The 60,948-nt window shown below is 34.5% G+C and overlaps 1 protein-coding gene across 3 annotated transcripts; it reads right to left on the bottom strand.

Annotated features, from left to right (window-relative positions):
• Positions 1 to 39,485: 39,485 nt before the first annotated feature.
• Positions 39,486 to 59,850, bottom strand: LOC110262352 (uncharacterized). 3 transcript variants are annotated; one of them, XM_021121092.2, is made up of 9 exons: positions 59,704 to 59,850; positions 48,064 to 48,271; positions 47,727 to 47,960; positions 44,022 to 44,440; positions 43,294 to 43,400; positions 42,401 to 42,895; positions 41,222 to 41,377; positions 40,355 to 40,770; positions 39,486 to 40,146 (listed from the first exon to the last, which is right to left on the bottom strand). In XM_021121092.2, exons 4-9 carry the CDS (start codon positions 44,369 to 44,371, stop codon positions 39,520 to 39,522), a joined length of 2,151 nt encoding a protein of 716 aa, XP_020976751.1. In that variant the 5' UTR covers positions 44,372 to 44,440; positions 47,727 to 47,960; positions 48,064 to 48,271; positions 59,704 to 59,850; the 3' UTR covers positions 39,486 to 39,519. The 3 variants fall into 3 exon arrangements, with proteins under 3 accessions (XP_020976751.1, XP_020976752.1, XP_088341932.1); XM_021121093.2 differs by lacking the exon at positions 47,727 to 47,960 and having other exon boundaries at positions 59,704 to 59,825; XM_088485806.1 differs by lacking the exon at positions 59,704 to 59,850 and having other exon boundaries at positions 47,886 to 47,960; positions 48,064 to 48,204.
• Positions 59,851 to 60,948: the final 1,098 nt, after the last annotated feature.

Consider the following 60,948-nt stretch of genomic DNA (forward strand, 5'->3'; position numbering starts at 1 on the left):
TCATGATATTTTTAGATCTAAACTTTGTACTCATTGACGGCATGAGTCTCTAAACTCCATTGTTGGGAGTGAGGAGCTCTGCAGCGTCTTGATGAATTAATGCAATTATCTCTGTTTTCCATTCAAACACGCTTGTTCCTATCTAAGATGTTCATTCGCGCTTCACTGTGAAGAATGTGATGATTCGTGACACTCATCACCTTCCTCAATCCATGAACGTGTGCTTGACAACCACCTCTGTTCTACATCAGATTCAATGCTTAGATTTCTTAATCAGAATCTTCGTGGTATAAGCTAGAATTGATGGCGGCATTCATGAGAATCCGGAAAGTCTAAAACTTGTATGTGGTATTCCGAGTAGGATTCAAAGATTGAATGGCTGTGACGTGCTTCAAACTCGCGATTGTTGGGCATAGTGACAGACCCAAAAGAATCAAGGGATTCTATTCTGACGTGATCGAGAACCAACAGATGATTAGCCGTGCTGTGACAGAGCATTTGGACCATTTTCACTGAGAGGACGGGAAGTATCCATTGACAACGGTGACACCTTACATACAGCTTGCCATGGAAGGAGCCTTGCGTGTGTGAAGAAGAAGATAGGGAGAAAGCAGAGATTCAGAAGACAAAGCATCTTCAAAACTCCAACATATTCTCCATTACTGCATACCAAGTATTTATTTTATGTTCCCTTGTTCATATTGCAAGTCAACTGATAATTATAATTGGCCTCCTAACTGAGATTTACAAGATAACCAGAGATTGCTTCAAACCAACAATCTCCGTGGGATTCGACCCTTACTCACGTAAGGTATTACTTGGACGACCTAGTGCACTTGCTGGTTAGTGGTACGAATTGTAAAAAGTGTGATTCACAATTCGTGCACCAAGTTTTTGGCGCCGTTGCCGGGGATTGTTCGTGTTTGAACAACTGACGGTTTATTTTGTTGCTTAGATTGGGAAAAATTTTTCTTTTTGGTTTAGAGTCTCTTATTATTATTTTTGGTTAAAAATTTTAGAATCCTTATTTTCTCTTTCAAAAAAAAAATATTTCTTTCATTCTTAGTTATTTAAAAAAAAATACTTCTTCAAAACAAGTGTTACATTTACTGCCCAATTGGCTAGAGCGTTGGTCTAAGTTCGTGGCAATTTGGTATACTCTTTCCAAAATCTTTTTTTTTAAATAATAATTTCTCTATTAAATTTTGTGCCAAACTTTAAGTTTGGTATTTTCTTGTTGATTTCCCTTTGGTTTTCGAAAATTTTAGTTTGGTTTTCTAAAAATTTTAAGTTTGGTGTTCTTTCTTCATGTTCTTGTGTTCTTGTGAGTCTTCAAAGTGTTCTTGAGTTTTCCTTGTGTCTTGATCTTAAAATTTTTAAGTTTGGTGTTCCTTGGTGTTTTTCCTCCAAAATTTTCAAAAACAAGGAGCATTAGATCTAAAAATTTTAAATCTTGTGCTATCTTATTGTTTTTCTCTCTCCTCTTTAAATTCAAAAATATCTTTTCCCTCTATTTTAAAGCAAATTTTCGAAATTTACCTTTAAAATTCAGATTTTTATTTCAAAATTTAAAATCTTTTTTAAAAAATCATCATATCCTTTTCAAAACTTCCTAAACCACTTTCTCTTTCCTCATTTTTTCAAAAATTTTCAACCATTTTTATTTATTTTATCTTAATTTATTTCATTTTTGAAATAAATAAATAAATAAATAAAAATAATTTTTTTTCATCATCTCCCTTTCTCCATCATGGATCTAAGTGGAAATGAACAGTCCAGAAGGACTCTAGGGTCATATGCTAACCCCTCTACTGCTTCATATGGGAGTAGTATCTGCATACTCTCCATTGGAGTCAGTAGCTTTGAGTTGAATCCTCAGCTCATTATCATGATGCAGTAAAGTTGCCAGTATTTCGGTCTTCCACAGGAAGAACCTACAGAGTTTCTGGCACAGTTTTTACAGATTGCTGACACAGTACATGATAATGAAATAGATCAAGATGTCTACAGATTATTACTGTTCCCATTTGCTGTAAAAGACCAAGCTAAGAGGTGGTTAAATAACCAACCTAAGGCCAGCATAAGGACATGGAAACAGCTGACAAAAAAAATTCCTGAATCAATACTTTCCCCCAAAACGGATGACACAGCTAAGGCTAGACATCCAAGGCTTTAAACAAGGAGATAATGAATCTCTTTATGATGCCTGGGAGAGATACAAAGAGATGCTACGAAAATGCCCCTCTGAAATGTTTTCAGAGTGGGTTCAGTTAGACATCTTCTATTATGGGCTTGCAGAAAGAGCTCAGATGTCTCTAGATTACTCAGCTGGTGGATCTATCCACATGAGAAAGACAATTGAAGAAGCTCAAGAGCTCATTGATACAGTTGCCAGAAATCAGCATCTGTACCTAAGCAGTGACCCTTCCATGAAAGAAGAGGTTAAAACAGTAACTGCTGAACTCAGTCCTGTAAAACAAGCTGCTGAATTCAATCAGCAATTGGACTTTCTAACAAAGCAGTTAGCCGAATTCAAGGATAGACTACAAGAGACAAGGATGGCTAATATAAATATGGAAGAACAATTGAAGCAAACAAAGCAGCAACGGTCAAAACAAATAACAGAAGAATGCCAAGCAGTTCAATTAAGAAGTGGGAAGATGTTAAATACCCCACCTCAAGGCAGCAAGAAGCCAAGAAATGAGCAAACCACCCAAAATCCACCTGAGGACAGTAAGAGCCCAGGGAAAAATAATTCTGGCGCTAAAACGCCAGAATTTGGGTGGAAGGCTGGCGCTGAACGCCCAGACCATGCTCAAAACTGGCGTTCAACGCCAGAAACAAGCAAGGATCTGGCGTTGAACGCCCAAAAGAAGCACAGTTCTGGCGTTCAGACGCCAGGAACAGATGAGGAGCTGGCGTCTAACGTCACTCCAGCTTCTAACTCTGGCACTCAATTGCCAGTAAGGGATCAGACACACACAAGTGCTGATAATAAATCCCTCAAGAAGGCTTTTCAACCTACCTCTACAGGAAATAAACCTGCAGCAACTAAGATTGAGGAATACAAAGCCAAGATGCCTTATCCTCAAAAACTCCGCAAAGAGGAGCAGGATAAGCAATTTGCCCGTTTTGCAGACTATCTCAGGACTCTTGAAATAAAGATTCCGTTTACAGAGGCACTTGAGCAAATACCCTCTTATTCCAAGTTCATGAAAGATATCTTGAGTCATAAGAAGGATTGGAGAGAAACTGAAAGAGTTCTCCTCACTGAAGAATGCAGTGTAGTCATTCTGAAAAGCTTCCCAGAAAAGCTTAAAGATCCCGGGAGCTTTATGATACCATGCATATTAGAGGGTAACTGCACCAAGACAGCTCTATGTGATCTTGGGGCAAGCATCAACCTAATCCCTGCATCCACTATCAGAAAGCTTGGCTTGACTGAAGAGGTCAAACCAACCCGGATCTGTCTTCAACTTGCTGATGGCTCCATTAAATACCCATCAGGCATAATTGAGGACATGATTGTCAAGGTTGGGCCATTTGCCTTCCCTACTGACTTTGTAGTGCTGGAAATGGAGGAGCACAAGAGTGCAACTCTCATTCTAGGAAGACCATTCCTAGCAACTGGACGAACCCTCATTGACGTCCAAAAAGGGGAGATAACCCTGAGAGTCAGTGAGGATGAGTTTAAGTTGAATGTTGTCAAAGCTATGCAACATCCAGACACATCAGACGACTGCCTGGGCATTGATATTATTGACTCCCTGGTGGAAGAGGTCCATATGACTGAGAGTCTTGACTCAGAGCTAGAGGACATTTTTAAAGATGTTCAGCCTGATCTGGAGGAACCAGAGGAAATAAAAGAACCTCTAAAAACTCCTCAGGAAGAGGAGAAACCTCCTAAACCCGAGCTCAAACCACTACCACCATCCCTGAAATATGCATTTCTGGGAGAAGGTGACACTTTTTCTGTAATCATAAGCTCTGCTTTAGGGCCACAGGAAGAGAAAGCACTAATTTAGGTGCTAATGACACACAAGACAGCTCTTGGGTGGTCCATAAGTGATCTTAAGGGCATTAGCCCAGCCAGATGCATGCACAAGATCCTATTGGAGGATGATGCTAAGCCAGTGGTTCAACGACAGAGGCGGCTAAATCCCGCCATGAAGGAGGTGGTGCAGAAAGAGGTCACTAAGTTACTAGAGGCTGGGATTATCTATCCTATTTCTGATAGCCCCTAGGTGAGCCCTGTCCATGTTGTCCCTAAGAAGGGAAGAATGACAGTGGTTCATAATGAAAAGAATGAACTGGTTCCTACAAGAACAATTACAGGGTGGCGTATGTGTATTGACTACAGAAGGCTCAATACAGCCACCAGGAAGGATCATTTTCCTTTACCATTCATAGATCAGATGCTAGAGAGACTAGCAGGTCATGAATATTACTGCTTTTTGGATGGCTATTCAGGTTACAACCAAATTGCAGTAGATCCTCAGGACCAAGAGAAAACAGCATTCACATGTCCTTCTGGAGTGTTTGCCTACAGAAGGATGCCTTTTGGTCTGTGTAATGCACCTGCAACCTTTCAGAGGTGCATGCTCTCTATCTTCTCTGATATGGTAGAGAAGTTTCTGGAAGTCTTCATGGATGACGTTTCAGTATTTGGAGACTCATTCAGTTCCTGCCTTAACCATTTAGCACTTGTTCTGAAAAGATGCCAAGAGACCAACCTAGTTTTAAACTGGGAAAAATGTCACTTTATGGTAACTGAAGGGATTGTCCTTGGGCATAAAATTTCAAACAAGGGAATAGAGGTGGATCAAGCTAAAGTTGAAGTAATTGAAAAATTACCACCACCTGCCAATGTTAAGGCAATCAGAAGCTTTCTGGGGCATGCAGGATTCTATAGGAGGTTTATAAAGAATTTTTCAAAAATTACAAAACCTCTGAGCAATCTGCTAGCTGCTGACATTCCATTTGTGTTTGACACAAAGTGTCTGCAGGCGTTTGAGACCCTGAAAGCTAAGCTGGTCACAGCACCAGTTATTTCTGCACCAGACTGGACATTACCATTCGAACTAATGTGTGATGCCAGTGACCATACCATTGGTGCAGTATTGGGACAGAGGCATAACAAGCTTCTGCATGTCATTTATTATGCTAGCAGTGTTTTAAATGATGCCCAGAAAAATTACACAACCACAGAAAAAGAATTATTTGCAGTGGTTTATGCCATTGACAAGTTTAGATCCTACTTAGTAGGATCAAAAGTGATTGTGTACACTGACCATGCTGCTCTTAAATATCTACTCACAAAGCAGGATTCAAAGCCCAGACTCATAAGATGGGTGTTACTTCTGCAAGAGTTTGATATAGAAATAAGAGACAGAAAAGGGACAGAGAATCAAGTAGCTGATCACCTGTCCCGGATAGAACCAGTAGCAGGAGCATCCCTCCCTCCTACTGAGATCTCTGAAACCTTTTCAGATGAGCAATTGTTTGCTATTCAGGAAGCTCTGTGGTTTGCAGACATTGCAAACTATAAGACACAAGGTTCTCCTTCTGTAATCATGGAGAGGAAGCATGAAAAGCTTCTCTCACTGTAGAGTCAACCAAAGCCCCCACAGTCAAACTCTAAGTTTGGTGCTGGGAGGCCACAATCAAACTCTAAGTTTGGTGTTGAACCCCCACATTCAACTTCTAAGTTTGGTGTTGTGAGGTCCCAACCTTGCTCTGATTATCTGTGAGGCTCCATGAGAGCTCACTGTCAAGCTATTGACATTAAAGAAGCGCTTGTTGGGAGGCAACCCAATGTTATTTAATTATATCTATTTATTTTCCATGGCTATTTTATGTTTTCTTTAGGTTGATGATCATGTGAAGTCACAAAAACAAATGGAAAATCAAAAACAGAATGAAAAACAACATGAAAAACAGCACACCCTGGAGGAAGATCATTCTGGCGTTTAAACGCCAGAAACAAGCATCTGTCTGGCGTTTAACGCCAGAAACAAGCACCAAGCTGGCGTTTAACGCTAGAAACAAGCATCAGTCTGGCGTTAAACGCCAGAAACAGGCTACATTTGGGCGTTTAACGCCAGAAACAGGCAGCAGTCTGGCGTTAAACGCCAGGATTGCATAGTAAGGGCATTTTGTACGCCTAATTGGAGCAGGGATGCTAAATCCTTGACCCCACTGGATCTGTGGACCCCACAGGATCCCCACTTCCATCTCCTCCATCTTCTCCACTTCTTTCTTCTTTTGCTCGAGGACGAGCAAACCTTTTAAGTTTGGTGTGGTAAAAGCATTGCTTTTGTTTTTCCATAATTCAGTGGTAGAGCAATTGACTGCAGATCAAAGAGCTATGAGGAAAGAGCAACAAAGGCAAGGAAGAGACATAAAGGAGCTCAAGAGCACCATTAGAACTTCAAGAAGAGGAAGACGCCACCCTCATTAAGGTGGACCCATTCCTTAATCTCCTTGTTCTTATTTTCCTGTTTTTCGTTTACTATGCTTCATGTTTAATTATGTTTGTGCCTTTACTATATGATCACTAGTATCTAAGTGTCTATGTCTTAAAGATATGAATGTCCTATGAATCCATCACCTTTCTTAAATGAAAATTGTTTTCTGAAAAAAAAAGAAGTACATGAATTTCAAATTTTAAAATAGTTTAATTATTTTGATGTGGTGGCAATACTTTTTGTTTTCTGAATGAATGCTTGAACAGTGCATATGTCTTTTGAATTTGTTGTTTATGAATGTTAAAGTTGTTGGCTCTTGAAAGAATGATGAAAAAGGAGAAATGTTATTTGATAATCTGAAAAATCATAAAAATGATTCTTGAAGCAAGAAAAAGCAGTGAAGAACAAAGCTTGCAGAAAAAAATAGCAAAAAAAAAAAAAAAGGAGAAAAAGCAAGCAGAAAAAGCCAAAAGCTCTTAAAACCAAAAGGCAAGAGCAAAAAGCCAGTAGCCCTTAAAACCAAAAGGCAAGGGTAAATAAAAAGGATCCCAAGGCTTTGAGCATCAGTGGATCGGAGGGCCTAAAGGAATAAAATCCTGGCCTAAGCGTCTAAACCAAGCTGTCCCTAACCATGTGCTTGTGGCGTGAAGGTGTCAAGTGAAAACTTGAGACTGAGCGGTTAAAGTCAAGGTCCAAAGCAAAAGAAGAGTGTGCCTAAGAACCCTGGACACCTCTAATTGGGGACTCTAGCAAAGCTGAGTCACAATCTGAAAAGGTTCACCCAGTTATGTGTCTGTGGCATGTATGTATCCGGTGGTAATACTGGAAAACAGAGTGCTTAGGGCCACGGCCAAGACTCATAAAGTAGCTGTGTTCAAGAATCAACATACTGAACTAGGAGAATCAATAACACTATCTAAATTCTGAGTTCCTATAGATGCCAATCATTCTGAACTTCAAAGGATAAAGTGAGATGCCAAAACTGTTCAGAAGCAAAAAGCTAATAGCCCCGCTCATCTAATTAACACTGATCTTCATAGATGTCTTTGGAATTCATTTTATATTCTCTTCTTTTTATCCTATTTTGTTTTTAGTTGCTTGGGGACAAGCAACAATTTAAGTTTGGTGTTGTGATGAGTGGATAATTTATACGCTTTTTGGCATTGTTTTTACTTAGTTTCTAGTATGAATTAGTTGGTTTTTAGTATATTTTTATTAGTTTTTAACTAAAAATCACATTTCTGGACTTTACTATGAGTTTGTGTGTTTTTCTGTGATTTCAGGTATTTTCTGGCTGAAATTGAGGGAGCTGAGCAAAAATCTGATTCAGGCTGAAAAAGGACTGCTGATGCTGTTGGATTTTGACCTCCCTGCACTCAAAGTGGATTTTCTGGAGCTACAGAACTCCAAATGGTACGCTCTTCAATTGCGTTGGAAAGTAGACATCCAGGGCTTTCCAGCAATATATAATAGTCCATACTTTGCTCAAGGATAGACGACGTAAACTGGCGTTCAACGCCAGTTCCATGTTGCAGTCTAGCGTCCAGCGCCAGAAACAAGTTACAAGTTGGAGTTCAACGCCAGAAACAGGTTACAACCTGGCGTTGAACGCCCAAAACAGCCCAAGCACGTGAGAAGCTTTAGTCTCAGCCCCAGCACACACCAAGTGGGCCCCAGAAGTGGATTTCTGCACTATCCATCATAGTTTACTCATTTTCTGTAAACCTAGGTTACTAGTTTAGTATTTAAACAATTTTTAGAGATTTATTTTGTATCTCATGACAATTTTAGATCTGAACTTTGTACTCTTTGACGGCATGAGTCTCTAAACTCCATTGTTGGGGGTGAGGAGCTCTGCAGCGTCTTGATGAATTAATGCAATTATCTCTGTTTTCCATTCAAACACACTTGTTCCTATCTAAGATGTTCATTCGCGCTTCACTATGAAGAAGGTGATGATCCATGACACTCATCACCTTCCTCAATCCATGAACGTGTGCCTGACAACCACCTCCATTCTACATCAGATTGAATGAGTATCTCTTAGGTTTCTTAATCAGAATCTTCGTGGTATAAGCTAGAATTGATGGTGGCATTCATGAGAATCCGGAAAGTCTAAACCTTGTCTGTGGTATTTCGAGTAGGATTCAAGGATTGAATGGCTGTGACGAGCTTCAAACTCGCAATTGTTGGGCGTAGTGACAGACCCAAAAAAATCAAGGGATTCTATTCCGACATGATTGAGAACCAACAGATGATTAGCCGTGCTGTGACAGAGCATTTGGACCATTTTCACTGAGAGGACGGGAAGTAGCCATTGACAACGGTGACACCTTACATACAGCTTGCCATGGAAGAAGCCTTGCGTGTGTGAAGAAGAAGACAGGGAGAAAGCAGAGATTCGGAAGACAAAGCATCTCCAAAACTCCAACATATTCTCCATTACTGCATACCAAGTATTTATTTTATGTTCCCTTGTTCATTTGCAAGTCAACTGATAATTATAATTGGCCTCCTAACTGAGATTTACAAGATAACCAGAGATTGCTTCAAACCAACAATCTCCGTGGGATTCGACCCTTACTCACGTAAGGTATTACTTGGACGACCCAGTGCACTTGCTGGTTAGTGGTACGAATTGTGAAAAATGTGATTCACAATTCGTGCACCAGTCGTCCTTCAGGCCTTGAGGGTCAGAGAAGCCCCGTCGCTGTTTGCAGTTATTTGCCATCTGAAAGAACGCTTCTCCTCCAGACTTCCAGCAACAGATCTGGCAAGACACAGCTCCACCAACGGCACCAGGAAGCACGATGATGACGGCTTGGTGAGACGCGACAGCGGCGGAGCATGATGACTGCGGTGACGGCTTCGTGGTGGCGTTGCCCTTCACACACGCTCTCTCTCCTCTTCGTGATTCTTCTCAGGCTACAGAACCGGCTTGATAGAAGGCAGAACGGTGACTGGACAGCGACGAACGGTAGACTCCAAGGTGGCGACGGCGCAGTGGCGCTGCGGACAGCCCCCTTCCTCCCTTCTCTTCTCCTGGCACGATTCTCTCTTCCCTCTTCCCTCTTCCCTCTTTCCTCTTCCGTTCTTTCTTTCTTTCATATTTCTGTGTGTGGGTGTGTGAAACAGGTGACCCCTGTGTGGCTGGGTGTATGTGCACGTTGAAGAGGGGTGGGGGTTCTAGGGTTAGGTTTTCCTAAGGGTTTGTAATTTTAATTAAATTAGGAAATAGAGTATTCATTAAAAATATAATTTAATCTCTTTAAATTACTTTAAAACATTAATTAAATTATTAATTTGTTAATTAATTCTTAATAAGTATTCTAATTTAAAATATAAGATGATATAATTAATTATAAAAATTAAAGTATTAAATTCTAAAATCTCAATTATTTAAATTAAATAGTATAAATTTTTTTTTCTTTTACAACTACTAAGTCTTATAATTTAAATATAGAAAATTATTCAATAATTATAAAATTCAGTAAAATTTTTATTTTACTTACCAAAACTTGATTTAATTATTCTCAATGAAATAATTTTTGAGAATAAAATCGATAATAAATAAATAAATTTGGAATCAACTCAGAATAGGATTTTTGAAAAGTTCTAGATCTTACATAAATAATTTTTTGAAAATAAAACCATGAATAACTATAATAAATCACAATACAAATAATTTATTATTTATTTTCTAACAATCACAGATTTTACCGGCTTAATGATGAGTATTAGGTTAAGGTGGGTTTACGACTAGTAGAGAGAGAAAAAAAACCAGAGCTCTATATTTTATACTTAAGGGAGTTTTTCAAAATTTTATTTAAATGGACGAGGATGGCAAACAACAAAATAAAAAATAAAGGTGAGAGTTAGAATTAGAATTTTTATTTTTTATATTTGTTTTTATTTTTAAATTTTAACTATTTTTATTTATGTTTAATAATTAATTTTTTTAATTTAAAAATTTAATTTTTAATCAACATTTAAGATTTAATTATTAGTAAAATTATATATTAATTTATAAAAAAATATAAAATAATATATACCATTTTTAAAAATAAATTATTTAATCTTTAATTCTTTTATAAAAAATAATTCTATTAATTATCTTAGAGATTTTAATCATTTAATCATTTAATTATTTTAATTATCTTAGAGATTTTAACATTTTAAAATAATTTTTTTACTTACAAAAATTTTTGTATTTTGTGACAAACAAATAACTTGTTACAAACAATATTGAATTTTGTGACAAATTAATTTTTTGTTACAAAATAATTGAAGTTTTTGAAACAAATGGACATTTTGTTACAAAATATTTTAAACTTTTGCAACAACTTCATCTTTTGTTACAAAATATTTTAAAATTTTGCAACAAAACAATGGTTCGTTACAAAAGCCAATATAATTTGCAAAAAAAAAAAATCAAGTTGTTACAAAATATCAAAACATTTTGTAACAAATTGTATTGTTGTTACAAAATATTATTATTATGTAACAGTTACTAATTTTTGTTACAAAAGAATAATTTTTTGTAATAATTTTAAGTTTGTTACAAAGTTTTTGTTACAAATGTTCAATTTTCTTGTAGTGAGTGGGGATGATGAAGTAATTCTACTAAAGAATGCATCTTTGTTGAAGCTGCCTAGCACACAGCCTGCAATGCAAGCAACAAAAATTGCATCCCAACCCACAAAAAACTGCTCACAGCCATTGAAAACTAACCCTCTCCATTCCACTTCCAAAAATAAAGCCAATGCCACTCCCACCTCTACTGGACTCAATCTTCATCCCAAGAAATTTGACTATGTGTAGCCCAATACAAGGTCGTCCCAGCCCACACAAAAGCCCATTGACAAGCCCAATTCTCATTCCACCAAAAAGTGCAGTTCTCACACTTACGCATATAATTCACATATTTTTACATTTTCCTTCCTAATTTTGTGCTATGATTGAAAACATGCTTCTTTGGCCTTAAATTTGCTAATTTTTAATCCTCTTTTATTACCATCGATGTCGTGATATGTGCGTTAAGTGTTTTCAGAGTTTATAGGGCAGGAATGATTTAGAGGATGGAAATGAAGCATGCAAAAATGGAAGGAACACAAGAAATCAAGGGATTTCAGAATCTGGTAGCGACGTGCACGCATGGACCACGCGTCTGCGTGACTGGTGCAGCAGACAAACGACGCGCACGCTTGGCTGACGCCTACGCGTGGCCAGGTGCAAGGTTCAACGACGCGTACGCGTGGCTGACGCATACGCGTGATAGAGCGTCACGTGCTGCATTAAATAGAAAATGCTGGGGGCGATTTTTGGGCTGCTTTTGACCCAGTTTTTGGCCCGAAATTACAGATTAGAGGCTGGAAGTGGAGCAGAATAATTCACTTTTCATTCATACACAATTTTTAGTTTTAGATGTAGGTTTCTAGAGAGAGGCTCTCTCTTCTCTTTAGGTTTTAGGGTTTCTACTCCAATTTCTTCTTAGATTTAGATTTAGTTTCTGTTGTTTTTATTTACAATTTCTTGCAATTTATTGTTCTAGCACCTTTGTTCTTCAATTCTACTTGTTATTTCCTTCACTTTGTTATCCTTATGTTTATGCACTCTTGATACTTTGGATCTTTGTTAATGCAATTTGTACGTTCATGTTGTTATTGCTTTCTTCAGTTGTCATTGTTAATTTCTTTCAATCGGTAGTTGTTAGATTTTATTATTGTTGCAATTTTACCATGCTTTTATTTTGTTCCTACCAAGTATTTGATAAAATGATTTGTTGGATTTTAAATTAGAATTTTGTACTCTTAGCTTGGATTGAGAAATTTGGAGACTCTTGAATTGTCAAAGTCTCTTGTTGGTTTGTGATTGAAAGTTGCTAGTTGGCTTGAGCTTCACTAACTCTAGTCTTTGATTAGGACTTGTGAACTCAAGTTGATTTGCTCACTTGACTTTCTTTCAATTGTTAGAGGTTAACTAAGTAAGAGCAATTTGCAATTACCATCACAATTGATAATGATAATGAGGATAGGAATTCCGATTCTCAACCCTTGCTAGGACTTTTCTTAGTTGTTAGTTTATTTTCTTGTTATTTACATTCCTTGCTTATTAAACTCAAAACCCAAAAAGATACAATCTCATAACCAATAATAAATACACTTTCCTGCAATTCCTTGAGAGACGACCCGAGGTTTGAATACTTTGGTTAATTTTATTGGGTTTGATTAAGTGACAAACGATTTAAACGTTGATCGAGGATAATTTGTCAGTTTAGAACTATACTTGCAATGCGATATTTTTGTGAAAATCTTTACCGATATTTTTCCTCCGTCATATGCCTTGTATGCATGCCATATCATGTATACAAGATAAGAATTATAAGAGGGCTGAGGATTACTGCCATGAGTGGTTAACCATGGAATCATACCAAAAAACATATGCTTTCCATGTTAACCCAGTCAAGGGCCAAGACTTATGGGAAAAAATAGGTCGTCCTGCACTAGTCCCCCCTCCAATTAAGCCCAAACTAGGTAGACCCACAAAGAACAGAAGAAAAGACAAAGATGAAGAAGGCTCTGGTTTCAAGACAAGGATGAAGAGAAAATATAACCCCATCCGATGCATGTTATATGGTGAGGTTGGACACAACAAGAGAACATGCAAACTGAAGAAACAAGCTGATGCTGAAGAAGAAGTAAGGTTAATGCAACTGCAACTTGCAGTTGTTGATCCTAATACAGATGCACCAAATGAACTCCCAAATGATGCTGCTCATGTTAGCCCAGTTAATCCTGCTCCAATGTCTGTTTCTCCACCACCACAATGATCGAATGCAGCCTCATAGATAGTCCTGACCCAACCGGAAGGAATCCCAGCAACCCAAGAAACACAACCATCACCATCCACTGAATCTGTAGTAATTTGATTAATTACTTTATTTTCATTTGTATATGCCAGAATATGTATTTCTCTATTCATGTATTTACTTCATATGTCATGCAGGCTAAGGTGAGGGGAAGACCACCAAAACTTCAGGTTTCTAAGGGAAAAGGAAAAAGAGCTATCTTTGCCCAACCTGCTGCAACAACTGCAACAATTCCAATTTCTGCTGAAACAATCAAAGGATCTAGTGCTGCGACAACCAGGAAGCTTGCAAGTCTCATGACCTTTGTGCCGACTCCGGGTTTCAATCGGCCAAGGAAAAAAGATGACGCTATCTGAAGACCATCATCAGAACATATGCTTTTTTTTTTGTATAAGGCTAATAAATTAGGAAAGATATGTTTGTGTTAAACACTATCAAGTCTCACTATTTTGTAAGGCCTTTATTTTGGATGCATATTTTGTCTTGGTATGAAGTGTTTCTACAGAATCACTTTTAGAAACTTTACTATCTTTTGTGGTGACAAACACAATGTTGGGAACTTCATATTAACACTTTATATTACAAAATTTTAGGAACTTTATTATCTTTTTATGTCTCTAGTTTGCCATTTACTTCTTTATATATGACAATGTGAGTGATGCATAAATATATTTCCTTCCAATCTTCATAATTAATGTCCAGTTCTCCTTCATTTTCTGGGACTCCCCTTGGACCTTCTGCAACAGGTACAGGTTTATTTTCTTCGACCCATTTAAAAAAATTGCAATGGCTCGCTTTCTGAAAACATTGAATAAAACTGTTAACCCCACATAAAGAGTGAAAGCTAAGATGATGCTATCATTCATACAAAATTAAACTCACCCGATATCTTGGACAAGTATGAAACAACCTATCTGGATTTTGTGATGTCCGAAATTTCTTAATCAAAGTTTTTAAATCGCAGAAATAGGTTTCCTCGTAGTTTTTCCTTCTTCTTCGCATGGACGAGCTTGAAGTATAGCTACCATGTGAGTGCGACGACAACCCACCACTGGGACCTCCACTTCCGCTCCCCATCATGGCACCGAAATCAACTTCCTCCTCCCTCAACAGCTGCTGGGTCTGCGACAACGCTCAAGCAAGGCATTCATATTCGTGGGAGGATGGGAATTAGGATTTATTTATTTGAGACTTAGGGACTAAATTGATACAATACCCTAAACATATCTCGACAGCAACATACATACCATGTCAGATGTTACATGTATTGCCAGCTCACGTTCCATGTCAGCAGATTTCTAACGGCAGCGTCATGAGGTTAACCGAAGGATGAACGCGATTTAAAAAAAAATTATTCAGAGACTAATTTGATTAAAAAAATCATTCGAGGACGAAAATGGAGAACGCGTGATCTTTCAGGAACGATTTTGAGTATTAACCCTATTTTTATGACTAGTATTATAATAAAATAATCATATAAAAATATCTAGAAAGTTATAACATAAATAAAAATAATATAATAAGAGTAATATAATAATTCTAAGTTAAAATTATTTCTAGTTAGTATTAACAAGTGCCTATAAATAGGTCGCCATGTAACTCATTTATAAAATAGTCATATCAATGTAATTTCTCCTAACTCATTAATTAAAAACCTTCCTACTTTTTTCTTTGTTTATTAATAATATAAATATCTCATTTCTCCAACTATTAATCTAAATTAGTATAGCTTCGACTGTCACATAAACCAACTGCAAATATTTTATAAAACTAGTAGTTTGTACCTAAAGGTGCCAGCAAAATACATGGAAGTTCTGTGAAGTTTTATATTTATTAAGAAGTTCAGGTATATATTTCAATTAAAAATCAATTCGAAAAAAATAAGTCAGTTTGATATCTATAGGCATCGTCTTAAATCATTTAGAAAATTTTTACGTTGGCTGACCCCTGTGTATTCTTCGAAATAGTTTGGAAGGTGAAGCGATGGTGACCCTCGTGTTCAAATTATAAAAGAAATAGTGCGGAACTTCCCAATATTATTCGGTTAATAACTTACTACTTACAAAATAATTGTTTACTAATTTTTGAGGCAACCATGATTAAACTAATTTTTATTATCACTCACCGTTAGCATGTTCTAGTAATAGATCCTGTATTTTGATCTACCATATTAGCTAGGCTACGTTGCTATTCTTCTCCTCTAAGCGCAAATCATAACCGCGTGTGAGAGGAACGGATTGAACATGAATTTACAAGTAATGTTCCATGAAATTGAATGAATTAAGTAGGTGACTTCTGTGGTGGTTAGGTTGTTTTCATGGCTAAGCTGGTTATATGGTGGAGACCAATGGAAACAAGACATATGGAAGGTATAATAGGAACCGACCAGGATTTTAACCAGGTTAAAAGTAGGATAAATCTCTTAATGAAACATGGTAAATTATTAAGTGAATGTTAATTTAGTAGGTAAATTTAACAAACAAACAAAAAAAAGAACAAATTAAAAATTAATAAAACAAATAAAGAAGTAACAGGAAATATTAGATTAATCAAATTGAAGGGGTCTCTCATATTGTCTCTACAACCTGCAAACCCTCGAGAAAGAGTTTAGAACTTTTTTTTATTTGCTTGATTTTTTGCCTAAATTTTTTTTATTTGTTTTATATCATTTTTATTTTCTTTTAAGGTTCAATAAGGATTTAACTCTAAATTTTTCAAATATAGAGTTCTTATATCATAAAATAGAAGGAAGTAACATAAATGGTTATATCTCTATCATTTTAAAAACTTTTTTTAGAAGAACGTTATTTTTTCCAATAAAATTACAATATTAATGATAGAAAATGAACTATGAAACTTTCTTTAGCGAACTAGAAAAGAGGTCACCAAAACAAGAAGATCTAGTGGCTAGAAGCACCAGAAGATATGGTGAAGGAGGTACCAAAACAGAGTGATGCGATTGATATGCATACAGATCAATCAAATGTCAACGAAACTGATAGGAATCATGAAAGAAATGCTTGCCAAAAGGTTTCATATTAAGATATGGTGGAGGCTTTGACACCCTCAACCCAAAGGAAATTACTAAACTAGTCACGGAAGACTATGAGACTATAAAGATAAAAATATTATAAATTTTGTTCTAAATGCTCTTTTTCATCCTAAAACAAATATCAAGGTTTTTTTGGAAGAATAAGAGGGCTTGTATAAGTCATGGACGAAGAACTTTTTATTGTGGTAAAATAGAAAGATGGGTGCAAAAAAAGATGGGCAAAGAAAGATGTGGTCAGACTCGAGGATTTAGAAGAGAATTTCTTTTTGGTCAATTTTTTCATCAAAAAGACTATGTGCATGAATTGTTTGAAGGACCTTGGATGATAGCAGGCCACTATCTTTTAGTTCAAAGGTGAAGACCCCTCTTCATTCCCAAGCATGGTATCTGAAAAGTAGCTGTTTGGGTAAGGATTCCGAATCTTCTGGCTAAACTTTACAACAAATACTTCTTTTGAAAAGTGGAAAAAGTTTTAGGAACCATGCTAAAAGACGATGAGCCTACCTCCATAAATTTAAGAGGAAAGTTTTCTTGGATTTATGTGGAGTTAGATTTGATAATAAAGTTGGTTCTATCATTCTCAGCTCTTGGAAAAGACATCAAGCTCGATTATGAAGAGCTTAATCATATTTTCTTTAAGTTTGGTCGTCATGGCCATAAAATGAAAAATTGTGATGAGTTGATGGGTTATATGTTAACAAAAATGGTAGAAACTGCCATGAAAGATGGTCAGCACAAGTAACATAGTGATAGCTAGGGCAGTGCCGACCACCAGAAAGAGTCGTTAGAGGAACATCAACAAAAAGGGAAAGAATCTGTCCAGGCATAAAATCAAGAAGGGGCTGCTGGGTCTCAAGATATGACAGATGGAAATGGTAAAAATCAGAACTTAATAGAGGAGAACCCATTTGGGGCATGGATGTTGGTCAAGAGAAATCAGAGGAGAACCAAACTAAGATATGAGGTGATTCGAAATGTTAAAAAAAGAGAGCTTTTACTCATCTAGATATCAAGTTCTTTATGATGAAGAATCAAAATCCTCCAACTGTCACAACATTAATATTGAGGCAATTATGGAAGGTAACCCTATTAATACAAATAATACATGATTTGCAGAATGTAGGAATAGTAAACAAAGCGCAACCAAACCCAATATTATACAACATATCTAAAACAGAACTAAAAACTGAAGAGTGGGACCCAGACCAACAGAGAAAAGGCTACTGATATTGGTATGTGGAAGAAAGGAGCCCAAGTTCAGAAGAAACAACAAATCGAACAAGGAGAAGAAGGCAGCAGACTTAATAAATTAGCGAAAAAATCTGACCACTTAGTTCAAAAAGGAAAAAATGAGAAAAAACATCAAGAATATTGAAAAAATTTAGCATCCTACAAAAAGTTATTGCAAGTAAACACCAAAGTAGAGAATTTATTTCTACCACAAATATCTCTGATAGCATCACAACCTCTTTAATTGCAAGCATAATGGGAGGAGGTGCATAGGGAGATGTGAGGAAAGGAATCAAAAATCAACCCCTAGATCCTGGAGACTATGAAAAACCACTAGATGTAGAGGACATGGAATTACAGGAGCAAATGATGGAAAGGGAGGAGTCTTCCTCAAGTCCTAAGCCCATGGAGGCTTGATATCCCTTTTGATCAGGAGTTTGTTTCACCTTATCTTATTATATTAATTATGAATATTATAATTTGAAATTGTAAATAAACTTCATTAAAGGAATTTCCTCAAATTATCAAACACCTCTCTTACTGTTACAAAATTTACTTTTGTGTTTTTGTTGAAACTCATATTTCAAGTATCAAAGTAATGCAAGAGCTCTTTCCAACCTAGAGAGAATGATACAAGAACATATATCTTTATGTTTGTGTTATTAATTAAAAGTAGTCTAGTTTAGCATATGTTATTATATTATATTATGAGTTAGTCCCACATTGTCCAAGCCATGAAAGTTCTCCCTTTCCTAGTAGTATAAATATGTATATATACCCCTTTTGCTTATCAAGTTGAGTTGATTGAGTTATTATTAAATAAGTTGTGTGCTTATTTTCCTCTAGACTCTTTTGAGAGTAAGAGGTGCACCCTTGGCTTAGCCAACCAAGGTAAATTCTTTGCTATTTTTACCATATTGGGGTTGTTAACCTCCCCAAGTTTGGGTGGCATTAGTTTGGATCACCAATCATGGAGAGGTTAACAATCTCACTATGGTGAAAATAGGCAAGAACCCACCTTGGTTGGTTAAGCTAAAGATGCACCTCTTACTCTTAAAAGAGACTAGAGGAAAATAAGAACACAACTTATCTAAATATAACTCAATCAACTCAATTTGATAAGCGAAAAAGGTACATATGCATATTTATACTAGTAGGAAGGAAAAAACCTTGATGACTTGGACAATGTGGGACTAACTCGTAACATAATATAATAACATATGTAAAACCCTGTAAATTAATAAATAATTAACTAATAAATTAATTATGAGTAAAAAAATTAGAAAATAAATTTTTTTTAATTTGAAAAAGTAAAAATATTTAAAATACGAATTAAAACACTAGTTTTAAAGAATTTGTCTCAAAATTAGACTAACGGGCCGAACTGGTTGAACTGGATCAATATTAAGCCCAAGGCCCAACCCATATAACCCATATTTAGCACACATTTGTGCCCTATTATGTGTGAGAGAGAGAGATTGAAGAACGGTGAGAAGAGAAGAGAATGAGTGGAACCTAAATCATCTTTTCTATTCCAACTTCAATCGATCATAACTTTTGATCTGGAGCTCCGATCGCTGCACCATTTGTGGCTACGCGTTCATCTCACCAAGCTCTTCAATTCTATTTGAAAAAAAGAGTAAAAATCTTTGTATTTCTTGCCCAGTTCCCTCTTCCATTATGAATTCGTATTTTGGTTATGGGTTTTGAGAGATTTTCGTGATTTTGATGAGTTAGGTGTAATCTAGCATTGGGTAATCATTAGATTTTATCCTAATCATCAATGGATAAGGTAAAAAAATCACTAACCTTCATGAATTGATGAATTAGTAAACTCTAGTATTTGATTTTAGTACATTATATGAAACTTGATTGGATTTATGTTGAATTGAAGTCAAATTGGCAAAGTGGTGTGCTTGGAACTAAACTCTAGTGGCTGGAAGCTTGTTGAGTTGGCTTTGGAGGCTTGAAAACTTGTGGAAAAGAGTTTTTGGGTGGTCTTTGAGTTTGGGAGAAAATTGGCCAAGGTATGGTTTTGGTTTCTTGTAGTTAATATCTAATGTTGCGTGAAACTTAGGCTAGTTGCCATAATATAGGCTTGGATGCTCTGAATTGTTGGAATTAGTGGTTAAATGTGTATATATGTGATGTATGATGAGTATAATGATGTGAATTGAGGAACTAAGGTGTTGAAATGATTGTGAAGTCATTAAATATGTATATATGTGATATATGATGAGTATAATGATGTAAATTGAAGAATTTAGGTGTTTGGGTGATTGATAAGTAGGGGACTAGTATTTGGTGTTATATGTGGATGCTTGGGATTGGATTTGGTTGTAAGTGATTTGGTTTGTATTGAGAATTTTGGAAAACTAGAGGATTTGTAAGGTTTTGTAAAAACCGATTTTTGACCAACTTTGGTGGGCTATAACTTAGCTTCTGGAGTCCTAAATCTTGTGAAACTTATCTTTACTAAAAATTGGGTTCATGAAGTTTATAACGTTTGAAGAATAGACTGAAAATAATTTTTAACGAAAAAGTTATGCGCGTTTGAAGTTTGGTATGAAAAACTGATTTTCTGAACTTAACAGCTTTTTGGAGAAATTCACATTCATGCGTACGTGGGGAATGTAATGCATACACAAGTCCATGGCACTATCCATACTCTTGTGTATGCGGAGATCATGCGTACGGGAGAATGGTAATTTTTGAAATCTCGCGTACACATCAGGTGTCTTGCGTACACGAGCCAACACCTCTGCCCAAAATTCTTGCGTACGCGAATGTGGTTCGTGTACACGACCTTTGCAACTTTTGAACTTATCCGTATGCGGGTGGCATGCGTACACATGACCATCTTGTTTTGCCAAAGTTATATTTTTCAATTTTTAACCAATTCTTCTAACTTTCCAAACCTCTATAAATCCTGTTTAAGGTCTGATAGCTAGTTTTTTTTTTTAGGCTTCGGAATAATAGCCAACATATTGGGAAAGTTAGATTGATATTGAGAGAGATTGTGGAGTGGAAAATTGAGTTAATGATGAACCAATACTATTGAATGATGTAATGATGATGCGAATTATGTGAATATATATATTTATGAATGTTGAGACTTTGAGAGATGATTGATGCTGATGATGATATTGATTGATTACAATAGTGACCTTGGATGGAGTGAGATAAGATTAAGAATGAAATGGATAAAAAGACAATGAAAGTGATAAGTTTGGCAAGGACGGTGGTCGATCCCACTTGTCTATGATTTCTCACTGGTTGCATGTAACAGGACACGTATTCTCTCTAATGGTGACAGGACACGTATTTCCTCTAATGGTGATAGGGCACTCTCTCTCTAACAGTCAGCCAATGTGCTGAGATTATTGTGCTTGAGAGACAATGTCCGGGTTAGCTACCAGACATGTCGGGTTTGGCTGTATAACTAAAAAATGAGCTCATTAGCCATAGGGCAGACATGCATCATACGCACTTGTGTGTTTTGTTTGGGTATGCATTTGTTTTGGCTTGCCTATTTGCTTAACTGTAAATAACTGCTACCTAATCTATTTGTTGTATCTGCTCTCCATATTTGTAATTTTCTTGTCTGTCTTGCTTGTGTTTATTTTTTTGAGATCCCTTAGACAGGTGGAGGAGTCGCTGGGGGTTGTTCCACTTGGTGATATGGAGGTTTGTAGAGAACAGAAAAGAAAGATTTATACTAGAATCCTTAGATATAGTCACCATATTTCTGGTTTATTGTGAATTCTAGGTTTGGATATAAGTTGTTGGAGTTTTTGAAATGCCTCTGGTTTTTGGGACATTATGTATTATATATATGGGTACCTTTACCATATTGAGAACCCTGATTCTCATTCTATACATGTTCTATTTTTTTCAGATGCAGGACGCGAATGTGTGTACATTGTCTTTTCTGTACATTGTTATCTGTTTCTTCCACGCTTAACCGTTCGAGTGTAATATGGTGCACGAATCCCCACACCTTTGTACAGTTGTACCAGTAAGTGCGCTAGGTCGTCCAAGTAATACCTGAGCGAGTCAGGGTCGATCCCACGAGGATTGTGGTTTGATGCACACTATGGTTATCTTGTAGGTCTTAGTCAGGCGAATAGAGAAAATTATTCGTAATTTGTATGTGTGAATTGGGATAGAATCAGCAAGAGGAATATAATTGAGGATTGGAATTGTTTTGTCTTTCTGAATTAACTCTGGTATTACTGTCTTCTTTGCTTGTGAGTGATTTCTTCTATGGCAGGCTATATGTGATCAACACCATGGTCTATGGTCGTTAATCTCCTCTACTCCAGATCAAACACCATTGACCGTAGTCATCCAATCTGACAGAGGGTGAAGCTCTAGCAGTTCATTCTCATGGAGATCCTACTCAAAACGCCACAGACAAGGTCGAATCTTTCGGATCAGAGAATGCTACTTCTTTGGGTTATAGCCTCTACTACAGAGACCCTAATCTCCCCAAAAATTGGCTGAACTGGTGTCTCGAGAAGTCCCCAACGAAGTCGTGGATTAGCCGTCTGAGAGATGCATAATCAAGCTGGCGGTTTGCGCTTTCCAGCCACGTATTCACACGAACCCAAGTAGACACGGGTGGTTTTCAAGCACGCGGTCCTAGTATGATGAACAGAGTTTATTGTCACTGGTCATCCTATTCACCATGTTGAAGAACGAGTATGCATCCTAGAAATAAATCCAACACGGATCGAAGAAGAAACAGTAATACTTTTATTAATTCATAGGACTCAGCAGGGCTCCTCCCCTCAACCTAGGAGGTTTAGAAACTCATACTGAAAGAAAATACAAAGTGTTGCACAGTTATCTCTCTTTTATTAGAGGGAAAATTGGGATGAGGAATCTTGAACAAGATTTGGTCCTCCCCTAGTTGTAGAGTCAGTTCTCCCTTAGCCACATCAATGATGGCATTAGCAGTGGCTAGGAAAGGTCTTCCAAGGATGACAGAGTCATCCTCATCCTCTCCTATGTCTAAGACTATGAAGTTTACAGGGATGTAGCGGTTTTCAACTTTTACCAATACATCCTCTACTAAGCCATATGGCTTCTTCATTGTCTTATCTGTCATCTCTAGTGAGATATTTGCAGCTTTTACCTCAATGATGCCCAGATTCTCCATTACAGAGAGTGGCATGAGGTTGATGCTTGAACCTAGGTCACACAGAGCCTTTTCAAAGGTCATGGTGCCTATGGTGCAAGGAATCAGGAAGCGTCCAGGATCTGGAAGCTTCTGAGGTAGCTTCTGCTGAGCCAAAGCATGGAGTTCTTTGGTAAGCAGTGGAGGATCATCCTCCAAAGGATTTGTACTAAAGAGCTTGGCATTTAGCTTCATGAGAGCTCCTAGGTACCAAGTAACTTGCTCTTCCCTAGTGTCTTCATCCTCTTCAAATGATGAGTATTCATCAGAACTCATGCACTGCAGAAGTGCATGCAAAGGATCCTCTATAGTCTTTATATGAGCCTTGGCTTCCTTTGGTTCTAGGATGGGGGTTTCTTGAGTGGGAATTGAGCACTCAGAAGGTGTGCCTTTACTGGCGTTCAATGCCAGCTCTGTTAGCTCTTTGGGCGTTGAACGCCCATGCTGTGCACCCTTACTGGCATTAAATACCAGTTCCTCTATCCTTTTGGGCGTTGAACGCCCAGTAGGGGTATCCTTGCTGGCGTTCAGCGCCAGCTTCCCTGGCTGGTTGGGTGTTGAATGCCCAGTGAGGGGTTCCCCACTGGCGTTCAGCGCCAGCTTCCCTGGCTGTTTGGGCGTTGAACGCCCAGTGAGGGGTTCTTCACTGGCGTTCAGCGCCAGAGTTCTTAGATGTTTGTGCGTTAAACTCCCAGCCATTGCTCCCTGGCTGGCGTTCAACGCCAGCTCTGCTGCCAGGATAGGCATTGAACGCCCAGTGAGGGGTTCCTCACTAGCGTTTAGTTCTAGGCTTGCTGCCAGATTGGGCATTGAACGCCTAGTGATATGTTCTTCCCTAGTGTTTAATGCCTTTCCATTCTCTCCAGATTCGGCCTCGTCCTCAGCCTCAGTGGTGATGACCTTGCACTCTTCTCTTGGGTTCACCTCAGTGTTGCTTGGAAGAGTGTCAGGAGGAGTCTCACGGATCCTCTTACTTAGTTGACCAACTTGTACCTCCAAGTATCTAATGGAGGACCTTGTTTCATTAATAAAACTATGAGTGGTCTTAGAGAGGCTGGAAACTAGAGTTACTAAGTCAGAAAGGCTCTACTTAGAGGTTTTCATATTCCTTTGAGAAGATGGAAATGGTGGTCTGTTATTGAACCTATTCTAGTTCCTTCCACCTTGATTATTATTGAAGCCTTGCTGAGGCTTCTGTTGATCCTTCCATGAAATGTTAGGATGATTCCTTCATGAAGGGTTATAGGTGTTTCCATAGGGTTCTCCCATGTAATTCACCTCCTCCATGGTGGGTTGATCAGGATCATAAGCTTCCACTTCAGAAGAAGCTTCCTGAGTATTGTCAGCTGCAATTTGCATTCTAGTTAAATACTGAGAGATCATATTGACCTGTTGGGTCAAGATCTTGTTCTGAACCAATATGGCATTCAGAGCATTAACTTCAAGAACTCCTTTCTTTTGAGAGGTCCCATGGTTTACAGGATTTCTTTCAGAAGTGCACATGAATTGGTTTTTGCAACCATCTCAATGAGTTCTCTTGCTTCTACAGGTGTTTTTTTCAAGTAGAGTGATCCACCTGCAGAGCTGTCCAATGAGATTTTGGACATCTCAGATAGACCATCATAGATCACGCCTATGATAGATGATTCCGAGAGCATGTCAGGAGGACATCTCCTGATTAATTGCTTGTATCTTTCCCAAACTTCATAGAGGGATTCACCTTCTCTTTGTCTGAAGGTTTGAACTTCCACTCTAATCTTGCTCATCCTTTGAGGAGGAAAGAATTTAACTAGAAAAGTGTTAATCAGCTTTTCCCAAGAATCTAAGCTCTCTTTTGGTTGGGAATCCAACCATATCTTAGCTCTATCTCTTACAGCAAAGAGAAAGAGCATAAGCTTTTAGACTTTAGGATTTATTCCATTAGTCTTTATAGTATCACAGATATGCAAGAATTTAGCTATGAACTGACGTCGATCTTCCATTGGAAGTCCATGGAACTTGCAGTTCTGCTGCAGAAGAAAGACTAACTGAGGCTTAAGCTCAAAATTGTTAGCTCCAATGACAGGTACAGAGATACTTCTACCATAAAAGTCAGAGGTAGGCATGGTAAAGTTACCAAGAACCTTTCTGGCATCTCCTTCAGGTTCGGCCATGTCCTTTATTTCTTATTCAAGATTTTATGAAAGGTTTCTTCCAGAATGTTGTGCTCTAGCTTGTTGTAAGATTTTCTTCAGAGTCCTTTCAGGTTCAGGATCAAGATCAGAGAGGGGCTCTTTATCCCTGTTCCTGGTCATAAACAAGAAAAGAAGAAAAGAAAGAAAGAAAGGAAGCTTCTATGTCTGATCTAGGGAGCAAGACAACCCGTCAGTTTGTCCAAACTCGAACAATCCCTGGCAACGGCGCCAAAAACTTGGTGCACAAATCCCCACACCTTCGTATAGCTGTACCAGCAAGTGCACTGGATCGTCCAAGTAATACCTGAGCGAGTCAGGGTCGATCCCACGAGGATTGTGGTTTAAAGCAAGCTATGGTTATCTTGCAAGTCTTAGTCAGGCAGATAAAGGAAACTATTCTTAATTTGTATTTATGAATTAGGATAGAATCAGTAAAAGGAATATAGTTGAGGATTTGAGTTGCTTTGTCTTTCTGAATTAACTCTGATATTACTGTCTTCTTTGCTTGTGAGTGATTTCTTCTATGGCAGGCTGTATGTGATCAACGCAATGGGCTATGGTTGTCAATCTCCTCTGCTCCAGATCAAACGCCATTGGCCGTGGTCATCCAATCTGACAGAGGTGAAGCTCTAGCAGTTCATTCTCATGGCGATCCTACTCAAAACGCCACAGACAAGGTCGAATCTTCCGGATCAGAGAATGCTGCTTCTTTGGGTTCTAGCCTCTACCACAGAGACCCTAATCTCCCTGAAAATTGGCTAAATTGGTGTCTCGAGAAGTCTCCAACGAAGTCGTGGATTAGCCGTCTAAGAGATGCATAATCAAGCTGGCGGTTTGCACTTTCCAGCCACGTATTCACACGAACCCAAGTAGACAATGGTGGTTATCAAGCACGCGGTCCTAGTAAGATGAACAGAGCTGATTGTCACTGGTCATCCTATTCACCATGTTGAAGAACTAGTATGCATCTTAGAAATAAATCAAACACGGATCGAAGAAGAAACAGTAATGCTTTTATTAATTCATAAGACTCAGTAGGGCTCCTCCCCTCAACCTAGGAGGTTTAGAAACTCATACTGAAGGAAAATACAAAGTGTAAAACGAAAATATGCTGAATGATGGGCGAAGATCCTTAACAAAGAGTGATCTTCTACTTTAAATACTAAACTAATAACTAGTAAGGGTAAAACAGTCTTTTTAGTGCTAAAATCTACTTCTGGGGACCACTTGTTAAGTGTTTGGGCTGAGCTTTGATGAGATCCATGTGCTAAAAGGTCTCTAGGGCATTGAACGCTGGCTAGGGGATCCTCTTTGATGAGATCCATGTGCAAGGAGGTCAGATCCAGATAGTATCTGCAGTGCTTTCTCTGTCTTTGAATCAGACTTTTGCTCCAACTCCTCAATTTCATCCAGAAATTATCTGAAATTGCAAAAAACATAAAAACTCATAGTAGAATCCAAAATTGTGAATTTAACACTAAAACCTATAAAAATTTAATAAAAACTAAACAAAACATACTAAAAACTATATGAAAATGATGCCAAAAAGCGTATAAAATATCCGCTCATCATAATGCGACTTTCAAGTTCTATTTTGTTCAACTTTTCCTTCAAGGCTCCTAGTTAAACTATTTTTCATGTGTGTGTGTGTGTGTGTGTGTGTGTGTGTGTGTATTTTACTTTTAGAGGTCGTAATACCACACTATCTCTGATTTACGAACTTAAGCATAAAGCTCTGTGTGGTAGGATGTTACAATATATGCTAAACTAGACTACTTTAATTAATAACACAAACATAAAGATATATGCTCTTGCATCATTCTCCCTAGGTTGGAAAGAGCTCCTGTATTATCCTTCCTGGGTTGAAAAAGGCTCAGCTTGTAGTAGCAAAGGATCCCATTAGTGAGTGCATTTGATCTTGAAAGATGTAAAAAGACATAGCTCAACTTGATTCTTTTGACCATCTACATGTCATAACGGGGTTAATACAATCTTCTTGCCATGTTTGATAAAAGAGTATGTATTTTTGAAGCCATCATGAATAGCTCGACGATCATATTCCCAAGGACGACCTAACAGTAAGTGACACACATCCATTGGGATGACACTACACCACACTTTATCCTTGTATGTACTTCGCATAGAAACTTGGACACAACATCGCTCTATTGCTTTAACGTCATTCTCTATTTTTAACCAATGTAACTTGTAATGATGAGGATGTAACTCAGTTAGAAGCTTCAGTTTGTCTACCATATAATTTGAAATAATATTTTCATAACTTCTGCTATCTATGATGACCTTGCAAACCTTCTCTTCAATAGTGCATCTTGTATGAAAGATGTTCTGGCGTCGCCAACGCTCGTCTTCTGTTACCCTTGCAGTATTCAAGTTTCAACGAACTACTAAATCTTCTCCATAATCTACTGGAATGGTGGAACTTCTTCAATAGCACAGTTAACCTCACCTTCCATCTCTTGCTCCTTGATTGGTTCTTTGTTAATCTTTTCCTTGACAAGAGTGATAACCCTTCTATTTGGACAATCAGCAGCAACATGCCCAAAATCTTGACATTTGAAGCACTTCTTACCTAATGATCCACGCTCCTTGTTGCTTATAAAATATCATATCTTCATTTATTATTGAACATCAAGGATGACTTCTTTGTCCTTTAGTGACTGAATGTTACTCTTTTGTGATATTTGCTTATCAATCTTTAATAACAACCTAATGTCATCATCCAAGGTCCAATATGGTTGCAGCTGAACATCATAAAAAAAATTTGGGTTCAGTCCTCCAAGATAACAAGCAATTGTTTGTTCTTCAGGCTCGTAAATGTCACACTTCATAAGCAACTCTTTGAAGTCTATTGTATATTCTTCTATAGATAATGGTTTTTGCCTCAAATTGTGAAATTTGATGAAAGTGTCTTGCTTATAATGTTCAGAAAGGAACTTTCACTTGAGTTCACAATGCATTTTATCTCATGTCTTGATCTTTCTTCTTCCTTCTCTTTCTCACTGACGCTTGAGATTCACCCACCATATTGACGCATGCTTCTTTAACTTGATTGCTACAAGCTTCACGCACTTGTCATCCAGAATGTCTTTTAACCTGAACACTCTTTTCACTAGGCAAAGTCAGTCGATGAAATCATCTGGTTAGAGTCTCCTAAGTCTTTAGCTTTCGTGTTGTTGTGTCGTGCTCTTCGTGTGGACAAATCTTCAGACGAAGAAGAATAATGAAATGAATTTGCATTATCCTCTTTGTTAGAAGTACTGTCATCACTCTGCTTGCCATGATTATTTTGAGCGGCTTCATATTTTGTAAGTTTCTCTTGTAACTCCTTAACTTGATGGCATAATTCCTCTATTTCAATGTGTTGAGTAGTTTTACACTTTGGAACCATCTTTTACTACTATGCAATGATGTTAATGCTTGCACCAATGTTATGATGATGATGATGCACAACAATGATGGGAATGCACCAATGATGATAATGATGTGAAGGCACTAAAGATAATCACCAATAGAAAAGGCACCAAAAGAAGCGAAAAGAACGATATTACCTGAAACTCCGTAGTAGACAATCTGTACTGACGACGACTCGTACCAACAATGAGAGCACCACACTAAAGACCCGTACCCATAAGACAAATAAAATTTTACTGGACCAAGTCGAGGACCAACCTTGCTCTGATACTAAACTGATGCCGGGGCGTCGTTTGGAAACCAATTTTGGCGAGATTAACAACCCCACTGTGATGAAAATAGTCAAGAACTCACTTTGGTTGGCTAAGCCAATGATGCATCTCTTACTCTCAAAAGAGCCAAGAGAAAAATAATTACATATCTTATTTAAATATAACCTAATCAACTCAACTTGATAAGCAAAAAGAGTACATATGCATATTTATACGAGTAGGAAAGGGAGAAATCTTCATGACTTGGACAATGTAAGACTAACTCATAATACAATATAATAACATATGCTAAATTAGAATACTTTAATTAATAATACAAACGTAAAGATATATGCTCTTGCATCAAAAAGAAACTAATGTCATTAAAAAATGGGGTTTTGACTCATGGTACATCAGTGAAACAAATGGATTTGCACGCAAAGGGGGGCGCTTGGTGCCACTGGAACAAATCTGTTTGGAACATTGAACTGATGAGAGGATAGAAGCAGTTTGTTCATCTAATATTTTTGATCCTACCCATGAATTTCGGTGGTTTACAATAATCTATGACAACCATCAGCTTACTATCAGAAAACTTTTATGGGATGACCTTGAAGAGATGGCCACTAGTATCTTAGAGCCCTGGTGCATCAAAAGAGATTTTAATTCGATTCTCTCCATTGATGACATGAGAGGCAGTTCCACCATGCTCTAAGATTATGAAAAATTAAACAAGTGTATCCTTAACTTTGGTCTGAGTGATATGTGCTTTTCTGGACCCCAATTCACTTGGCAAAGAGGCGTGACCAAAAAAGACGATAAATTTTTGTGTAACTTAGAGTTCTCTAATTTGTTCCCTTTTGTAGGTGTTAGGCATCTTCCAAAGCTCAAATCAGACCATCTCCCTATTCTCTTAAATTTTAATCACATGGTAATCGATAGGAAAGAAAAGTCCTTTAGGTTCCTTACCCATTGGGTTCTTCACGAGAAATATCTTAATCTCGTAGAAGATAGTTGGGATAAACAAGGGGATCTTATACAAAATATCAAATCCTTTGTGGAGAAAGTGAAAGTCTAGAACCGTGCAAGAAAAAGAATCGGCTTATGTACAGAATGAAAGGGATACGTCGCAAGTTGTCTTTTGGTTATAACCATTTCCTTGATAAATTAAAAAAAAAGGACCTTTGAAAAGAGTATGAGGTTTTTATTATTCAAAAAAATGTTATTGGCAGGGTCTCGCTATAACGTCATCAATTCGATGACAAAAATATAAAGTACTTCCATCAAAGAGCTAATGGTCATAAAAGGAGGAATAAAGTTATCGCCCTTATCAATACTAGTGGGAACTAGATTAATGATCTTATTACCCTTAAGAGTATGGGTGTTTTGTTCTTTAAGTCTCTCTATACAAATAATACTGATTATTCTCTTTTTTCTCTGTCAGGTAAATTCGCAAAAATCTCATATGGAGATTTGAAAGAGATTGGTAGACTGGTGACTCAAGAGGAGGTGAAGTATGTTGTTTTTAAGCTGGAAGGCTCCAGGAAGTGATGGCCTACTAAGAAAGTTTTACCAATTCTTGTGGAAAAAGATTAAAAACTCATTAATCAACTAGATTCAAAATGTTTTTAGAGTGCCAGCCTTTATTCAGGGAGTTAATCAAACTCTAATATTTATTATACCTAAAGTTCTTTTCTTAAAAAATTTTGCTCAGTTTAGGCTGATTAGCTTATGTAATGTGTGCTATAAAATTCTTACTAAGATTATTGTTGAGCGACTTAAACCTCACATGTCTTATATTATTTCCAACACCCAAGCTAGCTTCATGCTTGGCAGGTTTAGTGCATACAATATCTTGGTTGCTCAGGAAGTGATCCATACCATGAGAACAAGAAAAGATGGAAAATATCGTATAGCAATCAAAATAGACCAAGAGAAGGCCTATGAAAAACTTGGATAGGATTTTATAGTTGACACTCTTAAAGATTTGAACATTCTAGAAAATGTGATTAGCATCATATATCACTGTATTTTCACCTCCTCTATGAACCTAATTTAGAATGAGTGCCCTTCAGAAGAGTTCAGACTTATCAGAAGAATTAGACAGGGAAACTTTCTCTCCCCATCCTTTGTATTGAAAGGCTTTCTTATCTCATCACTTCTTTGGTTAATGATAAAAAAATAAAAGCCCATAACCTTTTCTAGAGGTGTTCCTAATTTATCTCATTTATGCTTTGTAAATGACTCGTTCTTTTTGCCCAAGAAAGTAAGAATCAGGCTCAAGTTATTAAAGATGCGTTCAAGCTATTTTGCGAGAGCTTGGGTCAAAGGGTGAATTTCAAAAGTCTTATATCTTTCTCTCAAAGAATGTGAATCACATTATCGGACAGGAGCTTATCCTTCACATAGACATTAACCTTACAAGCAACTTGCAAAAATACTTAGACATTCCACTCATAAATGAGAGATGCAATAAATAGCACTTCTAGTTTATCATTGACAAGATACAGGAAAAGCTCTCAATTTGAAAAATAAAAACCTTGTCGCTAGTAGGAAGATGCACTCTCGTTCAGTCAGTTCTTTCCACTATCCCAACTTACGTGATGCAAATAATGAAAATCCCTAAAGAAGTTTGTGACCAAATCGACAAACTTTGTAGGAATTTTCTTTGGAACTCAATTGAATAAGGGAGGAAGATCCAGTTGTTAAATTGGGACTCTATTTGCAAGTCGAATGATAGAGAAAGACTAGGTTTTCGAAAATCTCAAGATACAAAAACCTCTATCTTATCAAACTCGCTTGGGACTTAGTTCACAACAAAGATTCCATGTGGGTCAAGATTATGAAAGCCAAGTATAATTGTGGTGTTGGAGAAATCCTTCTAGTAAGCCAAAAGGTAAACTGCTCTAATGCCTGAAAAGGTATTACTAAAGTTTGGGATAAGTTCAAGACCAAGGTAATTTGGAGAATTGGTAATAGCCAGAATATAAGCTTTTGAGAGAATCACTAGGTCCTGGGTATTAAATTCTTAAGAGATCTCATTCGTAGTTGAGAAGAAGAGCACAATGGAAAAGAGAAAATCAGTGAGTTTATGCAGTTGGATGGTCACTGGAATTGGAATTTACTAAGACAAAATTTTTCGAAACATATACTAAACATCATCTGCACTATGAAGGCACCACAACAGGACCTTGGCTCAAATACAATATGTTGCCTCCCGGAACCTAATGGGGAGTTCTCTGTCAAGTCTGCCTATGAAAAATCCTACACTAACAAAGGAATTCCATAGTAGAATTTCAATCATATTTAGAGGCTCAAACTGTCACAATGTCTAAAAATCTTTTCTTGGTTAATAATGCATAATGCCCTTTTGACTAATTATAAGAGGGTTAGGAGGTGTCTTATCAGTGACAGAAGTTGTCCTAGGTGTTCGGGGAAAAACGAAACATTACTCCATGTTCTCAGGGATTGTCCTTACATCCGGGGAATGTCGGAGAGCAGTGTTAATAGCAATTAGCTAAGTAGCTTCTTCAGTTAAGACATCCACACTTGGTTGATGACCAAACTTTGTGCAATTTCTCCCAACCAAAATGGGACACATTATCCCATTCTTTTTATCATCACCTATAACATTGCTTGGAAGAATAGAAATGACTTAATTTTTAATCAAAGAGCGAATGAGAGCTCATAATTGCCTAATCTTATCAGAAATTTAGCTAATAACTATGAGGCTACCTTGAAGATGATGGAGACCAACAAGAAAGCGATCGGGACACCCAAGATCTTGTTTGATGGGTGGGAACACCGACTGAAGAGATGGATTAAGTTTAACACAGATGGTTTTGTCCTATGGTCTTCTAGGAAATTCAAACAACAGATTTATTGTGATCTACTTCTTGAATATTGGCACTACCACCATTACCATGGTTGAGATGTGAGGATTATACATTAGACTGAAGATGGCATCAGAGCTGAGGGATTAAAAGCTTGTGATGGAGACAGACTCTATTTGTGCCTTGCAACTTATCCATAGAGCTTCAACTCAGAGACATATAGCTACCTCCCTTACGATAGCAATAAAGTCTCTTTTGGATCAGCCTGGGGAGGTCGTCCTCAAGTGCACGTTTAGGGAAACTAACTTCCCAGCTGATTTCCTCGTAAAGTTCGTGCATTCTGCTCTAACTGGTTTGCAATTCTTCGACGAAACCCTCATTTCTTTCTCCACCATTTTGGATAATGATTTTAGAGGAATGAAGTTTTCCAGATCTCTGATGTGTTAAGTTTTTGTTTTCTTGGGCCTATGGTCTCATTGGTAAAAAAAATTTCAACAAAAATTTTATTCAACAAAGTGAAACATAAAAAAGCAGTTTAAGTATTTAACAGATAATGATATTTACAAATTAGTTTAAGATTTGAATAGAAGTTATTACCTCATAATTCTTAATAATATAGATACGACACGAACCGATAGTACCTTGGTTATATTATGTCCACGAAAGAGTCATAAAAAACATTAATAGTGCATAATGGGGATTGGGAGTTGGTAGCAGTATCTAGAGGTGGGTCAACAATATTTCATTTGATGTTTGAAGACGGTCTTATTTTATTTTGTAAGGCAAAGAAATCACAGGTGCAACTTGTTTGAAATGCCATGAATCTTTTCTGCAAAGCGTCTAGTATGAGGGTCAATTTTGAGAAATCCAAAGCTATTTATTCCTCTAACGTCTCTAGACAGTGTAAGGAAATTGAAGGTTATCAATGGACTAGAGAAGGGCGGTTGAATCTATGGCATCTTTTAAAACTTTTGTACTTTAACTTTAAACTTGATTTAGAACAGAATTGCTATTGAGTCTGCTAAGATGATAATACATGAGACAATTTTGTTTTGTCTCTTCACAATTGATCAGGAATAGAGTAAATTAGTTACATTTGAATAAACTGAGTTACTGTGACTTCTATAAGATGGATTAAACAGGAGACTATTTTATTTTGTCTCATATCGAACGAAAGTAGAAACAGAATAGAGAAGAGAAAATGACATAGCCATATATCTTGATTCAAGGATTCTACCCAATCCTATCAGGGACAAACTAAACTTCTACCCAAGCTTAATTTGGTTAGGTTCACTCTCTACACTTTCAACCACTAAGTGCTCACCCAACTTAGCAAAGGAACCGTCTTAGGATCATGAATACAAAACAGAAATATATATAAAAGAGTTTGAAATCATTTTTTGGCTTTTCTCCAAGATTACTCTCTTTACCTTTTTTCTCAATGGCTTTTTTTTTTATGCCTCACATAATTGCCTTTTTCCATTGACAAGAAAATAAAGAAGGATAAAATTAAAGAACAGAAAATTCAATGTAAAACCATGAAGGAGAAGAAGGTATATCTCAAAAGATATGAAGACTCAAATAGTGTGCTCACTTTTCTTACTTCAATTTCTAGTTGTTTACCCTTTTAAATAAGAGTAAAGCTTTCAAAACTTGAGCCTGGTTGAACACCTTTGACTTTGTTCTTCTTTCCCAAAATTAAGAGCAGATACGCATAAGAGAGATAGAACAGCAGCAATGATTCATGAAAATAGAGTTAGCTTGAATCCTTAATAGCTGCTACTCTTTTTTCTTTTTTCTTTAACTTCAAAAATCTGAACCATTAATCCATTCTTTGGCTCCAAGTATTAATTGTGACCTTTAATTTACAGTAGAGATACATAACCTCTATTTTCTTCTTCTTACCCGAATGGTGTATGCAAGAAGAGGACAGCTTCAACAAGCTAGAATGGTAGCATAAAGATGGAATTACTATGTTGATTTTTTTTTTCTTATTCAACCTTTGATTTGATTTTTGCTTTTGGCACCAGCATCTGACTTTTCTTCTTTTTTCCTTTTTGATGCTTGAACATGGTGATTTTCTTTTTCATTTTCATAGAACCCTAATCAGAATATACCTTTTTTACTTGTGACACTTTTCATCCTTGATTTAAGGTTAGTCACGTGAGTTACAATCAAAAGAGAGAATAGAATGTTTAGTTAGAGTGTTGGACACATTGGATATGGGCCAGAAAAGAGAATGAGTGCTGGCTCTTAGGAGTTTTGGGTCTGTTTTGCATATTTTGATTTTCTGCACAATGAGCACATATATCAACCACACTTTTGGGCTTTTAACCCAAAATTATAATGTTGGTCATCATCAAATTATTGTTTTTTTTTCAATCTCAACAATCTCTCTCTTGATGGCAAATATTATGAAATAAAATAAATTGTAAAGAAACAAAAAGAGTTCATGATACTTCCTTTCGATGATTCAATATATCATGCTGATCTCCCCTTTCTTTCATTCGGATAGCTCCCATGAATGAGTGCTTTTTTTAAACCTGAAATCAATTTTTTTTAAAACAACAAAGTTTATGTAGAAACTATAGCCACTGATTATACCAATATCCACAATTATACAAAAGATAGCATTCAAACCAATTCATCAATCATGGAACCAGCTTAGTAATATTACTATTAGAGAAATCCATAGGGCAACACCAACCAACCTTAAAACAACACTAAAAATAGTACTAAACATAGCCTAATTATTGTCTAATACTATTCATCATTCATTCAATTCATTTTTTTCTACTCTCCTTTTGTCATCGAGGTAGTAAAATACGCCCTGCACAAACTATTTTTGTTAGGTACAAAAACTCAACAGTTCAAAGTTAAATCCTACAATTCAAGTTACAGTCATCCATATAAAATTAAAGTGTATCAAAAGATTATCACACAGACACAGTAGAAATAGATTTTATGCAGCAATAACAGAGACAATGGTCTAAACATCAGATCCATCATCCTTGGTTTCTTAAGATTTCTTCATCTTCTTGATCAGATTGAATCGGTTCATCACCCAAAGAATCAATGTACTTGAGAAGTACTTCAACTCAGTCCTGAGACTTTCTCAAGAAATTTTTATTCTGAATTGTCAATTTTTTTACTTGCTTGCTTGCTCGAGTTGATGAAATGTTTGGTCATGATGTTTACAAATTCTTGTAGAATGTCTTTCACTACTCCATTGACCAAATACCAGTTGGAAGAGGATGTATCGATAGCCGATGGTGGAGGAAGGATTTCATTTTTTCTTCTTCTGTGATAGTGTCTTTTTAGCCCTAGTCCCTTTTTTCTTAGATTGCTTTATTGCACTATCGTTAATGTCATCCCCACTTCTCTCTCTCTCTCTCTCTCTCTCTCTCTCTCTCTCTCTCTCTCTCTCTCTCTCTCTCTCTCTTCTCTCTCTCTCTCTCTCTCTCTCTCTCTCTCTCTCTCTCTCTCTCTCATGTGTGTGTGGACAAAATTAAGACTAGGATTTAGTAAAAAGAATAAGGATAGTGTAAAAATTTTTATAAAATTAGAGAATAGGATAATATTAAAAAAATCAAATATAATTCATTAAAATTATTTCAAGAATACTATTTATTTATAAACTCACTAATTAATTTTTACTAAATATTCTAATTAATTCATTAAAATTATTCCAAAAATACTATTTATTTATAAATTCACTAATTAATTTTTACTAAGTACGCTAATTTTAAATTAGAGACAATTCAATTAAATTCCTTTTAGTTCATAAAATCAAACTAAAAAAATTAATTATTCAAATTAAATTATCAAATCCTCATTATTTTTCAACTCCTAAAACTTTAAATTTTTAAATAAAAAAATATCCAACTATTATAAAATTTATATATAAAAGTCCTAGTTAATTTTAAACTTATTATCATAAAATCTGATTTACTTCCTCTTAATGAAATAATTTTTTAAAAATAAAATCTTAAACAAAGATAATAAACTATAAATAATTTATTATTTAATTTTCAAAAATTTGAAGTATTAATAACATGATGTAAAGTATTTATTTTTGAATGGACTTAATCAAAATACTACTTTTTATTTATTTTATTGGTTAAATCATGAAACAATATTAATATCATATTTTCAATGATAATAATAACATATAATATCCAAATTATCACACATAATAATATTAATATACACAACACATATGAAATACGCGTGGCGCAATTCCATGTTTCTTGTAATTCACAGAAATTCTTTTGTAAGAATAGCAGAACTCCGTGCAAGTCCTGAGATGTATGGCTTCTCCCGAACTTCTCGCACTTACTAAGCTACCAACGTCAAATTCTCGCCTATACCAAAAATCCTTAGCTCACGACTATCGATTTATCACCCACTCAGTCACTGTACAATACCACAACGAAAACAATATAAAAAATAATTTATGCTATTAATATCCATAAACACTAAATTATATTTAAATTATGTACTTTTAATTTAAATATTATAACATTAGTTTAAAATTAGGATAAATCATTCATTTTAATTAATTTGGTTTTAATATTATTTGTTTATTCTACTATGACTTTAGTTTTTAAAATGTCTTTATATAAATCGATATGACTTAAAACAAATTAAGTGCACAATAAATTATTTTAAACAAGAACGTTTTACTAGGCCTGCACATATGTATATAATTTGATTTAGTGTGAGATGCAACCTTTTGAGTAAATCAAACCAATTTAATGGGTGATTGACCCTCAAAATTATATTTAAAAATTAAAATAGATTTTTATTGATATTTATAAACACTAAAATTCATAAACACTAGAATTTTAAATCCATATAAAAATAAATAAATAAAAAAATAAAAATCCTTTTACAAAAATAATTGAGTTTTAAAAATAAAAATAATTAAATTTAATTAACATGAATAATTAAACAAAATTAAAAAAAAAAACAAAAATATAGAATAATTATCCAAATAAATCATTGTGATTTTCAAAATCGAAAACTTAGTCTCACAAATTTCAAAATATATAAAATAGTTCCCAATATTTATCTTCGTTAGACGATCCAGTCTCTCTCCAATTTAATTTGAAGAATGAAGTATAAAAATATCTTAAAGAATTTAAAATCTTAGAACAATTAGTTCTTGAAAAAAATTAAAAATTCTAAAACAGCCATTTCGATTAAAAGAATCAAATTGAAGAGAGAGTGTATTGTCTAACTAAAGTAAACGTTATGGATTATTTTGTGTATTTTGAAACTTAAGAAACTAAAATGTTCAATATTAAAAATCTTAAAAAAGTTTTTGGATAATATGCAAAAATGTATTACATAATTAAAATTTAAAATTTTAAAATCCAAAATTTTCATATAATTTTGAGTTAATGTTACATCATTTAAATTAAACGTCTATAATTAGTAAGAAATGTTAGTGTTTATGAATACTAATAATAGAAATAATAGAATTTTGTATAAAAACAAAACATACTAAAGAGAGAAAAGAGTTCCAGACAAAGAAGAGGTGTTATAGAGGGTGTTTTTCTCTACTTTTTCTTTCTTACTTTTTCCCCTCACCCTTTTAAATTGGGTTGTTTTTTTAAGTCATGTATTGTAAATTTGATTAAGAAAACAGAAACCACACAAGACCTGTTTTCCCAGGTTTTTACCAATTTTTGTCCATATTTTTGTTGGCCTAGTTCACAGCCCACACCATAAGGCTCAATTTTTGGTACCACATTTTCCATTTTATACTCACAATAACATTTAATGAGTTAAGGCACCTTTATCATTCTCAGTCTCAACACTAATTAAGCAAACTTCCCTTCATAATTTTTTCACCGGGTGTCACAGATCTACTGGTAAGTCAACAATTGACCATCATTAACCAACATTTTTTGTGCCACCGTAGAACTCCCCAATATTAAGTATATACTCCCCAGAGCCTAAGAGTCTATCAATTTTGTACTATACATCTAGTTCTTGGAAAATTCTATATATTTGCATGGAAAATTCCTCAGTAATTTGAATACCTCTGTATTCTCAACTCTCACTAGATCCTTTGATCTGTCTCTGCAGCTGCTGCCTCAGTTAATGCATGCATGCCCGGAGATTCTTCTTCTTCTTCTTCCCAACGGTTTCCTCTCCCTTCTTCCTTAGTATTTCAGAACAACCACCGATGTCAAGGACGCTGGATCTGTAGAGGTGGTTCGGCAAGCTCAAAATGTGTTGTTTACTTCCATTCGGTAAAGAAGTTGATAAAGCACGAAATAAATCCTCTTAAATTAAGGCAATGAAATTTACGCATATTTAACGGTGATTAATTTTTTATTTTATTATAGTAATATCATAGAATTAATTTTTTTCGGTCAATTTTATTAGTTATTTTATTTGTTTTAAATTATAAATACTAAAACATAAACCATTAATCATAAATATAAATAATTATAAATTTAAATTTTAAAATTGACTAATTAAAAATTAATTTCATATTTTTTTTATTATTTTACCCTTTTTGTATTTCAAAAGATCTTTTTCAATTCCTTCTATTTAAATATATTTGTTGGTAAATTATTTGCTGATAATTTTTTTTATTCTGAATTTTGGACTTTCAATTTTTAGTAATTTAGATGAGTAATGTTAAGTAATCAATTTTTTTAGCCAACATCAGTTAACTTTTTTAAAATTATTTTGTTTATCTTAAATTCTAAATTCTAAATCATAAATTTTTAATATTAAATTCTAAATTATAAATATAAAGCATAAAGTTAGCTAACTAAAAGTTGTTTCTTTATGCTTTATTACATGAGATATAGAATTTTTAAAATTTTTTAAGAATACATTTGTTGTATGTGAAAATTTGTTAACTCTCTAATCCACCAAATAATAAATTCAGTTATAGAATAATATTCACAATTACTCGAACTTTTAAATTTTTTCTAACATGACTTTTAAAAAACTAAATTAGAATACAATAAATTTGACGAAATAGAATACACCTAAATTTACATCTCTAATTTTTCGATACATAAAGCATTTTTTTGTCCGGCTTAAACAGATTCTTACAATAAAACGTTGAATACATTATCACATACCATAATTTAAACTGCAAAATTATGAAAAGAAGTATTGGTAGACACACAAACGCAGAAATAAAACCAGGAACCCAATCTGAGTCATAATAGTAAGTAATGAAGAAGGCACTTGCAACTGCTACCATCATGCTTGATATTGAGCAGAACAACGCCAGCAATCCAAATATGAGCTTCAAGGGCAGTGACTTATAGAAATCAGACTCAGCATAACGCGAAACAAGAATGGACAAGAATATTAATATTGCAGCTGCTGATGAGATAAATGCAGCTGCATCTGAGATTGCAAACACCAAAAATGATGGCTTTTTCAAGTAGTTTGGTTTCCCTTTTGCATCGTCAACACCACCTGGTATGCTTATTGCAGCAGCAAACACCCCTGTTGCAATGACGGTTGCAATCAGCATACAATTCTCTGCTGTGCTTTTCATCCAAGACTCTGCATCTTTTCGCAACTGTGTGTGCTCCCTTGTGAATAACTCTCCAGCAGTTAAGCCTTCTGCGTTTGTTGATTTTATAAACGATGGTGGCATTATCTTCTGTACTTCCTGTATGTTGCATGAAATTTTAATTAAGTATACCAATATTATCTTTGCTTAATGAAGCCTTAAACATAAACAACGGTTAACTACTTGTTCAAACTACATGTAGAATAAGAAATCATATATTTTTCTTATATATTAGTTATAGATTTATACGTGCAGGTACAGCTAGATAGTCCAATCTTGTATCAACAGATAGAGTTTTAACTGATACCTTGAACCATACCAACTCAAGGCACATTTGAAAAGCTGCTCCAGAAACTAGTTCAAGACTGCTTGGTGGTGCTATTTGTGCAGCCAAATGCAAGAGAGTATTACCACTGGTGTCTACTATAGTCACTATAATATCCTTTTGATAACCAATCTCATGTATCACATTGTAGATGCTTGCCTGCCGATACTTGACAGCTTTGTGAATTATAGTTTGTTCTTTCTCATCCCTTGCCCATATCAAGCTTGGATAGCCACTAATAAGCTCTGACAAGAACCCAAAATTACCAACTTCTGCAGCAGCAAATATTGGTTGACATGGCTCGCTTATGATATTAATTATCCCATCCTCTGTGAAATTGTTACAAATTGTTCTCCAAAGGCTTTTGACCAATTGATAAACTACTTCCTGCTTCATGCCTGTAGTATATTATTAGTTTTGTTACTTGAAATGAAAGGAATTTGCAATAGAACATTAGAATTTGTTAGAGATATAATCATTCATATTTCTTCCTATCAACTAAAATTTTTAAGAAGAGTGATTATACGAGAAGGATAAAATTAAAAAAAGAAAAAAGATGATTCAAGACTCCAAGTTATTTTGATTTTATTTTTCGTTAGTAGTCGTATTCTAATTCCTACTGCCCTTAAGAAGGAATAAAAACGTGTGTTGGGGGGGGGAGGGGGGGTTGCTATTTAGAGCCACTTTTTGATGCCCACGTCAATTGTGGATCTCAAAATCTTAAATTTATTCTCCTTCATTGTCTTTCTCTTTTTATTTTCTCTCTTGCATGGTGAATTATTGTGAACATTTCACTCTGATGAATATAGGTAGCTTGTCTTAATGAATTGTGAATATGTAATGATTTACCAGGGTTGATCATGATGGTGTGGCTTTGATGGTGTGGACTTTGGCAACAAGAATCCGAATGATTTTTAGCCAAGAGATGCAAAGCTGTCTCGTTGTGATAATAATCCCTTGCATAAGCTAGCTCTGGTTTAGCTTCTGCCATTTCTAAGGCTAAGCCTGCAAAATATTACACAGAAATGTTGAAGAAAATGAGATTAAATATAATTGCTTGCTATTGAGGAATTTGAACTAAAATTGAATGTGATGTTAACCCACTAGTCAATTATTAATATACTTGTCTTAAATTTGGTACATAATACTCCTTCTGTTACATAATAATTGTTCAAAAAAAAAAAAAACACAAGACAAATTTTAATTAACACAATCAATATTATAGTTATTTTCTTTTTCTTAACATTATATTATTATTAGTGATAAAATTGGGAACGAAAGAATAAATTATAACAAACCTAAATATTACAAATGAGATATATATAATTTTAAACCTTAAAAAATATAAAAATATTAGGTGAATAGTTTTTTATTTTTATTTTATATTTGAATCAACATCACCAAACGTTGTTTTTATCCTAAAAGGTCTCCTACATTTCCAAAATCAAAATGAATAATAAAAATCAACTATTAAATTAATTATTATGTATTTATATATAAATATATATAATATTTAATTCATTTTTAATGTGTATTTTGTATTTTAATATATATTTTATACTAATGACTAATTTAGTAACTAATTTTTAGTATATACCTCATTTAGATGGCTCTAAAATAAATATTATGAAAGGGAGATACTAGGGAATAAAAGAAAATTTCAAATTTTTAAGTATGTGTATTTTTATTAGATTGCGTTTGTTTATAGAGATAGAACACTAAAATAACGACACAAGGACATAACATTGTATTTGATAGAGGAAACATAGACAAACGCAATGTGTACAGAGACACTAATATGAAAATACTAACAAAGATATACAACTTATTTTTTATTTTTTTAATTATTTTTATTAATTTTTTATAAATATTTTTTATTATTATATTTTTTGTCTCAGATTTTTTGAACGAAAAAAAAGAAAATAAATTCAATTTTTTTTTTATTTCTTATTCTCAATGTCTTATTTCATCTTCTCATAAACAAATGCAGCCTTACCTATTAAAAAAACAAAATGAGTAGTTGCTTACCATAGAGGCCAGTGTTGATACAATTGAAGAACAATTGGTTCCAATCATCCTCTGTGAATGTTGGTTTTGTTATGTCATACAAATGCCAAGCCATTTCACATCTTGCTTGCAATGCAGCAAAGTGAACAGCGGTGGCTCCTTTCACACCTCTATCGTTTGCCACTGATGGATTCATCTTCAGCATCAAGTCAACAACTTGCTTGTTCCCAAATGCAGCAGCAAAGAAAAACGCAGTGTTTCCATTGCGATCTTGCAATAATAAGTCTCCTTCATCTAGAAATTCCTCCATCAGTCGTTGCACAAAGTGAACATGCTTTTCATCCACACCTGCACCTGCTGCTATGTGTAACACTGTAGGCCATCCACTTGCTATGGCGGCATTCTTCAACCTCTCATTTTTCTTTATGATCATCTTTGCTTCTTCCCAGTTACCTTCTAGTGCATGTTTGTAAAGGGGAACACACAGCCTGAAGAAATCATTACTCTTTGGATTTCCTGAACAAACCCAAAATGAAAACAAATATATATCTCTTTAATTATCTATACAAGATAAACAACAAAAAATATTCCTAAAAAAATTAGGTGCGGACAAAAATAACTTTAAAAAATACAAACGATAAAAATATTTATATAAACAAAAATGTTATTTATATATTAAAATTAGTCACTAAAATTAGATATTATATATTTGTATATAAATATATATATTGTTTAATTTATTTTTAACATGTATTTTATATTTTAATATATTTTATATTAATGACTGATTTTGATAACTGATTTTGATATAAATTTAATATTCTTGTTATATAAAATATGTTGAAATTAGTGTATATATATGTTTTTTATTCTCATTATTATAAGTTTGAGAAGGGGGAGAGAATACTCTAAACCTGTTTCATCTACAAATACAAAGTTGGGACCATTATGTTGATCAGACTTAGGCTCCACGTGATTTGTTTGCGGAGTCGATGAGTTCACATTGTTAATTATTCTATCCCTGTAAAAGACAAAAAAAAAGTTACAAATTATTTACTATATATTATGTGTGTGTATTTTTTTCCTATTAATTCAATTTAAATAGTTAATTTAAGAGGTGGGTATTATTTTATATCTTATAACCACAATTTTGAGATGTTTAATACCTTGGGATAAGCTTTGATGATAATATTCCAACCAACACTACCATTTACAATAACATAGAATTGGGCTTATTATGGAGCTGAGCACACAGGATTCATACATAACATTGAATCATGGATAGTCAGTTTGGATACAGAGAAAACGGGATAAGGAGAAATAGAGAAAAGAGAAAATGGGATGAAAATAGAGTTTAATTTTTCATCAATTTGGTTATAGAAGAAAATGGGGAAAAAAAACAAATGGAACCCACAAAAAAATTTCTTCGCTAATTAATGTGCCAGGAAACAGGAAGCTAATAAGCTACTTGAATAAAGTTACTAAAGTTACCATTATATCCACCATGTAAAAATTAAAACAATATTGCATATATTTTAGTAAGGATATATATCTCATTTTCTTGCTATAAGTTTTTCTTATTTTCTTTAATTTCCTCTTATAGCATATAGAAAAAGAAGAAAACATTGCAATGTATGTTAACCTGTTTTCAAGCTCATCCCATATTTGTTTGGCTGTTTTGAAGTGCAAGATATCTTTGTAAACATCTGAGTTTATTAGAGCACATAATAAGATGTGTCTTGCTTTTGAGGCTTGTTGTACACTCTTCATGTCTTCATCATCAAATTCATCTTCCGATTTTTCCTCTTCAATTCCATTTACAACCTTTTTTGGAACATTTGGTCCATTCTTAATGATAAGCCAAAGTTTGAAGTCCAAAGACTTTGTAAATGTCTCCATATGTTCCTTCCATTCAATGTAATTTTTACCATCAAAAAGTGGTGGCTCCAAGATAGATTGTCCTCTAACTATAGTCATCAAATTTTCAGCCATGAACCCAAAGATTTTTTTCTTTTCTTTTTCTTTCCCCTTCAAGTTGCAAAGCTGTCTTTAAATATTAACCTAGAAAAAATTATAGATAATATTTTGAGAAACATAAACAAATAAGCAACCATATATAATTATACTAGTATTTTTATCCATAATAACATATGAAAAATATAAATTTTTTAAAATGATGTCGGCATTGTTTTGATATTATAGATTATGAAAGAAAATTAAATATTTATATAATCAAACTACTTTTATAAAAAGATCGTATGGGAAAAAGTCTCTATCAGCTAAATTATGTGTAATAAATATTTGAAAGAAGAGAAATAAAAATATAAATTAAAAAGATAAGCGGTAAAAATTAGAAACTAAATAAAAAAACTAAAAAATATAAAATAATAATAATAATAATACGGAATTATTTTTTATTATAAATTTAATATATTTTTTATAATTTTATTAATTTTTTGTAAAACAGAAATGTAAAAAGAGATAGAGAATGAAAGAAAAAAAAAGAAAATGATAAAGAAAAAAAGAGAGAGAGTTGTTTGTTAATTTTGGAGAAAAAAATTTAATATAATTATACTAAAAAAATATCTCGTAACATATTTTCGTTTATCAACTTATTAATATAAAATATAAAATATAAGTTATATAGTGTAAGAAGGATATAGAGCCAAATAGAAAAGGGGAGAAAGGTAAATAAGAGGATGGAAGAAAGGAGTTTATTAATTTTGTAGGAAATATCTCATCTTAATTTTAATGAGAGTGTCATATGATATATTCTGGTTGTTAAATAATAATATAATATAGTTATATTTTAATTTAAGTTTAATTTTAATTACAATAAAAAATATCTTGATTTTCAAATTTATAATTAGTCATTGATAATGATATATAAAAAAAATAGAGTAAGTATAAAAATAAGAGAGATAGAATATTCTGCAAAATAAGAGAGGAGGAGGAGGAGAAAATTTTTTAATTTTGAAAAAAAAATAATTTTAATTGTAATAAAAGAGTGACATATAACACATTTTAATTGTAAAATTAGTAATATATAATAGATATATAATAGATAATAGATGTATTTTTTATAATATTTATATTAAAATGTCTGCCTTAAATAGAAAATAAAAAAATACAAGCAAACAAAAATATTCTGCAGACCTTAGTATCTTGAAATTTTAGAGAATAATGATTTTTTTAATTCATTTAGTGCTAGTAATTAATTGGATCTATTACTAAAGAAATATTCTATGATTTCTATCTCTAAACCCCCTTTTTTAAATTTTTAAAATTTTTTGACTATTTATAAAAAAAATCGTTTGATATAAATTCGCCAAATTTTTAAACTGGGAAGGTCTCATTTTTTTAAATGTTCAATTGGTTTATTGGTTCATATAATTTTCACAAATTTTTAATCAAGCCTTTATAATTTAAAAATTTATAATAATTGAATTTTTATATTATAAAATTTGTATTATTTCCTTGTTAGTAGTTCTCCTCTAAAAAAGAAAGGACAACAATCTTAGAATATTCATTTTTATATTATTTCACAATTTATCCTATATACTGAATGTTCCAAGAATATTTCATATTTTTTAAACAAAAATTGGTTAATAAAGACTAAATTAAATTTTTTTTTATTTTGTATACTTGACTTAATAATAAACTTTAAAATTATAAAAATTTAATAGAATAATAAACTATAATGTCAATAAAATAATTAAATATTTCTTTAATTATACACATAAAAAATCGTATTAAAATTTAATTTTAAAGTTTTTTTCAGAACATATATCTAATATTTTGTGATTACTACTATGTGTTGACTATTTTTCTTTTTTCATATATGTTCATTTGTTATCTTTTTTAATGTTGGCTCTGGACTCCAAAAAGAAACATCTATATAATCTCTACTTTAGGACATTCAAAATTTCACATTTAGATTTTCCAAAAGTTATATATATGCATGCATGCATTCTTTAATAAATGAGAATAGAATATTCATCATCATTATCATAGCAATGACTACTATTTGAATTTATTTCTCCTTCGTTTTCTCTTCAACTTTTTGTTCTTCTCGTTCGAATCTAACTTACTCGCTATGAATGAGTGTGAATTTTTGTCAAAAGCTGAAATTGAGAGTTTTAGTATAAAAGGAATTGGTTTGGCGAGCTAACAAAGAGCCATAAGGATACTATGATATGTTCAAGTGATTTTAGTAATGAAATGCAACTAAATTATCAAATAATTTATTAAAAAATTTTATGTGTTTATAGTTATAAAATTTCTATATTTATCGTCAAAATTTCTTAAGGGAGCCACTTAGATAAAGATGTTAAAAATATCTTTTTTTAAAGATATTTTTTAAAAATTAAAATTTAACACATATAATCAATTAAATTATATTATTTTTATTAAAATTAGACCAAACAAATCAGTTTAGCAAAAAAATTAATAAATTAAATTTTGAATCGGTATAAATTAATATTTTTTATAAAAAATTACTACAATATTTCTATTATAAAACACAACTAAAATATTTCTATTATATATATATATATATATATATATATTAAGAGTATTTTAGTCGTTTTATATAATAGGAGTATTGTAGTCATTTTTTATAAAAAATAATATTAATTTAGACCAATACAAAATTTGATTTACTATTTTCAGTCAAATTAATTTGTCTGGTCTAATTTTGACAAAAATAACACAATTTAAATAATTATATGTGTTAAATTTTAATTATTAAAAAATATTTTTAAAAAAATATATTTTATGCATCTTTATGAGGGCATTCCCTATTTCTTAAACATCATTTTGAAACAATTAATTTAGCGTCAAATAATACCAAACATAACAAAGAAAAAGAAAAAAGCAGTAATTAAGTGACAACCCCAAAACATCATGAAATAAAAAATTTACCCAAAATCAAAAGAATGTACTTGCGAAAAGCTGAAAAAGAAATGATTAATAGTTCTTATTCATAAGTTGATCGCGGGTTTAGTATTATCAAATTCGGAAATATTTGGTAATAAAAGAAAATCAGCCAAAAACAGTCATAACTTATTTTATTTGGCATTTATAATAAGACAAATTCTGACTGTTTTTTTTTTTTTTGTCTACCAAACATTATTCTATCAAATTTCACTGTATAGAGAAGATAATAAAGGAGCATATTTCTGGCAAAGAATGAAGAGTTTTTTTTTTTTTTTTTTTTGCATCATGACAGGTTAATGATTAATTTATTGTAAATTTGAAATTTAAATTCTTAATACAAATTAGTAAACTTACTACTGTACCAACTAAATTGACTACTATAAAAGAAGAGTTTGAAGATCCAAGTTACCTTAGGCATTTCAGTTAATGCCCCGTTTCAATAAAAAAAATACTAGTATACGAATTTTTAAACGTGGTTGCTAGTATGGTGGAACCCACACTAGCAGATGGATTCCAATTCCATGGTGGTTATCTTTTTGGAGCCTTCATATATATATATTTTACTTGCCATAAAAATAGAAAAAACGAAACTGAAAGTAAAGTTTAGTTTGAATGGCAGGTTTCCTCCTATGAAGTTGTCAATCTGCACAGAAACAGACATAGAACAACACCAATACTCTAATATTAAAGTGTCTAATTAAGTAGCCGGAAATAATGTGTATATGTAAATGGTTGAGAAAACGTACCCAAAATGTGAACAGTAGTTAAATTCTTGAACGAGCTGAGGTATAGAGCAGGTGGACTCTTCAAAGCTGAAGAGGGAGAGGAAGAATAAGCGAAGAAGAAGAAGAAGGAGAAGGAAAAAGTAGTTGGATTCTTTACTTGTGCAGCCACGGGTTTGAGTTGAGAATGGAATAATAACTCACCACAATCTAAATAAATAAATAATGATTGCTGCTTTTAGGGGGTTCAAAATCAATCCAATTCAAATAAAATTGACTATTCGAACAAAAAAAACTAATAACGGAACAAATAAAAAATTGAAAAAATCAAAGAAATGATATTTTGTAATTATTTTTGCGATTCAATTTGGTTTTTATTTTAATAAGGAAAATTTTAATCAAATTGAACCGATTTTTTTAAAAATCCTAAATTAAACCAATCCCATGACCTAAAAACCGCAGCCACAACATAACCTTAACTCCTCTAGTCCCTTTGTTATGATAAGCTATGTGTTCATATTTTTTTAGAGCTGGGCTACACATACAAGCTTACAAACTTACAAGTTGGCCCAGCCCAAATAGAAGCCATGCGCATAAAGAGAGATAATATGGCGCGTCAAAATCACGCGCTCAACACTACAACCGTTACGTATGGGAAACTCTTCCACTTCTTCCACTTCTCAAAACGCTTCGAAAACAAGGAAACCCTTCCATTTTCGAGCGAAAATCAAAGTTCAAAATATACAAATCGTTCTTCGAAACCTCCATCAAAACACCATCAAACTCTCCGTGAAGAATCTGAAGCAAAGCAACAATACTCAACGTAAGTTCGTTAAGATTCCTGTATATTTTACTTTTCTTCTACGTCGTTCTTCTAGGGTTTATTTCTTGCTTCTTTGTTACACTATTCTAAGTTCTACGTCGTTCTTCTAAGTTCTACGTCGTTCTACGTTCTTGTTCTAAGTTCTCCTGCTATTGTTGTTGATTTTTGGGGGTTTATTCCGTAGATTGGGGGTGTATACTACTTGAACTTGTAATGTGGCTTGATATTGAAGCATGTTTGACTGATATCTGACTGATATATATGGATGTATCTGAATAATATCTATGGGTGTATCTCACTGTTATCAATGGGTGTATCTGATTCTTACATATGGGTGTATCTTACTGTTATCAATGGGTGTATCTGACTCATATATGCGTGTATCTTACTGATATCTCAATTAATTTGATATTGAAGCATGTTTGAGTGATACCTGACTGATATATATGGATTTATCTGAATCATATCTATGGGTGTATCTCACTGTTATCAATGAGTGTATCTGAATCATATCTATGGGTGTATCTTACTGTTATTAATGGGTGTATCTGACTCATATATATGAGTGTATCGTACTGATGTCTTTGGGTGTATTTTTCGTTTCAGAGAAAATGGCAGCAAGAAACAAAATAAAAGACCTTAAGTGTGCCATACATCTCCTGAGTGATAAGTTCAGAAACATGACTGAGGAGAAGAAGGCAATTGTGAGGGATCTCGGATTCAGTGGGTTGATGCACATCCCACCACTCAGGGTGGATCACCAACTCTTAAGGGAACTGGCAAACAACTTCAAACTTGGGGAGAACAGACTGAAGACAGGATATGGTTCTTTCCAAATAACACCAAAAACAATAGGTGATGCGCTTGGCATCAATGCAACAGGTAACTAGCTCAAAATTATAGGTGTATATTAAGTTCATGCTTAGGTGTATTTAAGGTTGATGCTTGGGTGTATTTGAACCGACTTTGATACTTTGTTGTTTTCCTTTTTGTAGGAAATCTGTTTCCTGAGAAAGTTGAGTATAAGCAACTTTCTGATGATGACAAAATAATTTATAGAAGATTCCAGGGTAAGACCCTCAAAAGTCTTACCGATGAAATGATGGAAATCGGCGTTGGCAACGAAGAGGAACGCCTGATGTTCAAGAGGATATTCATCCTCTACATACAGATGGCGTTTCTTTTGCCAACGACGATAAACAAAATATCACCCGTGCACCTGGCCCCAATTTTTAAGATGGACGGCATATCGGAGAGAAACTGGAGGGGGGGCATGTTTTGACCTTCATGATCAAGGGCATCACAGACTACCAGGAGAAGAAGAAGAAGGCAATTGATGGCTGCCTCTTTGCCCTGATGATAATATACTTTCATCTTTCTGAAAACAAAGGCAAGAAGAGGGCTGAAAGACCACCAAAGCCTTGGATTACCAACTGGACTAAGGAGCAGTTGGTGGAAAGAATGACTGCAGAAAGAGAGGAAATTTTGGTAAGTAAACATAATATGTTGCTTGTATTTTATTTACCTGAATGCTGCTAGCTAAAATATCTAATGTTTCAGGGGATTGTGAAGATGGCGGAGACAAGAGCAAGAGAAAAAATGAAAAAAAAAAAGAAAAAAAAGAAAAAAAAAAGAAATAAAAAAAACAAAAAAAGGAAGGCGAGTCCAACATCGTCTTCGGAGACAGAAACAGCTACTGACATTGACGCTTCTACCTCTGAGTCTGAGACTCAAGAAGACTCAGAGGATTCAGGAAGAAAACACCCCAGCAAAAAGGGAAAATAGTAAGTACCATACTTGGGTGTAATTTCTTTTTCGAGTTGGGTGTATTTTGTTGATCACGTTGGGTGTGTGTAGTTTATTAAGCTGGGTGTGTTCGTTTGCTGCGTTGGATGTATATTGTATATTCAGTTGGGTGTATATTGTGAATTCATTTGGGTGTATTTTTAGTATGTTCTAAATAATAATTGTTTGCCTTCCAGAATGGACTCCAGAAAAAGAAAGCAGAGGCAAGAGGAGTCAGATTCTGATTCAGAATCTGAATCTGAACCAAGTGATGAGTAATGTCCTGAAATTATTACTCATTTCTTTTGGCTTCATTATAAAGATTTCGTGTATTAACTGAAGTGTCTATTATTAACTTATAGGAGCGAAGAATCATCACCTGCAGAAAAGGAGAAGGAGAAGAAAAAAACAAAAACAATACCAAAAAAGTAAGCACTTCTTTGCATATATATTCTGTGATAAAATTAATTTTTTATTTCTGATTGGTACTCTTTTTTTTCCACCCAGAACACAACTAAAAAAGAAAAAAGTTGTTGTGGAGGATTCACCTCCTAAAGAAGATCAATACTTTGACGGGTACAGTACCTCGTAAGCTATATTACCGTCTATCATCGTAATTATTTTTGTTAACGTCTTCTTTTATGAATGTAGTGAGACATATGAAATATCAAGTGACGAACTAGATGAATGGCTAAGGGAAAATGTTGATAAATCTGCTGCAGAGGGGTATGTCTTGCTGGGCTGTCTATTTCATATTTTGGTGTGTTTTGTATGCTAATAATTGTTTCTTGTTTTGCAGGGAGAACCAAGCTGACCTGCGATCGACAGAAGGTCGCTATGTGTCGTCTGAAACGTAAGAAGCTTTATTATTTAATAAAATATTGTTATCATGATTTGGGTGTATTTTGTGGAACCATTTCGGTGTATTGTGTTGATCAAGTTGGGTGTATGTTGTTTATTAAGTTGGGATATTTCGTTTGTTGTGTTGGGTGTATATTGTCCATTCGGTTGGTTGTATCTTGTGCATTCATTTGAGTGTATTTTACCTATATCTTATTTTGTCTGAATAACATCAAATCTGTTTTAGAATACCGGCTGTGAACTTGGGAAGTGATGCTCCTTCCTCTCAAGGACGCACAGAACAGAGTAGTGTAAACCAGCCGTCACAGAGTATGTAATTTCTCTTTCAAATAACTGTTACTTTTGTTCTTCTATTACCCTTCTACTTCTAATTATGTATATATTTTTTTTAGAAAAAAAAAGCCCTTTATTATTTTATTCAAGAAAAAAAAGGCAGAAAAAAAAGAAAAAACTGCAAGTATGTAAGTTCTCAAAAAACAAAGCCTGTCTTCTTTTTGAATTGTTCGGGTGTATTTTTTGACTTTCTTTGGGTGTATTTTAGGTTGAGTCCGTCTGATTCGAATATGATGGTTGTGAGGGAACAGACACCGTCGAAAGCGCTTGCAATGTGAGTTTTTCAATAATATTTCAACCTTATAACCTTATTATTTTCAAAGGCGTTGTTAACCTTTCATTTTTCTTCTTGTTTAGAGTCCCAATTCAGGTTTTTGTGCCGGCATCCCAAACAACCACTGAGACAGATTTTGAACCAACCCCTATGCTACAGATTGAAGGGACTATAGAAACGTAAGAAATAGTATTGAGTGTATATTTGTTTAGAGTTTGGGTGTATATTAGCTAACAGTTTGGGTGTATATTGTTCCTGATTAGTTTTTTTACGCCGTGATTAATTTTTTGTAACTGTGCAGCACTCCTGAAACCCCCAAACAACTTCAAGAGACCACACCCACGGTTCCCCCAGCTCCAACTAAAATGTAAGTTCATCAGACTAAAATCAATCTTTGCTTATCATCCGTATATTCTTATTCTTATTCTTATTCTTATACATGATGACGCAGTCATCCAGACGCAGAAGACGCTGCTGCCCTATTGATGATGGCATGGACAGCATCCTATGTTCCTAAAACAGATCCAGGGGTGCCATCATTCAGCCTTGGATTGACTGATTCAAGCCAGGAGGGGGCGTCAACGCAGGAGACAGAAAGGGCAAAATCTCCTGAATCTGCAAATTTGATAGAAGAATTGGACAATTTGGTCCAAAAAATAGCAAGCAGTGCGGCGAAGGGGAAGAACAAAAGTCCACAAATTCAGAGGGAGACTGGGGAAGAAAGTTCTGCAAAGTTTCGAACTCCTGGGGGATTATATCAGATTACGGATGATATGAAACAAAAGTGCTACATCTGGGGGACGAGACTGAAGGAAGATGCAGATGGCAATACTAACGAGTATGAGGAAATGTGCACTCTGATTGGCCAAGGAGAATACATTTTGATGAGAATGCACCTTGTATCCCTCCAGGCAAAAAGTGATATAGAATCTCAGGTAATATTAGAATAACATTAATGTTTTTACACCCAAGTCAATTGCAATGCTTATTAATATAAAATTAATTTCGGCATATATTTCTAGATTGTATCTGCCATCTGCCTCATCCTCAACCAGAAAAATGAAAAGAGTTTTCAAGAACAAATATACTGTCTCCCCCCCCCCCGATATTGTGGTAAGTGTTACTTCTACGAACTTTGGGTGTATTTTCTGTATTGATTTGGCTGTATTTTTTTACGTTCAATTGGGTGTAAGTTTAGTATTTCATTTCTTGTTTCGCAATTCTTGCAGTGCATGGCACTTTCGGATCACCCAAAGGGGGAATTCGTATCACCGAAAACGAAAAAGGAATTCAGGGTGGAAGCCTACCCGAGTTTCATTCCCTTCATAGATAGAAAAAAATTAACTTCGCATCCATATGTAAGTTTTCGTTTGCTAAATTTGTTAGTACGCTTATTTACTTATATGCCAAATAAAATAACACACTGTTGAAATGTGGCAATCATTCAGATTTTTGCTCATGTTTGCCACTCGGGGCATTGGTGGTTATGGCTAATAAATACAACAAAGCGGAAATGTCATATACTTGACCCGCTACACAAAAAAGCTCCAAGCGATGAGAGAAAGGACATTAATAAATTCACTGTAAGTTGCCTCTGTCTTCTTCACTTTAATATTTAGGTCTATTTCGTTAGTTGTGTTGGGTGTATATTGTCCATTCAGTTGGGTGTATCTTGTGCATTTATTCGGGTGTATTACTGATTTGTTTTACTATTTAAGGGATATGTATTTTCAAGATTGATAACATATGCCGGCAGGGAACCTCTGCAGAAAGGGGAGAACGAGAAGAAAATTAAATCATCATATGTTAAAATATCAGGCCAAAAAACAAGGTATAAATTTGTGAGTCTGAACATTAAACTTTCGTAAATGAGATTTGTAATTTATTTTCTTCGTTTTCAGCTATGACTGCGCTATCTATGTTATGAAGTGGATGGAGTTAATTGAGCCGGAAAACATCAAAAAGTGGAAGTATGAATGGGATAATTGGCCACAGGTAACTGTCTTTAGAACTATATAACTCTGTATACTTTACTGAATTAATATTGCTGTTTAAACAGAATATACTTTTTAATTGTAGGAGGAGGTGGACCACTATAGAGTGGAGTATGCTTCCCAGATACTATTCAGTGAGATGAATAAAGAAAGATATCGGGCAATTAGGGAGAGTAGTGCTATAAGGCTGTCGAAGCCATCCTCTGTATTATTGAGTCCGTTTTGTCAGATTAATTCTGCTGATATAGAAACTGCGTAATCCAACTGCTGGGTAGTTTGTAAATTGAACAAATGATGTAAATATTTGCCATTTATCAACAACTTCTATTCCATGTATATTTTTTCCCATAGTTAAACTATCTGTGCTGGTAAACTGTCTGTGATGTATTCAAAAGCTGTATTACAGGTGTAAAATATGAAGGAAAAAATCAAGGCATATATAAACGCAAATTATAAACTGTTACACCCAACGCAGGTCTAATAATACACCCAACATTGCATAAAATATACACCCAAACTGTCTGTGCTGTATTCAAAATTTATGAATTACATGTACTAAAATATGAAGAAAAACATCAAATCAAATATACACCCATAACCTGCGAATTTTTAGAGCTTTTGTTCTATATGAATCTATATATGTGTCTATATGTAAATTTTCAATGAACAAAAATACACCCAAAAGAACGGTGCTTTTACACCCATATTCTATAAAACTATACACCCAAAGAGTTATCCCCTGCTGCTGGTACCCTGAACTGATAATTCATAATGTGTCCTTGATATTGGCTGGAATTTGAATGCGCCGCTGATGCAGCATCAAACAGGTTTATCTGAATATAACACTCACACATTAGCTAACCTATTAACGAGAAAAATAAACTCAATCGCCACAAATTTAAAGAACATTACTTTTACCTCGCTTAAAACTTTCGTCTTCTTCTTCTTTGTGCCATTTGCAATCTGTTTCTCCAACTTTGAACCTAGCCTGTTTTTTGGACGTCCTCTTGTTCGAATCCTTGGCGGGTTTTGAAGCTCGTTAACGGATTCCAAGTTGGCGTCTTCGTGGGATAAAGAAGATGTCCCCTTCCTTTTGGCTTTTAATGCTTCCATCTCGGCCATGACGTTATCATACGCACGGTGCAGAATTGCAGTCAGCTCCTCCGATTCGGAGGCAAATTCGCAAATATTTTGCGAACGAAAAACCAATTGGTCGAACCTCTTGCTTCTTGGCTCCATTAGTGGCTCGTCGTGGCTGCTCTTGATGTGTGTGTGTCACCTCTTTACCTTCTTGCTCCATCGTTCCAGTATGTATCTAGGTGACACTTGGCTTGCTTGTTCGAAGCTTAACACGCTTAGTGCGTGACGGCACAGTATCCCTCTCGACTCGAATAATAAGCATTCGCATTTTACCTCGGCTGCAACTGAGTCGTAAGTAACCAAGAACTTGTTGAATATTGAGCTGGAAACTTGTTCTCCGACTTCGTATACTGAATAGCCTAGAGCAGAATTCTTTAATCTGGTGATGCAATTCGCCTTTCCTCTGAATTGTGCTTGGACTTCCCTAAACTTTGCGTGAGTGTACGCATCTTGAAACTGAGCTTCAATGGAGGATTTGGTTGCACACGGTATGACCGTATGAAAATCTGCAGCATCTGATTCTCTCTCTGCATGCTCCCTGCTTCCGAGGCAATTATCGTATTGTTTGACGAACTGAATAAGCGAGCTGTTCCGGGTGATATACTTGTTAAAAAATGAATGCATGCTCTCGCTCCTTTGTGTGCTTCTCATCCCTGCCCAGAAGTGGTGATCCAGATAGATAGGAACCCATATGTGACGGTCTTCATACAGATCTGCATAATACACCCAAACACAGACTGTAAATACACCCGAGGGAACATGCAATATACACCTCTACTGCAGATTTTAAAAAGACATTACCTGAAAGCCACTTGTTGTCCGCAAGACCAAAATTCAGCAGAAAATCGTTCCAATTCCTATCGAATGAGTCTTTGCTATGAGAGTTCCAAACAACTTGGCTCATTTCTTGTTCGATATCGGCATGTCCCTTGTACCCGTTTAATTTGCTTGGAATCTTCTTCATGATGTGCCAAATACACCAACGGTGAATTATCGTTGGCATACAGGACTCTAAAGCCCTTTTCATTGATGCGCACTGATCGGTGAGAAACCCTTTCGGAGTGTTTCCTCCCATGCAACGAAGCTAGCATTGAAATAACCATTTGAATGATTCAATTTCTTCATTCTTCATCAAAGAGCATCCGAGAAGTGTTGACTGACCGTGGTGATTCACCCCGACAAAAGAACCACAGACCAAATTATACCTGAAACAAATTACCATGGTCCAGAATGCAAAATCATTAGTTACACCTTAACAAATGCTTCGCATACACCCAATGAAACAGCCAATATACACCTCTGATGCGGATTCGTAAAAATAAAATAATTTAGCATAATAAACAGGGCAGTTTGTTACCTGTTTGTATTGTAGGTGGTGTTGAATGAAATGACGTCTTCGAAATACTCAAAGGCGGCTCTGCTTCTTGCATCGGCCCAAAAAGCGAGCTTAATCGATTGATCCTCTTCGAGTTGGAGCTCAAAAAAGAAATTTGAATTCTTCTCTTTCATTCTTAACAAATATTTCCCAAATTCCTTTGCATCTTCTTGTTCGGAAACATTCCGCACTTCCCTTGTAATGTAATTCTTCACGTCCTTTTCGATAAAATTTAACTCGCGATGACTCCCGGAAGCCGCAACAAATGGTTGGTATGTTTTGCTTGGTCTGATACCGGCCTCCTCGTTATTCTCTATTGTACGACGAATGGACATGCTTAGTTCCCTGTGCTGTTTGAGCATCTCTGCTTTGCTTGGACAGCAGGGGTGTGAATGATCGAGCACAACCTTTGAAATAATCCAAGCACCGACATCCTTCAATGTGTGTATATAAATTCTTGTAGGACAGTTTAAACTGGATGTAGGATTGGTCTTCTCGGTCGGAGATATTTTAGATTTCCATTTTCCCTCTCTGCTACATGTAATCAGTTGATTCTTAATCTCGTTTCCCTTCCTATTTGTGTACCGAACTCTTGTAGAGAAACCTGCAGCCTTGGCGTAGTTCCTGTAAAATTTTTCAGCATCTTCAAGGGTGGTAAAGGTCATTCCAACCTTCGGAACAAGCTCATCATCAACAACCGAGAGAGGCTGCACAATACACCGTGTCAGAAACTGTGAATACACCCATAGATATGATTCAAATACACCCAATCATGCCTAATATGATACAGCCGAACCGCAACAACTCAACTACACAATGACCTTTAAAGCCATAAACTGTAAATACACAGGCTGCAGAATACACCATGTCAAAAACTAAAAACACACCCAATCATGTCTGATATAATACACCTGAACAACAACAACTCAATTAAAATAACAAAACTAGTAGTGTAGATACACCCACACTTCTAGCAAAAATACACCCAAAAAAAGACCTGATCTACACCCGAGCGTCTGCTATAAATTCCAGGTATTTAATCACAACTAATACATTGAATCGACAGATTCATGTTAACGTGTTAGTTTCACAGTCAATGTTCAGCAATTTTTCAACCACACAATGCTATACAAATTACTGAAAGAAAATTGATTATGTAAATCAAACCTCAGGAACTTCGTTAGATTCAAATTCATAATCCACTTTGCCTAGATTCAACTGAGAATCTGAGGTGGAATGATCCATTATCTTCAAAACGAGTTCAAACTTTGATTTCAGAAAACAACAAATCAAAATAGAAAACGAAGCTCGAGTTGCAGAGAGAGAAAAAAGTAACGTAAACGAAGAACATACCAGTGAGAAAGGGAGAGGAAAAGAACGATGGAGAAGAACGAGGGAAGACGCGCGAGAAGAAGAACAACCAAATCTCAAAATAACGAAAACGAAGAAGGAAACAAATATTTTAAATTTGGTAGTTAGATATACGCGGGATCTTATATAGCGCGTGTAATCAACGTATGTGGAGCAGCGCGTATTTTCGTTTTATTGTTTAATGAGCTTGTAAAGCATACAAGCCCTAATGGCTTGTATGCAGAGCTTTTCCGATTTTTTTATTTGTGCTATATTATTATGATAAAATCTCTATATACAAGTGTTTTGCGATTACAAGCTTTACAAGTTTGAAGGGAACGAAACCTATTAAACGCACTACTTATGTTACGTGCCTCTTTATCAGACTTTTAAATCAATTCAAATCAATTAACGCGCAAATATATAACTTCCATTTTTCAAAAGATTTCGTTTCTTTTTTCGAGTTTCTTGCCAAATTTGTTGGATCTCTTTCATGCGTTCTTTCTTTGCCTTTTCATCTGGTTTCTTTTCCGTTATTTACGTGTATTTTCTCTCTATATTCTTGCTTCGTTTTTTTTTCGATTTTCATGGTTTCTGAAATCAAGTTTTGAAATCGTTTTGAAGATAATAGAACTTCAGAAATACACCCAAACGATTACAGAAATATACCCAAATGATTACAGAAAGGATTACAAAAATACACCCAAACGGTTACAGAAATACACCCAAAGGAATACACCCAAAGGATTTAAGAAATACACCCAAAACATGGGGGAGACAGTATATTTCTTCTTGAAATCTTTTAATATTTTGCTGGTTAAGGATGAGGCACATGGCAGAGACAATCTAGAAAAAAAAACCTAGAAGAACAGTAAAACAGTACCTTGAATAATGTTTCTTCATTTTTTCTGGTGATTTTTTATGGAGATTTGTATCTTTTTTTTCTTGATTTCTTCTACTCTTCGCGAGGAGTTGGAACGTTTCTGCAGAATCGTAGTTTGTTTCAAATGTCGCTTGAATCTTGACGGTTTGTGTTTTGATTGAGGAAGAAGAGGAAGAGTGAACGTGTTGTAGAAGGGTGATTAAGGCGCGTTGTGGAAGGGTAATTAAGGCGCGTGCGTTGGACGCTCGATTCTAAAAGAGTGGTGCGCGTATTTTTTTCTTGGACTTAGACCAACTTGTATAGCTTGTAAGCCAAAAGACTTGTATGCATAGCAAACCTATATTATTATTATTATTATTATTATTATTATTATTATTATTATTATTATTATTATTATTATTATTATTATTATTATTATTATGTTGTTTTTGTTTTTTTTTATTTTAGGTTAATTTACTTAAAGATGTTTCGTTGTTTTAGTGGAGTGAATACTAAAACAAAGTTGTCTTTTATTGAAAATTTATTTTTATTTTTTTTGTTGTGTTGATTAATTGAATTTTTAATGACTTTAATTATTATTGTAAATTCTTTTATCGTTAAATTTCATTGTGTTAAGATTTTTGTTAATTATTAATTTATTGTATTGTATAATTTTAATGTTATGACTTTATAAAATAATATAATAAGTTTTTGTTGTGTTAACTAATTGAATTTTAATTAGTTTGATTTAATTAGTCTTAATAAAAAAAATTAAATCAGACCAAACTGTAATTCTAATAAACGATGGGATCAAATGATTTTTTTTTAAATAACTGAATTAAACCGTATCGCAAACACCCCCCTAGCTGCGCTACTAAGCTAACATATACAAGAGTCGTCCACCAAGTGAATTGATAATAAATCTGACAAAGAGTGAAGGTACATTATTGTTCTTATTAGTCGTCAACTCAAATTATTATAGAGTCAACTACTAAGTTCCTCGCTCTCCTACCCAAGTACTAACTCTAGTTAAAAGATTCTTACCAACATGAGAATTACTCTTTCTTCTTTAACTATAGAAATGATGGAGATACTTTAATTCTTAGTCGACACGGATCTCATGATATTTAAATAATATAAAAACTAAAATATTTAAAAGGTAATATTTTTGAAGAAGAAAAACACGTTTAAAAATGTAGGATAAATTTATATTTAGTTAGATAACATAAATTAACCTCTTACTTTTGGATTTTTAAATAGTACAGTTTTAGAATTTCTTTTATTGTTAGATTTTAGATGTCTATTTGAATTATTTAAAAGATTTTTAATATGTGTTAGGTTTAAAGTTTTTTAATTTCAAATATTTAACCTAATTTTAATTTTTTAGACTTTTTTAGCGAGAGGTCATCGAAACTGTTACTAAGGTATTGTTTGTTTGGATTGAAAACCAGTGGAAAGAAAATAAGAGGAAGGAAGTAAGAGTTTTTCCTTGTTTGTTTAGAATGAAATTTTTAATGGAAAACTCAAATAGTGTAAAATCTAGAGTGGATCCCACCTAAAATTTTTCTTTCCAATCCTGCACGGAAAACTGAAGGAAAAAAGAAACCCAACAGCATTATCTCATATTTGCTCTTTTATAAAAAAAAGAGAACAAGAAATACGCAAGAGTTCTTCTCCAAGCATGGCGAAATTGAGAGGGACATAGAAGCATTCAAGCTCTGTTTTCACCATAAAATCAAGAGTGCATTTCTTCTTCAACTTTGCTGTTAGTATCAACATTGTACTACAAGCATTCTCAATCTAACCTTACACAAACACGTTAGGGTTCTACAATCTCTGATGTGAAAAAGTTGTCATTTTTCTTCTTTTCTTCATATGTGAAACGACTTCTGCAGTATGAAATCTGTGGAAGTTCTTGAAATTTTTTATCTTTAATTTGTATTGATAGCTTTATTGTTTCTATCTTTTTATTTTATTCTTTCTTTTTTGTGTTGAGCTACGGTGCCTTGTGATTTGAGTGCGTTACTTTGTTCTGTTGTGTCATAACTAAGAAATCAAAAGTTGTGATACTAAAAAATTCAGAACTTTTTAAATCTGTTGGTTACAAAGAAA

Source organism: Arachis ipaensis, chromosome B4 (assembly GCF_059453495.1).
Source record: "Arachis ipaensis isolate K30076 ecotype BB chromosome B4, ASM5945349v1, whole genome shotgun sequence".
Taxonomy (NCBI): Eukaryota; Viridiplantae; Streptophyta; class Magnoliopsida; order Fabales; family Fabaceae; genus Arachis; species Arachis ipaensis.

Excerpts from the sequence above, each read along its gene's own strand:
- LOC110262352 (XM_021121092.2), bottom strand. The coding sequence starts at position 44,371 with ATGGCTGAAAATTTGATGACTATAGTTAGAGGACAATCTATCTTGGAG. Across the intron at positions 40,771-41,221 it reads CACCATCATGATCAACCCTG|GCATGAAGCAGGAAGTAGTT; the intron begins GTAAATCATTAC and ends AATATACTACAG. Across the intron at positions 40,147-40,354 it reads TTGAGTTGGTATGGTTCAAG|GAAGTACAGAAGATAATGCC; the intron begins GTATCAGTTAAA and ends TGCAACATACAG.